Raw genomic sequence first — 66,902 nt, 5'->3', positions numbered from 1 at the left:
TTTATTGCAAATCACATTGACCCTCATTAAATGACCTTTCTAATTTATAAATAACACAATTTTGAAGTATATATGTCGTAACAGATGTAAACGTTCACCATTTTTAACATATAACATTGTCAAAATAATTAATACATGCTTTTGTAAAATATCATAATTATGGACTTACAACTGTAGAGCCTGATGATGAAGTTATTGAAAACGATTGTTTGCTGAAATATTGTTTACTCTTTAGAAGTGATATAGTCTTAAAAATATAAATTTTATAACCACGCTTAAACTCTTGAACTTCCTATAGATATAATGATCGACCATAACAAAAGTAATTGAATGATCAAAGTACTGATAAATTTCCATGGTCTTGCTCTATTGTTATGTTAAAACATAGTTGAGTTCCACAGTTTGAAAAAGATTGATTGAGTTTCATTGTTGAAATATACTAGCTGGACTACTCGATAAAACTTCTAAATTAGTAAAACTTGAGTTTATGGAATTAATTTAACAAACTGAAGTAAGAAACAATTGATCTGTACAAGCCATAAACAGGCACAAAGTTTTTGAAGAAAATTAACAAAAGCCAATAAATAACTTCCTTTCGAAACTTTCTATGTGCCTGTTATTGCATATTGAAGATAACTTATAAAGTAAACTAAAATGGATATCGGTAAGACATTCATCTTTTTATAAACCCATTAATTGACTAGTATCAGCTATATATTGGTAACACTTCAACTTTTCTGTCACTTCCTAATGAAATCATACTACATTTCACTGATAGGCCATAAAAAATTGGCTCTAGTTCAGTATTTAAAACTGCACATTGTACCATTTTTAAGTTGTGAAAAAATAGCTTAGTAAATTTGTGTTTAGTCTTATAGTGCGAACTTCTATGTTATTGATTAATTCAAAGTTAAGAAAAGCATAAAATGATTCCTTTTCTTTTAAATCACAAATAATTATGTCCCCTACGAAACAAATGCGGATAAAATCAACAAGTCTTGTAATGAAGTTCTCACGATTAAACGGACATATCCATAGGACGTCAAATGAACACCATTCTAATCTTCAACACCTTACTTATATTGTCGAGATATCTTCATGTTAAAATAGATAGGTATTATTACTAAACAGTAAGTTATTCAGCTTTTATACACAAATATTATTCAACTAGTAATAGACAGACTGACAAATGAATAACCATCTAATCAAACTTGTTACTTATCCTACTAAGTTTGTAAAATTTATATACCATGACAACGTCAAAAAGCGACTACTACAAACACGTGATTACTAATTTTAATATCTTACACTAGATTGAAATAGCATCTCATATTTATTGTGAACGTGACTAAATTTACATAACTCTTATTTCTGTTTTCAGGTTAGAGTAGGTAAGTGTAAAAAAACTGATCTTAGAGGTTTGATTGCAAGCAATGGATGTGAATGAAGACATTCTATCTATTCTCTTTGCTTTCAAAACATAGAAACATTTAAATAATAGGAAGTTAATAAATGTCTGGGATTCGCACTAATAACAGTAGGTTTTATTTTGATGATATTTCTTACTCTACACTAAACAGTTCAACTACAATGTTCTCAATATTATTTCCAATATCATCACCAGTATCATCTAATTGATCTATTACTAGAACATTTTCAAAATAAAACAACCTTCAGTACGTATAACCACTTTGATTTTAAATGTAAATTAAAGTTTAATAAACATATAGCTATCAATTGATTTTACGATAACATGCATATACAAATAATTTGAATATAAATAACTGAACTGTCTACGTGTTATTTATTATTTTGACTATCCGTCCAGTGCTTCCGGGTTTTCCACGGTGGTCTGGCTTCAATTGACTCATGATTTCAACTATATCCCAACTATTGTTATAATCATAAAAAGTCTCCCCATTTCTCCTGCCCTATTTTAAATTGTAACAATTTATACTAATTTTGTTATAAATCATTTTCTGTTATCGTTCTTCGTATTCGAATTTTTACTCTTGATATATCTTTATTTGTTATGATTTATTATTAAAGCAAAATAGAAACAGCACAAACTTATCGATCACTTACTTCGATGCCAATATTATTTATAGATTCCAGTCTTTTTAACTATTTCAACAGGTAATTAGGTCAAGTAAACCAATATGGGAATTATTTAAGTATCTTTTAAACACAGAACGATGATGGCTAGTGGTGGGATCCAGGACGCTCGTTTCCCTCAATTTGAGACTAGTCAGCTGGTTGTGCTAATATAGATCCATTATCCTTTGATTTTCATTTAGTATGCTGGTAAAGTTAAGCTATTTATACGACACGAATATAAAGTAGATAAGATTCGATAATACCAGTATAGGGACTTGTGGAGATTGTAGTATATTCACAGTTGATTAAGGGTTGCACAAGATCATGGATCCATTGGATTTAAACATTAACACTGTTGGATAACGGCTCAGTGATCTATAGGTTAGGCGTTCACGCGTTAGACCAAAGGTGATGAGTTCGAATCCCGCACGCGAGTTGGTGGATGCGCACCGCTGAGGAGCCCCATACTAGGACGAAACGACCGTCCAGTGTTTCCAGGTTTTCAATGATGGTCTAGCTTAGATTAACTCGTAAATTCAACCATGAAAATTCGATAAGACCAATTAAAATTTAATTCTTAAATAATCCCGTAAAGTGATACTGTTTGCGTGAATGATTACACTAATAAATGTTTAACAATTAAATATCCTTCATTCACGTGACATCAAGAATAAATCATTACAAAACTGGCTATATAATGCCTATTTTGTCCTAGGAAAGCAAATATCGTAAATGATTTGATTTTAAAAATATAGCTAAGGTATGGGTTTTCTTTCGTTTGGTGTCTGTCAACGCAATTCGAAAGTATTTCCTATTTGGATATTAAGAAGATTTTTATCACCATACATTTGTCATTGTAATACATTTTAAATATTATGTTACAAAACGTGATGCCAACTGTGACATTTCCACATCATAAATTGAATACGTTTGTGAAGTTTGCGACGTCATTGTTATTATACATGAATCATGCAACAACTATTTCTAAAAAAATGATTATGAACAAAGAACCTAGTAGAAGAGCACTAATTCAATAGTTTTGATCATGAACTGATAGTAGTAAAATAACTTAAAACATATAGAAATGGAGAATCAATTCATGCTAGCTTGAGAACACCAATTAGTGGGCACTGACAACTCCATAGAAAAATGAACTCATGACCTCCAGGTCCTGTGGAAAAATCACTATACTTTTAAAATACTAAGCCGCTGACTAAACAAATGTTAATTAGAGTGGAAAATTGTGGATGACATTGCATAATAATCGATTAATTTTACATATTTACTAGATTTTAAAATGTTTAGTACTCCCGACGATACTTGAACGTTCTGAGATTTGTCTTCTGTAAGAAATGAGGCTACAAAATGATAAGAGTTTTTGAGGTAGGATAAATCATTTATCTGATCCTTTACTTGATACTCAATCACGTTTGTTATATCTGGACGAGGATAAGTGAATGGTAACCATTAGGAATTATTTATGGACTAATGTTATATGTATATTCATTTCATTATAAACGTTTATTTGACCTATTTACTATTCTTGAGATATTCCCAATTTATTAGCAACAGTCTCTTACGATCACAGCCACTTTTTGACTTTATCTTGTATAATTGTTATTTTCTAGTTATGGTATGATGCAGTTTGGCTTGTCTGTCTATAAACCCAGTATGTCTGAAATATATGTTTCTTATTGCGGAGGCTGATATTGGCGTTCTGTACTAAACCGGCTGGGTTAGGAGAGAAGTTATTATTCTCAGTGGACTATAAGTCGGTGTCACTAATTGGCTGTCGTATCACGTAATATAATCAATCGGGGCATAAGAACAGAACAACTTTGATATCGATTCCTGAAGAAAACCATCCTAAAAGTGTTTACATCTATCTATTAAAAGTGTACATTAAACTAAATCAAATTATTATAAATGAAGTCTATACAATTCTACCCTTTTCGCTTGAAATCTACAAAGTGCAAAATACATAAAGCTATTCATAAACAAATTAGTTCATTTAAAAAAGTAAAAATTGAAAATAGAATTCACCAAAAATTAATTATTATTACACTAAGCTAAACAGGCTCGTTGAACAATATCTACACTTATCTCTCTATTTTATCAATATTTTCTTTTTCTACTTTCCTTATTTAGTTAACTGATTGGATATTAGCATACAAAACAAAATATGACCTTAATCTCTTAGTGTTTAGTTTGTTTATTAAAATTATTTAAGTCCACTTAATAAATTCTAATTTTCCTTTGTATTTTGTTATTTATTAGTTTCTTAAGTTTCTCTTTAGAATAAATAATAGTTACAAAGCGTTTATCATAATTTCCTTCTTGCTTCCATATCTCCCCAAAAAACAACAATCAAGCGTCCCACATTACAGTTACCGAGTATATTTCTCATTGCCTTAGACAATTATCCTTTGATAAAGACTGTTTGGCACTAATATAAAATTTCTTTGAGTGTGGCTGATATAAACAAAACAAAGTCAGTCAGTCAGCTACAACGTAGGACCAGGCACACAGAAGCGTCGGTCCAAGTTGCCATACCTCATTATAACAACAAGATGAACACCGAATTCATAGAAGTATTTAATTTAATGGTAGTAATATATTAAAGAAAGGTTGTATATAAGGATATAGTACAAGAAGAAAGAAAGATATGAAGCAATTTTAATCTCAAGGTTTAAGGGAAGACAAAGAGTGCATACACCTACACCATTGCGATCGATTGAGCCATGTCACACAGTCTCCAACCATTGGTTACGATAGTCACGCGCACCCCAACCAAGTAGTCTGCATCTACCAGCATGACTCAGATTAGATGTTAGTGACTTCAAGCTCTGATGCTACATGTTGGTTTGGCCGCCCCTAACTCTCTTCCAACCATCGCCAATACTACTTAGCATTGCGCGTCGTGGTAATCGGTGTTTAGGCATACGTAAAACGTGGCAAAACAAAACAAAATTAGATACTAAGTACTACTTTAACAATAAGCACAAACTACAGTGCAATATGATACTCTAAATATAAACGGTAAATCTTCAATGTTTATAACATAGATCAATAAAGACTGATTATCTTATAAAGCATAGACTAAAAATTTAAATTTGACATCTCTACATGAATATGAATTTTAGTCAAACTCATTTGACTAATCCAGTTTCTGTCACAATGTATCTGTTGTCTTAAGTTAAATTAGATATATTGAGCGAAGCTGGTTAATAGATGGAATTAATCTCACACAAGCAGAATAATGACAAGAAAAATCTCAAGTAAGCAAAGCTAAATTACTCTTTTTGCAATAAAACCAACAAAATAAACATCCTTTTGGCTTACATTGATAATGATTAGTTGTTTTATCTTCAATGTATTTACACGTACATACAAATTAGAAAGGAACTTCTGATCAAAAGACATCTATAGAACCAGTCAGTGGATAATATTCTAAAAACTATTAATTGTATCTAAATATATCAAAGAAACGACCTGACAGAAAAAAAAGACATGAGACCTGTCATCCTTCCAAACAAGCTGAACAATAGAGAACTTTAAAAAGCAAATTTTACTGCATTTTGCTGAGTATCATACTAAAGCAAAGAGGATGCTCAATTCTCCATGGTATCCACATATACCTAGTTATCGTCTTAAACGTTTTGAGCAGCATACAAAATTATTTTTGCTGTTCATTCTACGTGATACATCAATTTTGAGTAAAACCTAAAAGTTGTGTTCTTTATTCTGATTGGTTCGTCCCTATAATACACTTTGATAGGCCGTACAGATAAAATAAAATAAGCGATGAAACTCCACTTACTAACCATATACGGTTAATGATATTCTTTTGAATGTTGCGTATAGTTTTGAGTGAATAAAAATAAATCCATATATATCGCCTTAACAATGAAAATGTGATAATATGAATACAAAATGTTCACAACCTGACAATCACCTATTTCACTGATTGACTAAATTAAACAAACCCGAAGTGTTTTAACAAAAAAATATCAACAATACTGAATATTTAGAGTAAACGCAACTTTTAGCAACTGACAGATTTTCACTCATAAAAAATCATTTAAACACTTTGAACAGTTAATCCACATTGATTACACTGAAATACATCAGTGAATGTTGATTAAAGATAAGCAATTTAAATACAGCCTTAAATTCGGTTTCTGATCATTCGTAATCCCAGTATTTGGATGCAACAAGCTAAACACTGAACAATTCGATTAATCCAAACAACTTTTCTACATCTTATAAGTACAAATGATAAAATGAAAATATCATTTTAATAAAAATATATATTTAGGTTTTCATGTTTCATTTGTTGACATAATTTATGATGAAAATCGATAGAAAGGTAGAAAATAAAATTATCATTCATTTGTACTATGATAATAATAATAATAATAATAATAATAAATATACACAAGAAAAAGGAGAGAAACATTTCAATAAATAGAAGGAAACTTTTAAAAAAGGATCAATTGTTCAGTTATTAATAAGAAGGGAAAAGATCACCAGTAAAAATGAGAAATGAACCAACTAGTTTACCATACATTCAATTAGCGTAATTCCTTATCGACGCTATCACCATCGTCATCCAGGTTTTATTGCTGACTGATTAGTTAAGATCTTTATAACTTTTAAAAACTCAACTAAAGATCTGTTTACTTTACATACTAGCTGTTTTTGTACATAAGTTATAGTACATATTTTAGTATAAATATATCGAACAACGGTTTAGTACAAACAAAGAGGTAACAAGGAAAAAAAATCGAAAATAGGCAAACACTGTTTTTCTGATCTGTATGATACAAAAAATAAAGGAGGCTTTTTAAAAACGAAAAAGAGAGAAAAATAGTGTTGTATTTCTATGATAAAATCTATATAGTCATATGAAATATATATGTCAATAGGATTATAAGAATAAAAGATTCAATAAATGGCAGGTGAAGACAAAGTCTTTCACAGACTTGCTGTCCTACTCATTCACTCTCATTATGCTTTATACTTCATTAAATTCATAAAGACACGTAGAATTTTATTTTAAAACGCAAAACAGTTGTACAATACCAAGGGAAGGAGTTGAAGAGAATTCCTCAAATAAGATTTTTAAAAATTGGAAGGAAAATGGAGACAGACAAAAAGAGAAATAATATCTTCAGAAGTCGACTTTTTTACAAGTGTATGTACAGATATCCTCATGGCCTACTATATGATACGACAACAGTTGGTACTTTTGGACCGTTAACTTCACCATGTACATTTCTAGGTTCATTGGCTAAACTACGATTATTATTAAAAGTAGTGTTATCAGCCGATTTGTCACGATAAAGAAAGTATAGTAGGAAAAAATAAAAAAAAAGACCAGATCCTTTGACAACCAATCCAAGGCCTGAAATGATAAAAATGAAATGAAATAATTAATTCTAACTTGTATAGGGTTTATGGCCTCAATAATTTAAACAAAATTGAACACATTTATGCATAAATTATAGATAAATCTTTTATTTTAAGGTTGAAATAATGCAATTAGGAAATATTGAGTTGTAAGTTCCAAACTAGCTCAACCTATTTTAGTGTGCTCTTACACCAAAAGTACTTTTAGTTCTCATATAAGGCGTGTCGCTTAAAGTCAATTACATGAAAAAAAATAAATGTAATAACAAAGTGTCATAACTAGTAAAATTGTATGACTATGAAGTTGACAAAGCACTAACAGTTAACCCTCGTAAAGAAATCTAATAAATGAAGGTGAATGTTTCGCTGTACAATAAAATTCACAAAATGTAGTAATGCAAACATAATTTCAACAGTTGACTTCAAAAGTCAATCTAAGACAGATCACCATTGAAATCCTGGAAACACTAACACGTCGAGTGAATAATATCCTATTGGATGATATATATTCTAGATATGGTTGCAACTAGTATGAAACATGATTAAGTAATATCCAGTCAATGATAGCACTTAATAATAATAATAATAATAATAATAATAATAATAATAATAATAGTGGTAGTAACAATTGATCAAAGTAATTTAAGATGAAATGAAAATTGTAAAAAAAGATTAGGTATTTCGATGTGCTAAAGTGATATCGGGTCAAACAATATATGAATAATCATATAAACAAGGTTCATTATAGCAGTAACTGGACATTTATCCATGTTTTAAATAAAATTTGATCGATAGAATTAATGTGGATGTAAACACGATCTAGGGCACATGAAATAAAAAATAGATCTATCTCATGTGTTTGTCTAAACATTACCGGGGATCAAACCATTATATAAGATCTGACGAATTTCTCCTACACCAAAACATTCACATAGTATATGATCCACTGGAATTATAGCAAAATGTACAAAAGTGCAAACAATAAAATGCTTAAACACATTACAAAGAATATTTAATGAAAGTAGAAATTTTAGTAAAATTCTAATTTATCTAACAACTTACCAGTTATATATAAATTTAAATATCGTACATCTACAAAAGCACAATCACCTACACGACCACATTCACTTCGCCAAAATCGACACGCTCCATCAATCACACGTCCGTATACAATTGGTGAAGGTAAATAAGCAAACAATCGTACAATTGTAAATTGAAGACCCAAAGCAAAGGAACGTTGATTATGATCAACTGATCGCATTGTAACCATTAATAAAGGATTTTGAATTACACCAGTTAGAAATAATAAAAATGTTAATAGAATAACAAATGGAATTAGTGTATGACAGTGTAAATCACATTCACCAGGTTTTGTTACATCAGTAATCTTAGACGTAACAATACTGTTATTATTGATGCTGTGTAATGTACAAGCACATTTACGAAACTAGAAATGTGTAAAAGAAAAATAGATCGACAAGTTATTATTATTTTATTAATAGGGATAATGTTAAGAAAATGTTATTTGATACAACCGCTATAATAGCTAGTGACACTTTGATTCAATTATACCATTTATCTTTACTATTAATCAAGAAAAATACTAATCTGTTATTTAAAACGTTGGGTGACCCTGGTACCATTGTTTGAATATTTAACGTATAAATAATAATAGCTTTAATTTAAATCACATATTTAGTTTACTGACTAGTGATTCCATACTTCTTCTGAAATCTATTGACGTTTGAAATGCGTATATTATACAACTTGAGCAAATTATCAGATCAGTTACCTAAATCAATTCAGTGTTTTATCAATCGACTACAATTTCATACTATTATTACTGATCTGTTATAGGCTAACGAATGAAATCAAGGTAGCTTTGCCAATATGATTATAGGATGATTTCACTGCTTTCTCAGTTGATCATATACCAATGACATACAGATACAAAGATTCTATACAAATCATTGGATGATAGCTATGAAAATACAATACTGAGAAGTTGGCAAGATAAAACAAAATAGCTATGTACAGCAATATTTCTCCATTTTAATTCTTTATAACACAATTGACGAATTAACAATCATTTTTAGTTGGAAATGAACCCTCTTGAGATAACCGAGTCACTTTGACCAATATACCTCTCCTAATTACCAGACCCTAAAATAGAATCTGAGGAAAGAAAACCTGAAAAACCTAAGGACAATTCTGATTACGATTGAGATGCATTGTCAAGATCTTTATCCTCTGACAGGTTTTACGATACAGGCGTAAATACCAGCTCCATGCTGTAGTCATATTCCTTGATCTGAATACGACATTGAACTAAGATCATGTGTCAATGTTCATATCATTGAAAAGTATATCGAATAAATACTTGGATACAGCCTGACTCCCAAAATTACTAATCTTCCCTAATAGAATTTCTCATTAGAACTTCAGGATTCCATATTAAACATACTGATTACACAAATACTGTTTGAATGAGAGGTCTGTGAAGATTCATTTAATTTTTGAAGATGGTTATGGATGAGGACTGCTGAAGAGTCCCATACTAATACTCAACTGATGCTTAGTACTCCATGTTTTCTAACGTCTCCTTAACTAAGGTCCATCATTTTTTATTAAACATTTTTCATCAGCGCGCATTCTGTAATTATTTATATCACTTTTTAAGGTTACAATGAGCAGTGAGGTAGTTTAGCATTAATCAATTCACGTATTTTAGACGTTACGCCATAACGAATATGTCGATGATTATTAAAGTTTATGGTTGACTACAGAAAACTGGTTTAATTTTCATATTCTAATGAAAAAATAATAAAATTAAACCGGTGCACACTTTATATATATGTCATGAACATGGCTATTCTAGTAGCATGTAATAGTATAATTATCAATTACAATGCATGTTGTGGTTTCAAAGAATTAATAACCAATTTATTGGCGAAAAAATAACAATTCGTCACTTTTTAATTTCAACACACACAAAAAATTGAATATGACAGTACCTCATATAATGAGTTATTGAGAAGAAATCTATCTTGACAACCGGCATGACAAGGTGAAATGTACGTGATATCGGAAGCTAAATGACACACTGGAGACCATTCATTTTGATTACATGAACAATTAGCATTGCATACTGATAACATGCTACGTGAATAAAGTGAACTGAAAATAACATTTAACAAGAAATAAATTACAAAATTTGAAAGTATGCAAATTTAAGATAATCCATAATGTCAGTGAGTAAAATTAAAAATAAAATTTTCTTATCAACGAAATCATAAACTTATTCTGTATGTTTGTAATTATAGTTGTTTGGTGAATATATGTGTCTGTAGAAAGATAAGGATTACATCATAAAGTGGTTTAAGAGTTAGAATATCGAATGTGGTTGCGTAAAAATGAGGGGGGTGAGAGGAGAATAGGAGGATGAAAATAATTTACGGGTCAGAATTATGAAAAGTATTTGTTCGTCAGACAGAATAGAACTAAATAAAACCTATTCAAAAAAGCTTCATAGTACTTTCGCAACCCGGCCTACCATTCACAGAAGTATCAAAGGATAAACTTCTGCATTCAGTAACATCGATGCGCATCTATGAATTTATCTGCTCGTGTGGAGCAAGGTTTCATTGGCCACACAAAGCTACCACTTTGTAAACGTACCTCAGAACATTACCCGGTGTGGCTTTTAGAAAGCAAATGCAAAACAACCAACACTTCAATACCGAATCACCTAACCAGTTTCGGATACGTAGCTTTAAAGGAGTCATCCTTCGAAATAATCTAGAAGATCAAAGGAACTGGATCAAAGAGAGGCCAAATCAAAAACTTATGCACTGTTGAAATGTTGACGATCCACCGATCCAAGACTGAACGCTACATGCAAAAACGATACGTTTAACTTCTCATCCTTCCATGGCTTTGATTCCCTTCTGTAGTATGTTTTGGTATTGTTTTGTTTTTAATATGATCTTGTAATTTAAACCGTTATCAGTTGTTATTATCCCTTCACAATTTTTCATGGTAATTATTCGGTTGTGATTATGAAGTTGAGGTTTTCCATTTTTGATCATTACTGTCAAGAGGACAATATTCTTCCATAGTTCTGACCAGCAAACTAGTTTCATACTTTTATTCTTCTTTAACCCTCTTGATTATTACGTAACCACACCTGTTATTTGAAATCTCGTATCATTTTATGATGCAATGTTTTCTGTCTTTCTGTAGATATATATATTCACCAAACAATTAGAAATACAAATGCACAGAATAAGTAAATGATTTCGTCGATAAGAAAATTTTCTTCGCTGAATTCTGTGTATGCAAACTTAAAGGATGGCTTAGTAGGGAGTTGAACACAGAGAGTTCAACAGTTTAGCTGAAAAATTATTGAATTTCTTAATAATAATCAGTATCTATAAAACTAAAAAGCGCTTGATATATCATTGAATAGCACAGATTTCAGCAGCTAAAAAAAGTTTACATCAAGAAGGCTCTAAACTACATTGTGTTTTCCATGAAATTAAGCAAATATGTTATGCAGTTAAGATATATAATAGGTAATTCATAACAAATACGAAAGAGGAAAAATTTATTGCATTATCTCCACAACTGAGAAGACAGATAACTCAACAGTTTCAGTGGTCAACTGCAATTCCAGTTTATTGGAGTTCTACCATTTACTAATGACAGTACTACATTATGGGCTACACGCGAGATATCGGTAATATATCTGATCTTAGCAATCATTATGATATAATCATAATTAAACAACCACTTAATTGCACAACAACACTACTAACGGATGGCAAAAATAAATACTTAGTACATAATCTTTTTCCAGGTCAAATAAATTTTAATTTAATTGTTCATTAAGTGTCTAGACACACATATAAATTCGTCATAATTATCCTACTATTCTTGTCAGACTAACAGTTTGTGAATTCATGATAAGAAACTATTACTAGCTTATAATAACTCCGCCTGTAGCTCCTCCGGGGGTTACTGCCGGTCCCAAGCCCGGGTAAAGGAGGAGGGTTGGGCATGGGGTTAGCGACCCCATCCCGTAGAAAACCAACTCGCTAAAAAAACGCTAACCAGAAAAAATAATTCAAACCATTCAAACTCTGCCCTCCGAGTTCAAGGAATAATTATGACGTCTCATGATGAAAGCCGAGTTCCTTCGGAAGTCATGAGGCCGATGCATCTTCTTACAACCAGAGCGACAATTTTTATAGGTACATGGAATGTCCGAACAATGTGGGAGACCGGAAGAGTCTTTCAAATTGCTGCAGAAATGAGAAAATACAATCTGGAGGTGCTTGGAATCAGCGAAACACATTGGACACAGGCTGGACAACAACGACTATCTTCAGGGGAACTTCTGTTATACTCCGGTCATGAAGAAGAAAATGCCCCACATACACAAGGAGTTGCATTGATGCTGTCCAGAAAAGCACAAAATGCACTTATTGGATGGGATGGGAATCTCATGGACCAAGGATCATCAAAGCCTCCTTCAGAACAAAGAGAGAGGGTATTACAATGAACGTCATCCAATGTTATGCGCCGACCAACGACTACGATGAAGAAACTAAACACCAATTCTACGATAGGCTGCAGTCGATCTTCGAGAAGTGCCCAACCAAGGACCTGACCATTCTGATGGGAGATTTCAATGCTAAGGTTGGAATGGACAACACTGGATGCGAAGACGTCATGGGACGACATGGACTGGGAGAAAGGAACGAAAATGGTGAGAGATTTGCAAACATATGTGCCTTCAATAAACTGGTCATAGGTGGCACCACATCCCCACACAAAAACATACACAAAGCCACTTGGATTTCACCGGATCACACTACACAGAATCAAATCGACCATATCTGCATCAACAAAAAGTTCAGGAGGACGATGGAGGATGTGAGAACCAGAAGAGGAGCTGATATAGCATTCGATCATCATTTGCTGGTCGCCAAGATGAAACTAAAACTTAAGAAGCACTGGACAACTGGGCGGACAACATCACAAAAGTTTAATACGGCCTTTCTTCGAGATGCAAACAAACTCAACAAATTCAGCATAGCCCTCAGCAACAGGTTCCAGGCCTTTCATGATCTACTCAATGGAGAGGGGACTACCATGGAGAGCAACTGGAAAGGTATCAAGGAGGCAATCGTTTCAACATGTCAGGAGGTTCTGGGCCAAAAGAAGCACCATCACAAGGAATGGATCACTGTTGGTACACTGGATAAAATTGAAGAAAGGAGGAACAAGAAGGCAGCAATCAATATCAGCCGAACCAGAGCGGAAAAAGCAAAGGCACAAGCCGAATACACAGAGGCAAACAAGCAAGTGAAGAGGAGCATCAGAACCGACAAACGTAAATATGTGGAAGATTTAGCAATGACAGCGGAAAAGGCTGCAAGAGAGGGAAACATGAGACAACTGTATGATACAACCAAGAAACTTGCTGGAAATTACCGTAAGCCAGAAAGACCAGTGAAAAGCAAGGAAGGCAAAGTAATCACCGACATTGAAGAACAACGAAACAGGTGGGTAGAACACTTCAAAGAACTCTTGAATCGACCAGCTCCACTGAACCCACCCAACATCGAAGCAGCACCCACAGACCTCCCAATCGATGTTGGCCCACCAACAATTGAAGAGATCAGCATGGCCATTAGACAAATCAAGAGCGGCAAGGCAGCGGGACCAGACAACATCCCGGCAGAGGCACTGAAAGCAAATGTAGCAGCAACTGCCAAGATACTCCACATCTTCTTCAGTAAGATTTGGGATGAAGAACAAGTACCAATAGACTGGAAAAAAGGACTTCTAATCAAGATACCAAAGAAAGGCGATCTCAGCAAATGCGACAACTACAGGGGCATCACTCTTCTCTCAATACCAGGGAAAGTCTTCAACAGAGTGTTGTTAAACAGGATGAAGGATTCCGTGGACGCCCAACTTCGAGATCAACAAGCTGGATTTCGTAAGGATAGATCGTGCACAGATCAAATAGCAACTCTACGTATCATTGTGGAACAATCAATCGAATGGAACTCATCACTCTACATCAACTTCATCGACTACGAGAAAGCATTTGATAGCGTGGACAGGACGACACTATGGAGGCTTCTTCGACACTACGGCGTGCCTGAGAAGATAGTCAATATCATACGGAACTCCTATGATGGACTAAACTGCCAAATCGTCCACGGAGGACAACTCACGGACTCGTTTGAAGTAAAGACCGGTGTTAGACAAGGTTGCTTACTCTCACCCTTTCTTTTTCTCCTGGTGATCGACTGGATCATGAAGACGTCAACATCTAGAGGAATGCACGGGATACAGTGGACAGGCAGGATGCAGCTTGACGATTTAGACTTCGCGGATGATCTGGCTCTTCTATCACAAACGCAACAACAAATGCAGGAGAAAACGACCAGTGTAGCAGCAGCCTCAGTAGCAGTAGGTCTCAATATAAACAAAGAGAAAAGCAAGACTCTCCGATACAATACAATATGCACCAATCAAATTACACTTGACGGAGAAGCTTTGGAGGATGTGGAAACCTTTACATATCTGGGAAGCATCATCGATGAACACGGTGGATCTGATGCAGATGTGAAGACGCGGTTTGGCAAAGCAAGAGCAGCATATTTACAACTGAAGGACATCTAGAACTCAAAACAATTGTCAACCAACACCAAGGTTAGAATTTTCAATACAAATGTCAAGACAGTTCTACTGTATGGGGCGGAGACGTGGAGAACTACGAAAGCCATTATCCAGAAGATACAAGTGTTTATTAACAGCTGTCTACGCAAGATACTTCGGATCAGATGGCCAGACACTATCAGCAACAACCTACTGTGAGAGAGAACAAACCAGATTCCATCCGGCGGATGAAGAAATCAGGAAGAAGCGCTGGAAGTGGATTGGGCACACCTTGAGGAAATCACCTAATTGCGTCACAAGGCAAGTCCTCATATGGAATCCTGAAGGTCAAAGGAGGAGAGGTAGACCAAACAACACAATACGCCGAGAAATGTAGACAGACATGAGATGAATGAACAGAAGTTGGATAGAATTAGAAAGGAAGGTCGAGGAGAGAGTGGGCTGGAGAATACTGGCCGGTGGCCTATGCTACACTGGGAGTAACAGGCGTAAGTAAGTAAGTAAGTACTAGCTTATAATGGTATTGTTGTGAATGAGAACACAGGTGAGGACAACCAACTATATATTTAGCAAACATTACAACGTTACTTGGTAAAATACAAAAACCACGCTATGATACACTATTTGCAAAATGTTCTTGAATTGCCTCAGGCTTCATCGTTCCTGGATTTCCACACAAATTGCTTTTTATTTCTGTTCTTCTCTTCTTCATCTTCTCAATCTTCTGCTGTCAGTTATTCTATTCCTTACTCACCATATATACTACTTATGTCGATATAAGTAGCTCACACCACAGTATTATTCAGTGCAAACACTTACAGAACAAAAGGTGGTTTAACATTTAACAAGATGTGAACACTTTAATAGCCATAGGTTCGCAACTTCGTCGACTAAATTACCATTTTTATACTTTTTTAAAAAAAAAATTATTCGGTGGTTTTACAATAGTAGATAAATGATTAAATACCTTTCTTATTATTAAACTACTTGTCATCATTTTACATTTGGCATGAGTTATGGCAAAAATAAATTCAATTGTTTGATGACTATAATTTAATGAGATCCCGAAAAAAATGAAATAATAGCAAGTGAGTGGTTTGGAAAATCTATTACAAATTAATGTAGACAAGAAAATTTGGACGGAATTAGTGGGTGAGGTTATATATTAGAAAGATGCAACTTATTGGTGTCAGCTTCCGACAGAACTCTTCTGTGAGATTTCAAACAAAACCACGAATAAATGATCAGATATGATTAATAAATTAAACGAGATAATTTTGGACTGTTTTTGTAAAATAGCCTAGACAATCAATCATTTGTCACAAATAAAATATTTTACTAATGAGAACAGGCGTGACAACAGATTGGTTCTAAATATGGGGCGATACCCAGCGTGAGAAAAGAACATGAGTTTGAAAGCTTAAAGTCAATTATCGAGGTAAATAGAATTATAAGTATTGTAAACCACATAAAATCACTTCAAATACACATTGTATAATCAGAATCACCAGTAGTAAAACAATGAAAGAATTATGTAATATTTAGACACACAGATGCTTGAAACAAAAACTGCTGTGTTCGAGACACAGAATATTACACGGATATATACAAACACGGAGATAACAAGTTAAAAAGCAAAACGAATTTCAGGAATTTGACACTTAATGTTTTAAATGACCACTGTCAAATCAGTACTAGTCAGCACATTTAAGGTACTGAGAGGAAACAGACTCCTTTTGGGTGCGATGTGTTCTGTCATATGAATGTTTTAGTAGTGAAGCTTTCAGTCAAAAGGAGCTATGTACTAATAGTGCTGCCTAAAAAAAATGAAAACTTTATGACTAGACCATCCAGGAATCCTATCCCGTAGATAAAAAAAACCTTGCTAAAAAACGATAACCAGGTTAAACAATTTCAACCATTTACACTTTGTCCTGAGAGTTAAAGGACGTCATTCGGAAGAGTTATAACACCTCATAGAGAAAGTTGAGATTCTCCAAAGTCATGAGGCCCCTTTTAACAACCAGAGCAACAATATATGGAATGTCCGGACAATGTTAGAGACAAGAAGGATATATCAAATAACCGCGTAAATGAGGAGATACAACTTGGCGCTGCTTGGAATAAGTAAAACCCATTGGATCCAAGCTGGATAGAAAAGGTTACATTCGAGAAAGATGCTGCTTAACTCTGTTCATGACCAAGAAAATCCTCCACACATGCACGGAGTTCCTCTAATGTATCCAAAGAACTACGAAAAGCACTTATAAGATGGGAATCACATGGATCACAGCAACCCTCAAAACAAAAGGGGCGATCACGATCATTGTTGTCGAGTGCTATGCACTACTAACGATACCAAGGAACAAGACAACGGTCAGTTATATGAGAAGCTGCAATCAATCATAGGAAAGTGCTCAGGAAACGACCTGACCATTCCTCATTCCCATATAAACCCATACACAAACCTACATGGGTCTCACAGCATCAAACAGCGGAGAATCAGATAGGTCATATTTGTATCACTAAAAATTCAGAAGGTCGACGGAGGACATGAGAACAAGAATAGGAGTTGACATAGCTTCAGATTACCACCTGGTGGTTTCCAAAATGAAACTGAAGCTAAAGAAACACTGGACAACTGTAGAAACGGCATTACAAAGGTTCAATACGGCCTTCTTTTGACATACTGACAAACTCAACGAAATCAAGATAGCTTTCAATGACAGAATCCAAGACTTACAAGATCTACTCAAAGAATAAGAAACTACCACAGATGACAGCTGTAAAGAGATCAAAGAAGTACTAACTTCAACGTGTCAGGAGGTTCTGAACCACAACAGGCGGCCTCCTTGAACATCTGGGCTACCTGTTCCTGCTATCTAGATATGTCAACAAATTATCTAATTTTGTTTGTTTTAGTACATCATTACGAAAATTCATCCCACAACCTATCCAGGTTCGTTTCTGAAAAGTGTACAACCTTTCGTTGTACAAGCTACAAAAGGCTCAATCAGAGATATCGTGGTTTCTGGCAATATGCAGCGAAAAGAACGTACATTATTTAGATGTCGATTTATTGGACTGCTAACTTCTAACTAATAATAATAATAATAATGATAATAATAATAATAATAATAATAAGGAATGGATCTCTATCGAAAACCAGGGCAAAATTCAACAAAGGAAGAACAAGAAGATGGTAACTAACAACAGTCGAACAAGAGCAGAGAAAGTCAAGGCACAAGCTGAATACACTGAAGAAGAGTATTAGAGCTGACAAGCGAACACGTGGAAAACCTAGCAAGGACAGCGGAAAAAGCTGCAGCACAAGAAAATATCAAACACCGAAATGACAACGAAGAAACTAGTAGGGAAATCTAGTAAACCAGAGAAACCGGTCAAGGACAAAGGAGGCAAGCCAATCACTGGGATTCGAGAACAGAGGAACAGGTGTGTAAAGGGATTTGAAGAACTCCTGATAAAACTAGCCCCACTAGACTTCGAAGCAGCACAAACAGACATTCCAATACATCTTATCTCAACAACGACAGAAGAAATCAGGATGGCCAGTCATCTGACAAACCAAAAGTGGGAAAGCAGCACTAGACAACAAACCAGCCAAAGCAATGAAGTCATACATAGAAGTAACTGCAAACATACTCCAAGTTCTATTCAGAAAGCTTTGGGAGGGGGGGGGAGAAGTGCCGGCAGACGGGAAAGAAGGATATCTCATCAAGATACCAAAGAAAGATCTCAGCAAGTGCGAAAAATACAGAGGAATCATACTACTATTAGTACCAAGAAGAGTTTACAACCAAATGTTGTTGAACCGAATTAAAGATTCAGTGAATGCCCAAATTCAAGATCAACAGGCTGGACTCCGTAAGGATCAGTCGTAAACAGACCAAACCGCGACACTATTCATCATTGTTGAGCAATCAAATTAATAAAACTCTTCACTATACATCATCTTTCTTGACTACGAAGAAGTGTTTGGCAGTGTGGACAGGAAGACCTTGTGAACTTCGCAGATGACCTAGCCCTTCTATCCCATAAACACCAACAAATGCATTGTAAGCAAAGAGCGATAGTGGCGAGCAGTGGATTCCAAGACGCGCGTTTCGTCCTATTTGGTACTCGCCAGCTGGATATACCTGCATCTCAGAGTTGATGTTCATTCTGGGACTCGAACCCAGTACCTTTCACTTCAAACGCCATCGCGTTATCCACGAAATGCACGTCCTGGATTCCACTGCTAGCCACTATTCACCTTTGCTTACAATGTTTATGAATTAAGGCTATATCGAGAAAATACGCACAGTATGTACATATGCCAATAAGAGACTGACCAGTTGCATCCTAAACATCAATGGGAAGATTCAAACAAAAATACTAAGTGAATACCAACAAATGCAGATGAAGATAACTAGTGTAGCAGGAGCCTTTGCATCAGTAGGCCTCAACATACACATGTGAAAAAGCAACATCCTCAAATACAACACAAAGAACACAAACCAACCTAATCACACTTGATGGAGAAAATGTGGAATCTTTCACGCACCTGGGAAGTATCATCAATGAACAAGGATGATCTGATGCAGACGTAAAGACACAGATTGCAAATGAAGGGCAACATTCCTGTAGTTGAACAACATACGCAACTCAAAGCAATTGTTTCCAAGTTAACATCAAGGCGAGAATCTTCAATACGAATGTCAAGACAGTCAGTTCTACTGTACGGAGCTCAAACTTCCAGAACTACTACAAACATCATCAAAATAAAGTATTTATAAACAATTGTCTACACATGATACTCAATGTCCGTTGGCCGGATACCATCAGCATCAACACGTTGTAGTAGAGAACAAACTAGTTTTCAGTTGAGGAAATTAGGAAAAGACGTTGGAGATAGATAGGACATATTTTGAGGAAACCACCAAAATGCATCACGAGGCAAGCCCTAACATGGAATCCTGAAGGGAAGCGGAAAAGAGGAAGGCCAAAGAACACACTGCCTCGGGAAATAGAATTAGATATGAAGAGGATAAATAACAACTGGAAAGAACTGGAAAGGATTGCCCAGGACAGGGTTGGATGGAGAAAGCTGGTGGGCGGCCTATGCTCCTCCACGAGGAGTAACAGGAGTAAGTTAGTTGATCCAAGACTATGATTTAAGCCTGAATCCCAGTTCAATTACAACAATGGATAATCGAAATCAAAAATATTTGGTCTTAATAAGTGTCAGACACAACTAACAAGCAATATACATGACTAAAGTCACGGGAAAAAAAGCATTACATTTCACTGAGATCAATGTAATTAAAAATAGGAAATGGAATTAAACAGAAGTAAACTCTATACAACCGTTTCGAAGCAGGAAATGGACTTTTCCTTTTGAATTATTTAGGGTAATAATAGGTAATTAGGATTAACATTAGGAGTTAGGGTTAGAAACTAAGTTTAGAGTGTGAGAATGCTTTGTGATAATAATGTTTACGATAGTATGTGAACTAAAATCATAAAAGCTTGAAATTTACACTGAAAAATTTATGAATGATGCTAAAATGTTACGGCGTTTCGATCTCATTTCTCTTCTCTTATTTTACTCTAAAATAACTAATCATTTTTTAGTTGTTATTCTAAGCATCGTCCAAATTTGTTCTTTACTATCAGTCCCATAACATTTGAGCGTCTTAGTAGCTAAATACTGGTAGGTTTTAATCAACTCTTAGACAGCTTTCAACAAGTTACAAGCTATATGTCATTGCCTTTTGATTTTAACGCGAAAAGTTCAAAGGGCATTACCTCAAATCGAATTTATTTTGGTCGTATAATTTACTTTTGTCGTCAACATGATAAGAAAGGAAATTTAGCTAGATGAAAATCAAAAAAATGAGAAACAATAAACAGAAATGCTAAACACACTAAGGAGTTTGACTAAATAGAGGTTTACTGAGATTGAAGAACAGAATGACGCTAAACTCAAGATACAGAGGGGATTAAGTAAAAATACAACTACGCATGGTTGGAAACCGATCTTGAGCCATGTCATCAAATTTCTCTAACCATAGATTACAATTATCGGACAGATTTTCTACCTTAAATTAAACCCCTGCCACCAGGATGATTTATTTAAATAGTCAATTACTCTATGAACTGAAATTATATCCTCTTTTGATAGCCTATAAATTTCTTTTGGTTTAATTGATATCACACCTACCTTTGAGTATCATGGTAGACGGTATACGTAAAAGGTATCCACTGCAGTTTATATATATATATATAATACGGATATTAGGTAAGTAATGAGAACCCCGTCTAAACGTTTTTTTATCTCGAAAAACCAAAGTCAAAAATAGTTTTTCACAAAATTTTCATTCTTTTATTTGAATGGTTTAATTGTGAAGCTCTTTGTTGTCTTCTCAAACAATACGATTAACACAAACTACTTTAGACAGAAGTGAGCTATGTGCATAGCTTCAAAAGTGATTAAAATTCGATAAGCATGGTGGCTAGCTAGCTACTGAGTCCTGACAGCCACAGGGTTGTGCGATGTGAAATTTAAATCCACTTTTTAGCTAAGTAGATAACGCGATGTTGTTTGAAGCTAACGGCGATTGAGGGCAATATAGAGGCGATCCACACAGGATGCACGTATGCCAATAAAAGATTAATCAATTGCAGTCCTGAACATCGATAGGAAGATTCAAACAAACAACACAAAATGAATTTGATTAGAAGTTTGTATATTTAGTCACTGAATTTGATTGACTGATGGATTGAGTGAGTAATTATAGTCAAAGAGCACAATATCAGTAAAATAATCTTCCTGGGCTATAATAATTTGTCACCATCATAAGAAAAAATATTTATAACACTAAACAATTAATACAATAACTCACTCTTCTGGATAAGACACAGTTAAACCAGCGATTGAGGGATTTCCACAGCCCAAAAAGAAAAATGAACACATACAAGCTAAAATAATCAAATTAATCACGAGAACAAATCGGATAGCACCTATTAAATAAAATGTAAATAAACAAATAGATAAAAACATTCCAATGTTATTAAAAGAATAACAGTGTAAGTGTGACAGAGACTAATTGTTTACACTAAAAGAACATACATATACAGACAATCTTTAAAGATGAATATATAAACGACAAATTATGCAAATACTATGTCAATATATGAAACTGATCTTTGTATAAGAAAAAATCGAAGTTATACACCATAATCTATTCTTATGTATTGAACCACTCAATAAAAACTCTTATTTATTATCAGTATAGGGATTTATGAAGATTGTAATATTTTCACAGTTGAATTCACAAGTCGATCCAAGCTGAACTATCACTGAAAACCTAGAAGCACTGAACGGTCGTTTCGTCCTAGTACAGGACTATTCAGCAGCGCGCTTTCACGATCATACAAAACTTCTTATACCATTCTAATCAAGGGTGAAACTATAACTCAAAACTAAATTACAGTCAGAAGAGTTCAAAACTCAGTTATTGAATTGTAAAACATGATTCTTCAACTGATATTAACACTTGTTTACAGGCAATCACTTCATCAGTCAGTCAGTAAGCTGTAACGTAGAACCAAGCACATATATGCATCAGTCCAGGTTGCCATACCTCATTAGCACAACAAGATCAACACCAAATGGTATATAAATACTAATTAAATAAATGACCAATATCAACCGCTTACTCACCTTTACGACGAAATTGAAATCTATTAAGAATAATCCCACCGACTAAAATGCCGAGAGCACCACAGGGTACAATTAGACCACCTAAAACAGAGATAAAAGGAGAAAGAAAGAGATTGAAACTAGTCAAATACGCACACATCTCGGATAGAAAATGAAAATCGATAATGTTTATATACGAGCAAACAACAGGAAGTAGACATTTTCAACTACAAACAGAGAGTTGTTTGATAAAGAAGAGAGGTAATGGCAAGAAGAAATTAGTGTTAGATGATGATTTCTCGATTTGATGGGAATAGTTCAAAACAATACCGGAAGCAGAATAATTTAGTAAAGTTTTGTCTGACTGCGTCAGTAAACAGTTACTTGCTGTTGCTGTGTGTATACTATTAGTGTTTTTCTTCAAAAATACTTTCGAATAAATTGAAGAACAGATTAGTAGCATACCAAAAACAATCAAAAATAAGCAATATTCTTATTCTACTAATTAATTAAGATGATGTAATACGATTTGATATTACAATGTACAAGACTCAATAAACTCAAGACTTAAATATGAATAGTAACAAAAACATTAACAGTCACATACAAAAACATGTGGAAATAACGAAGAGGACAATGAACTAGAAAATGGAAGTTTTAAAAAAAGGACAACCACAAAACAAGCATTAAAAAATAAACTGCTCAAAATTTGGGAAGAAAGATAACTGATGTAGTTATCCTACAAGTAATCATTGGTTGACAAAAGTATACATGATATTCAGTCAGTGACATTTCTTCCAAACAATATCAGAAGGAATTAATATTTTAGAGAGAGGAAAAAAGATAAAGCAGTTGTGGTATGCACATAGATGTAAACCTACGGGTTGACACCGAACAATACTCGTAACCGCTAGTTGGAGACACTGGGTAAAATTAAGTAAACTCTGTCGTAATGCATCCGTCACATTATCTTCTTATAGCCTCCGAATGCTCTGATACGACCGAGAGTGTAGAGTCTAATCGGTCTAACGAAATAACCACATGTGGTCACTATTTGTTGCCAATGTCGTGGAAGTCCTGTTCACTGTTTTCTTGAAGACAGGGTGTTGTTTAGTGAAGCAAAAATCTAGTCCTTAAGATCGAGTCGGTGGACACGGAGCATACACCTGAAAGAGTTAGAAAAGGCTGATTTTAAATCAACAGTACACATGGGCTCCAGAATCCTGAGGGATTCATTGGCGTATAAGCACGTCATTAGTCACCGTTTACCATGAGCGCTTCTCCTGACCATGCTCTGCTGCTTTGTGGATTAAGCTTGTAAGTCGAAGGCCAATGGAGTGGGCCCCAATGAAAAAGACTTACTTCGGAATGGGTAACCAAGCAATATCCCAGACCAAACACAAATTTAAAGATGAATATTAATGAAAATGACTTTTCTTACTCTCGTTATCATATCTTACGATTCCTTTTTAATTCCGTTTTGTATATCCCTTTATTTCTCGATTCACACAACAATGGGGATTATCGCAGGTCAGATAACGGTGATCTTTTCTTGTAGCCTTGTATAGACAACAACTTGTTTTTGGTCAGCACCACCTTTCAGGACAAACATCCCCGAAATGCTGCTCGGGGTCCCACCTCTTCAATTTAACACTAGAATCAAATTGATCACATCGTGATCAGCTACAGATGGAGTGACTGTGTACAAGATCGTCAATCACTTTGGAGAAACTATCTGAACTGTGACCAAGCTTATCTTGTATTTCAGTGACTAGCAAACGTCTCGTTTTAAAAGGCATTGATATAAGCAAATTGGTTATAGCTTCTGTCCCAACCAAACATCAAACCGAGTCAGGTCCCAAGCTTGTAGTCAGTCAACCGTAAAGTGTAGACAAGAATGGAATGCGTTTTTCTGATGCCACTGAAACGGTGGTTCATGTCTCTTAGGGCTTTCTGAAACGTTTAGTCTAAAGCATAAGGTTCTTGAAAAGTCCTCCTAGGTGCACGTCAATTTACTCCGGCGAACCATGAGTTTAGTAATAAACATAGATACGTACATGAGGAAATTATACAAAGTTTGCGTAAGGATGGAGAAATCTGGTGGTCAGGGTGCGCCGTTGAGTTTGAAACAGCTGCTTCATCTGGAAACTGGCGCAGGCTATTCCAACTCATTCGGGCCGCCGCCATCAAGAAGCGTGGTGTATGTTAAACAATTTGTGAGGTTGATGGAACATCAGTCAGTGACATCTGAAGGTATCTCGAACGATAGGCAGTTTTTCGGGGAAACGTCTAGATAGCCTGATGTTCCAGGAACATCAATGAGACTGTCTTGATATCCCTAGCCTACGTCAACTGACCCACCCGAAAAAACGGATTTTCGTACGTAACTTTAACTTCTGTAGCGCCATAAATTACCAGGCTCAGACAAGTTATCTCCAGCTGCTTTTAAATATTGTGGCGATATTCTGGACAGAAGACCAATCAGAACCTTTGGATAAGTTTAAAAATAGAATATTTCTTAACATTTTGAAATGAAGCGATTGTTGTCCCTATCTTTAATAGGGTTTTACATCATCCATGCAATAACTATTGAAGGAGTAAGTTTATTCCCGATTTCATCCAAACTATTGGCCACTATCATACTTCACAAATTGTTCAAAATACAAGAAAGAATGACTGGTGAGAAGTAGGTTGGTTTACACTCTGGTCATGGATCTGTTGATCTTATCTTCACACTACGTCAAGTGTTAAGGCACTTTCAAACTTTACTGTAAGCCAAAAGTCGTTGTGTTTCTTGATATCACAACCCTTTTTTACACGCCGGACAAGACTGTAATCTGGGATTGTCTGTTGAAGAAAGGTGTATTTGTGAATTTCATTTAAATCTAACAGGCTCGGTACAAAAACATCTCAGGTAAAGTAAGGGCAAACAACCACTTCTACCCTTTGTTCCATTCAAGCAGTAAAGTTAGGTAGGATTGCTCAAACTTGCTATTCCTCCACGATTTCCCATGGATGATAAATCAGAGTCCGTAACTATGCCATATACTTTCTAAGGGAAAAGCACTTTTGTAAGACCGACAGGAGCTTATGTCTGTTCTCTTTATGGTAGGCCGTTTGAAGCAGCTGGGAAGTTCGTTTACATGAGTAGTTGTGTGAGTGCTGCTGTTCGCGTCAGTGATGAGACCAATCTGTGTAGTGGACACCAGAACAGATTATTCCAGCTTAGGTCATCCTTGGCACCATCTTGATGTTGGCCTGGCTGCAAAGTTTCACGTTTGCAACGCACCAGTGAAGAACAGTCCTGGTCTACCTTTGCAAACATGGAGTCTCTGAGCCGAGAATGTTCGTGATATCTGTGTTGTCTGCAAGGGATTGTTCACATTCAATGGCAACACCATGTTAGTTGTGTTGAGGTCCGTGGATATGTATTAGGACACAGTCGCAGTAAATTGATTACTGGCTCCATCTTAGAACATTGGCATCAGTGACAAGGATATGTGTTACGAATGTTATCCCAAAGGCTTCCACATCGTATATTGTTTGATGATGCTGGGACGAAGTGAGGAAGAGGAGAGGTCGTCAGTTTATGACTTGGCATTGTGGTACGAAAGAAGGCTGTATAAGACTGTCATTTTTCTGTCCATTACGATTACCTGGATAGGGTTCGAGAGATAGTGCAACTCAGTGGCTTGAGACACAATCAGACCTGGTCTTATGTTCCTCATAAATGTGAGGGAAACTTCTTTGACTGAAAGAATTTTTCGTGTTGGATTTTTTTTAAGCTCCATTGTCTCCGGTCAGTTATTTTATTTATTTATTTAGTTTCTTCTTTCACTTCAAATGTACCCTCTTGTCTGCTCTGATCCTGTTTCCTTCTTTTGAATAGGATCTGTCATGTTTAGATTTTCATAGGAGTTATAATCAATTCCTCGTCTATTCTCCGCATCTTCTTAATTTCTTGTTTCATTGTGCTGATGTAGGATTTGGCAATTTATACAGGTACACATTTGTGTACCAGATGTTAACAGTAATGATGATTGACCATCAGATAAGGAAATTTAATTCCCAATAACATACATCTAAAACTAGCTAGTAGGAAATGTCAAACGACTGTTAAAATAGTTGGTAGTACTCTAGCCGGTACATTAGATAAACAGAACATTTGCATAATTTAAATAAAAGGAACAGTAGCTCAGCAGTAGTTAAGACGTTCAACTTTTACTCATTAGATCATGGGGTCCAAGCCCCACCACACATACTTCGGTTCGAGCAATCGGTTAGTATCAGTATCTATTACACCTAAAGCATGGATCAAAACCAAGTACACTAATCAGTACCTGACAAATGATTCAGTTTCAGTAGGAAAAACCTATAGTTGAAATGAAAATAGCACGAACTAATAAATTCAGTAGTCAATTAAGTATGATTTCATGTATTTATTGTTGAGATACAATTATGATTCAATCGTTAAATACAATACATTGGACGAACTTTGTTAAAACAAATGATCTTAAACCTGTGAGATTAGATGAATCAGAACTGAATCCTTAAAACAATGAACTATTGGTCCATTATAATCCCAACAATAAAGAATAATTATCAGTTCTAAAATAATCGCTTAATAAAAATCGATCACAGATCAACGAGTCAAGAATTCCATTAAAAACCGTTAGAGTAAGGAGTTAAAACAGTAACAATTTCCTTCCAAACTCCACTGTATGGACAGTTGGATATTATTACCTGTAGTTCATTCAAAAGCAGATGTCAGTTATAGTCTAATGCATGAAATATCTAAAAGTGATTACTGGGCTAAAACAAAGAATAGGAGTAGGCCAAACGATGACAAACATTGATTAAAAAACAAAATAACTGAAGAGCAATGACTATAGAAGCAACAGTAAATCCATCCATAAATATTCTTTTAAATATAAAAAGGAGGTACAGACAGGAAAAAACAAAAGAGAGCAATTACATAGTACCTATATAACAATCTGATATTTAAATGCAGAATACTCTAACTTATTCTTTTACAATTCAATATTAAAAATCATTGGATCACGAGTTCCGACTAACAATGCTTGTTTTGATCTTGACAACTAGTATTCCATGTATGTTTGGTATTTGGTCGTCTCACATGACCACAGATTTGCATTTATACCATATCAAGACGTAATATAACATTATATACAAGTCTTATCATGTTACAATTCCAATTAATATAAGTAGTTAGGAACGTTAATAGCGGAAAAGAATACACTACTCAATCAAACGTATGACGACCAGATTGATAATCTACACAACACATGTGTATTTGTCTGAAAACGTTAGGCAAGAAAATCACATCGATTATCATCTTTGTATACAAAACTTAGTTTGAGTACAAAGGTTTTATTAAAAAGTGTAATTATCTATTCGGCAATCGATTACTCTATTTGTTTCATATCGATTCTGATTGAGGAAAGTGATAACTGAGTGACCAGCGTGGTTAGTTGCGTAATTATTTGCTTACATAATAATCAGTAAAAACTCAGCTAATTGAAATGATATCAATACACCAGACCAAAAATTGTATATCAAACCTTATTTGGAAGAGCACTGAATCAGTAGTTTAAAAGAACAGGAAGTTCAGATTATGTCCCAAAAGGATTTTATTGTAACTTCAACTATCGTTTGTGAATGAAAACTTCAGTGCGATAATCAAAGATCTCTCAGATAGTGGGATTGGAAATCGATGTTTGTAGTAACTAATTATATTCAAGAATAATATGTAACTACAACCACGAATTATCTCTACACCATAAAAAAAGAAACACGTATAAACACTTCTTCACCTGTCTGTTGCACTTTTAGTGAAGTGCTTTTTGTATTCATCTCTCTCGGATGAACTTTTGTCTGATGTTACATTATTATATCTGTCTATCGTCCACATGACAACAGAAAGACCTTAGGAGTAGATGTTTAGTGGTAGAATGATTTTTACAAAATTATGATTGATTGTCATAAAGCAGAGAGGACTTATAACGGGATAGCTAGAAAAGCTACGAAAAAATACCAAGAGGTGGATAAGATAACGTAAGTTCGGAATAGTAAAATATTTATTTGTTCACGGAACTGGATGCAAGACATCGTCTAAAGGGTTTCCCCAAGTTAAACTACACCACTCCTGATACAGGTTATTCATTTCTGTTTAGCATATGACAACTAGGAACAATAGTTAATGACCTGATGGAAATAATTATTTCACCATGTTCATTTTCTTCTCTCTGATTTCCTTTAGATGATTTCTTCTAACACTGTATGAACGAGGCTAGTTGTGACGATACAAAAAAATCGTATCATGTCCTAATATAACTTAAAATGACTGACTGATGCAGCCCATATCTCAAATTTGTAAGTAAACCAAAACCTACAACTTGTTTTTGAGCATCATAGTTTGCTTTATTCCTAACTTGATGTATTAATATTCAGTCAGTTGATTGTACTTTATTTTCAACAAAAAACCTGAGCAACATTATCTGAACAAACTACAACATACCAATTTCAATAACTGATGTATATATTTACAAAAAAAGGTACATATATAGTAAGGGTTTAGTAATATACCCATTACTAACTAATATATAATACAATAACTTCAATAATGTAGGCTATTATCATCCATTATCATTTACATCATTCATATATGCAGTCTAGTTATGATTTTGTTTTCCCTCTGTTTATATATATAATGGAAATAAATTAACTAATTGCTACTTACCAGCTATTAAACTGCTTGACGATTTATTAATTCGAAATCCCATTTCTAAATATTTTGGTAAAAATGATGCAAATCCAACAACAATAAACATTTCTGAACATATACAAAAACAAGCCATAATGTAAATTTTATTTCGAATAAGTGAACGAACAACAGTTGTAAAACCTAGAAAATTGTAAAGAAAAACAAAGAATAGGAAGCAGAATTTCTTTAGAAAATAATATGTAGACAGTTCATATCATCATATGACTAAAATTAGACAACTAGTAAGACTATGAATTACTGAGTAGTGGTTTCATCTCCTCATGGAACTCTTCAGCACCATACGCCAATAATCAGCAACGGAATAACTTATAAAGTGACTCAACAATTGAGTGTACAATCACAGTTATATTTTCTTTTTTTTCTGTTTATAATACCGAAGTGTAGAATGGTAATGTGATCTGAAATTTCATACAGTACAGTTTAACGGCATACAATGATGATTTGAAAATCATTAAAGGAGCAAATGGAATTAGAACCTCAAATATCAGTCTATTTTTCGTCTGTTAAGAAGGTTAACAGATATATCTGTTAGTATTTCATCATAAAAGTTTCTCCCGTAAAGTTCTCCATTTAAATAGGTATCAACGGAGACGAGAATATTTATTAAACTAGTGCTTTAATAATATCATTAAACGTGATACTCATATGAAAACAGCCCTCATAAATGCATATGTAATGAAATAAAACTCACATTTGTTAGATCAATTATTTACTCATTTATCTCAACTGCACATATTAAGGTAGATTGTTTCGGTAATTACTGATTGCACAATAAGTACAAAATAATTTAAACTTGAATTAAGTCAGGATAATGAATTGTACAGCCAATGTATTTTACTAACTGAGAAATAATAATAACCTGTGTAATAAGTATGAATACTCGATTTTGGGCGAAACTTTATTGTGTAAGACCTAGTGATACAACTCGACTGTCTAACTCATCATAGATGAAGAGGAACACAAACCTGTGACTTACTAGTTGAAAGCTAAGTATTCTAACCGCTAAAGCACCACATATATATTTCTCCAAATGATAAACAGTGCAAAATAATTCTAAATTTCTTCACTCAATAATTTGTGTACTTCAGATAAGATGTGCACAAACACACAGACAATATTACTTTCACTCTTTACAGTTGTTTTCCCCATTGTGAAAAAAAGATGACTTAAAGTCACTGATTTAGATTATAAGTTGTAGGTTTTTAAGTCAGTCTAACACTTTCATGCAATTTCAAACAGAAACGGATGGAGGATTTCAGCAAATCTATATATTTTATCAACTAATAAATGAAATAAGTATCTACCAATATATTAACGCTGTGGAGTTAAAATTATAAACCTATAACGTTTTACAAACACTAAACAATTAAAAAAGGGAAACTGATTACTGAGAAATATTAAACGTAAGATTATAGAGCTTTACCATTCCATGTACTCTTTGAATCAAGTGGTTGACTTTGGAAATGATTATTTGAACTTCGACTTTTTCGTTGACTTCGTCTTGAAGAAGAAAAATCTGACCATGGACTCTAAGAAAAATCCGTAAAACAAATTGAGTGAAATTGACTAATGGTGATAAAAAAACCCAAGTATATGCAAGATTTTAATAAATGAATTTAACATATTTTTCGTTTTACCAAGCCATTAAGATTTATGCAAATTAAAAAAGAAATCTTAGAATGTTACATGACTTTCTTAAGTTCACGCTTCATATATGATTATAAAGTGAAAACCTAGGAGAGTAGTTCACTAGATTTATTTTGAGAAGTAGTCAAAATCATAGTAGGTTACTGTGAACGAATAAATTTACAACCATATATAGATTTGTTTAATATCTTATAAACGACGTAATGGATAGTATTGAGATGAAGCATCCACTCAGCAAATAATGAAGAAGATACATCATAAAAACAAAACTGTATATAACAAGCTATATAAGATAATAGGTATTGGAAGAAATCTTCCATATATACTCAGATGTGGTTTTAGATAACATAGAGTCAGAAGTAGTGAGGTTCAAAATCACGTTTAACGTAGAGAATTTAAGTCAATTCTTTTGAAGTATTTTGGAAAACCAATATTAGTATCGTTATTTTCAATATAATGATGAAGGAAACAGATTTTCGATATGAAAGGGATATTTGCGAAGATAAAGGCAACATTCAAAAAACCATTCTTTCCCCAGAAACCTTGAAGCAATACTAAATCGTCATTTCTTAGACCAAGCAATTGAGATGTTTGATAACTGTCCGAGTGTGATGATGGAGAATCAGTTTTTCAAATCAAATATTGATTTCAAGTTAGGAGGAGGACAGTAATTTCTGCAAGTACTGAGTCACAAGGTAAAGTTAGACAATGATTTTAAAAAAAGATTTGAAGTAGTAGAGATGTGTGAAGACAACATAAAGATTATAGTTTACCATTATTATTATTAGTAGTATTGTATATCTGTTGAAATTTTTAAATTCGTTACTTTTTATTCTCTAACTCTCATTGTAACACTGTCTTATTTTTACTGCAAGCTGTTACCATTTTTTATTACTATTGCCAGCTGTGCCAAATTTCATAAATTATTTTAGACAGAAGCGGAAAAGAAAATGATAATACAAAACTGATTGCAGACAATGGCAATGAAATAGGTCTGTAAACAGCGAGTGGAAAAATCTCGTCGTTAATTATCTAAACAAGTAAAACTATTTTGAGAAAAAAAACATAGCCAGACTAAAAGATGAAGTGTGTGTGTGTGCTCTAACACAAATATGACCCTTATTTGTTGAATATAATTAGTAATTGGAAATAATTGAAAAATGGTATGAACAAAGAAATAAGAAGCCTTGACAAACTACGGAAGCTACTTTTGGGGACGTTATTTAGTTTAATTCAGAACTTTTAAAACAGTAACATTTATTTCTGTCCCTAGTTTATTCTACAAACCATAAGCTTCCGTTTGATGTACGATACACTGCCATAGCTTTTTCTGCTCAAGAGCCATTGTAATTTAAACGTAAAATTTTGTAGTCTATTTTTTACCCTAATCGCCAGTTCTGGACGTAATTGTATTTCCCTAATTGTTTGTGCGTTGCTATCTCTTTAGTCATCTATTTATTCATGTATTTTTTTACACTGATCGGAATCAGGAACCAGATCAGAATTGGGAATGGATCGAGTGCTTGTCAACCAATCAGGTGATAGAATAGTTTTCATCTCTCTAGTCCAAGCAGTTAGCCTAACTTTGAAATCACGCAAGGTCAAGCCAGTCAGCCTATCGATCAAGGTCTGAATCTGGATTTCAACAAGTTATTCTCTGCAAGGCATTGGATAGACAGATCAAGGACGTAACAAAAACAAGCTATTTTAAAGAGCCTATTAATAAAAAGTATTAGGATAATATCACTACTGCTTCCATTTGTGCTATACAGTATTGACTAGACATCTTTTAACTATCAATATATTTTACCAGAAGAGTTCAAAATAAAACTCTACTGGTATATTCAGTTAACATAAGAAGCAGAAATATAAGTTATTCATTGAATGTATCTAGCCACCATCCATCTTTGCTTATAATGTTTGAGACTGAAGGCAATATCGAAACAATCGGCACAGAATGCACGTATGCCAATAAGAGACTGATCAATTGAAGTTTTAAACATCAGTGGGAATATACAAACAAACAATACAAAATAAATTTTATAACAATTATAAACTCTTTAGTCTGATCTATACTTGTGAATATCATGTGTTAACTAATTTATTATCTTTATCAGAAGGGGGTCTTGTGGAGATTCTAGTAATTTTATATAGTTGAAATCATGAGTCATTTGAAGCTAGACCACCATGAAAAACCTGGAAGCACTGGAGGGTCGTTTCGTCCTATTGTGGGTGCGCACTGCTGAGGAGTCCCACAATGGGACGAAACGGCCGCCCAATGCTTCCAGGTTTTCCATGGTGGTCTAGCTTCAATTGACTCATGATTTCAACTATATATAATTTATTATCTACTGAATTGTTAGCAGTGTAATTATACATCAAGAGGAAAAAATGTCATGAATTAAATAATATGGAAGAATTTCGTAAAGATCTAAATGAGGATATCAAATCATAGATATGACAAGATAAGATCATAACAACGAACTATAATTCTGAACTGTCATGAAAGAAGATTTAACCACTAACATATACTACTTCATAACTAGTTGTACAATTCGGTATTATTATAGTAAATCACATTGTTATTTTCTGAACCGAAACAGTTAACAACTACCAATAATACAGTAGTCTGTCGTCTCATAATAGATTTCATGAGACAAAGAGACATCCATTATTAAACATGTAAAGCAATTACTTAACTAGTTAAATATATTTGATTATCCTAGACGTCAATTTATCATTCTTTATTTATGAACTAGCTGGTGCGATCTCATAATTCTGATTTTTACTGTTTCTAGCTAACTGGTTACTATTGAGTTTGTAGGTGTCACTAACACGTTTGACTTGATGATTTCAAATAAATTGAGCGTTAGGTAGATTGTTATTAATAAAAATGTCCCACCTCTAATAAACCACTTCTTTTCTGAAGAAGTGGCTTTCACTGAGTCACGAAATGTCAGGAATTTTAAAAACTTAATTTTTCTACTCATTGGGATATTACAAATATATCATTTTTATTAATAACTGGTTGCCACTTTAGAAGTTATTTACACTTTGAAGTGTTATTGTTTTACTCATAAGAGCCCTAAACTTATGACCATTAGACAAGTTTATTTTTATTTAAGCAAACAGATAATAAACATCGCTAGCCCCTATACAAAAACTCTGACTTAAAGTCGAGTGTATACGGTTTTTCTCCAAACTAGTTAACGAATTACAGAAATTAGCATCAAACATATGTGCCTTGAGAAGATATTCAATAATTTTGATACAATATATTCAACATTGATAACGTATAATCAACGATAATCCCTTGAAAAAAAATAATACAATTCTATTACTTTTCACATATAAATTATACACCTATTAATACCTCAAATTTGACTAAACTTCAAAATAACCTATGAAGTGATTCATTTCTATATATTCCCTAGGTCCCTACACATACAAGAAATCAGAAATACAACATTATCTATATGCGCGAAGCAATAAATGACCTAGTGAATTAATTATTCTCTTATAAATCAGAATGAAGTGGTTTTATTTTTGTTTTAATTACTAACAAGCTCATTATGAGTAGGTAAATTATTTATTATTTCCGGGATGAATATACAGAGAATCGCTTTGGATGTGAACACTTACATGATTGGAAATAAATTGGGAGGAAACGTAGGGAGTATATATTATATTCATCATTAATGTAATTGAATGAACAATACACTATTAAACTGTTGAAATATAACAGTACTAAATTTATTTGTGTATAACAAGCTTGTTACTCACAGCCACCCGACTGTTGCTGCTACCTTGATGCGATGGTCTGGCTCGCCCATCGTGATGAACCAATCGAGCTATACTGGCTGGAACAATCGCTCTTCAAGGTCCTATCATGCCAGACAGGTCGGTTGAATAACGGTAAGACTAAAAGCAGCAAATTCAAGGTCCGAAGGCGAAGTCGTACTGCTGACTGTACAGAGGTGTGACGGCAGTGAGGTGTTTCCTTCAGAAAACCAGCATAACAGCGATGCTGCCTTCTCATAAGGAAAGGTGGGCTTAGGAAAGATCGACTCTAAAAAATGTACACCTTGCCTTATCCCACAGATAACCGTCTCCGGCAATAAGGTCCCAACAAGTACGGGGCTAGCACAAAAATTACTCACAAAAAGGTCGTGTGTGACCACCCTCAGCCAGTTGTCCCTTGCGCAACATGGTAACGCTCTCAGTTCACTAAGACCACCTCTAATCCAATTTTCTTTTCAGGTACCTCTAGAAGAACCCTTCCAAGGTGTGGGCAACCGGGAAGTGATGATCGCCCTCATACCTCTAACAGCACTCAAGGTCACTGTATTCATAATTAATGTCTCTCTTCAATTCCTATTATTCCTCACACCTCGACTTTCAACTCAAAACTCCCTCTTTTGACTTCCTCTTCAAGTTTCACCATGGCCAACGAATCTAGTGTGCGAAACACTTCCCCAGGTCTACTGGAAACACGCTCCAAAGTACACATTGGAGCTTCAACGTACGCATCCTACTTCAAATCGGCCAGCAGGAATCCTTGGCTAAAACCCTGGAATCTCGTACCATTGATGTATGCTGTGACTCCGAAACACATATAGAGGATCCTAGTATGGTCATCCACTTGACTTTACCTCGCCGAAACGGAGAGCTGACGAGATACACCCTCCGCGTATCTGGCGGCCCAATGGCTAGTTCTCGTGGACTGGTGGGTGTAGACATAGCAATAAGTATGAGTACAGAACAAGCACTATTAGAGTGGGTCCCCGTTAACAGTCGCCTATTCGCTGTTCGGCTAAACGGCTCCGTAAGAACTCAGAAGGATAGGGACACATTTCGTTGCCTTTTCGTCATTTCTGCCTACGCTCCCACTAACTGCAGCCGGAATGAAGTGAAAGATGAATTTTACAGAACGTTCTCTAACTTCCTCATAAAGCTAAACTCTCAGACATACTACTCATAGCGGGTGACTTTAATGCCTAAGTAGGTAGCTTAAACCAAACAGAAAGACATTCAGATGGGTATTTTAGTATCCCGGCTCAGCGAACAGATAATGGTGATCGTCTGTTGCATCTATGCTCAGACAATCGTTTGTTTTTAGCAAGCACTAATTTTAAGCATAAGGAAAGACATCGTCTAACATGGCGACCACCTGCACCAAACCAACGATGGACTCAAATAGACCATATTGTCATCAGTCATCGTTGGAGAGACTCGATGGAAGGCTGTCGCTCGTTTTGGAGCACATGTTTAGACTCTGATCATGCTTTAATACGACCACGCATCCATTTGCGCCTCATTGAACGCAGAAAAACCATACAACGAAGACCCATTAGAATTGAACCGAGTGATGAGAAAGTCAAAAGTAAGTTCCAGGAACAACTGAAATCACATCTAGGCAGTTTTGTAAACGAGGCTGACCCAGATGTTGCTTGGAAAGATATACGAACAGCTTTGGAAACAGCAGTAACATATGTTAGTAATTTAAACCAAAGGCTTACAAAAAACCAATGGATTTCTTCTAAGTCTATTGCACAGATAGATTCTCGTAAACTCATCCCTTCAGGCTCTGAACACGATGAAGAGCGAAAACAAATCGGTTCTAGGTTAACCAAACGTCTAATGAACGATCGTGAGCAGTGGTGGGCAACGAAAGCAAAGGAAATGGAAAAGGCAGCTGTAGGCAACACCAGACAACTCTTCGGACTAATAAAAGAAACCGGAATTAAGAAGTCAAACGTAAGCGAGACAATCTCGGAAAAAGGCGAAATTGTCATCTTCTCTTAGCCCACAGGTTTAGGACGATGGGCAGAACACATTAGAGAACAGTTTAGCTGGCATTCAGCTACTCTACAGTTGCCCACCATTTCCAAACAGTCTGAATGGAACATTGAAGTAGGTCCCCCGAATTTAGTTGAAGTTCAAAAAGCTATAACAATTCTGAAACGAGGAAAAGCAGCTGGTCCAGATAGATTGACTCCAGATGCCTTTAAATATGGTGGTTCAATCTTCGCAATTAGGTTGACTGATATTTTAGCTAAAATCTGAGAGTTGGACGTAATCCCATCCCACTGGTCACAATCACTGATTGTCCCAATATATAAGAAAGGGTTAAAATCATCCTGTGATAACCATAGAGGGATTAGTTTGACTAATATAGCATCTAAAATACTAGCCTAAATATTTATCGGGCGCCTAAGACTCGTGAACTGCAAACACGAGCAAATTTGGCTGGCTTCAAACCTGGTTGTGGCTGTATCGACCACATATTCACTATTCGTTAGGTTTTAGAGCACAGACATGCTTATCGGCGTCCGATAATAATAGTTTTTCTTGGCTTAAAAACAGCATTTGACTCTGTTGACCGAGAGGTTCTGTGGAAGTGTCTGTCATTGAAAGGTGTACCTCGGAAGTACATAAACCTTGTGAAGGCTCTTTACTCGAACACTACTAGTCGAGTGAGAGCTTATGGCGAACTGTCATATGATTTTACAACCTCAAGTGGTGTCCGACAAGGTTGTCTACTATCCCCACTTTTGTTTAACTTCATCAAAGACCTACTGCTGGAAATAACGCTCTCGTCTTCTTAATTTTCAGGAATTGATCTCCTACCAGGAGGTCCATTTATTGACTTAGAATATGCACATGATATAGTCCTGTTTGCTAAACACGCTGATAAAGTGTAGTGTTTTGGTACCACTGGGCAACAATGCCAGGATGTTTGGGATGCGTTTCTCCCCATCTAAATGTAAATTGTTACTCCAGGACTGACCTGCGACAACACCTGAACTAAGGATAGGGAGTGAAGTAGTCAAACGCGACGACAACTTCACTTATCTTGGAAGTCTGATCAGCCCTAATGGGTTGGTGTCTGACGAAATCTCAGCACGGATTCGAAAAGCTCGTTTGGCTTTTGCCAACTTACGTCATCTATGGCGAACGCAAGATATTCGTCTATCAATTAAGGGATGAGTATACTGCGCAGCGGTTCGCTCTGTTCTACTTTATGCCTGCGAAACGTGGCCATTAATAGTAGAAGACACTCGTAAGTTACTAGTATTTGATCACAGATATCATAGAAATATTTCTCGCATCTGCTGGGATCACCAGGTAAATAATAGTGAGGTTAGACACAGGGTATTAGGGAATGATGGTAAACCAGTTGATGAGGTCATGAATCTTCATCGACTGAGATGGTTGGGCCACGTGTTACGTATGCCTGAACACCGATTATCACGACGCACAATGCTGAGTAGTATTGGGGATGGTTGGAAGAGAGGTGAGGGCGGCCTAACCAAAACACTGCATCAGTGCTTGAAGTCACTAACTTCCAGTCTGAGTCATGCTGGTAGATGCAGACTACTTGGTTGGGGTGCGCGTGACTATCGTAACCAATGGTTGGAGACTCTGTGTGACATGGCTCAGAATCGATCGCAATGGTGTAGGTGTATGCACTCTTTGTCTTCCCTTAAACCTTGAGATTAAAATTGCTTCATATCTTTCTTTCTTCTTGTACTATATCCTTATATACAACCTATCTTTGATATACTACCACCACTAAATTAACTACTTCTATGAATTCGGTGTTCATCTTGTTGTGCTAATGAGGTATGGCAACTTGGGCCGACGCATCTGTGTGCCTGGTCCTACGTTGTAGCTGACTGACTGACTCACATATGTAAGGGGGATAGGATATTGCAGACTACCTGAACAAGTAGGTAGAATTTCAAGTGATTTCGCTGAAACAGGAAGCTACTTTTTAGAAATATTAATGTAGCTATTAAAAGCCGCATACGTTATATTTTGTGCATAAGTGAAAATCGAATACCAATACCGGATGGAATGTTCAAAGTAGAATCAATAAAGTAGTTTTTTTAGAACCTGTTATCCGCTATACAACAAGTGAACATAGCCTCAAATAAACCATTTTTTTCCATATTAATAAATCATTGTAATTAAAATATTACGTACTTTTACACTCAGAACGTGTAAAGAACGATGTAATGTAAGATTATCATCGATGGACAAATTCCAACGTAATTACCATTTAATAAGGTTATTAACGGAATACTGTTTGTACATTTCTCATACCGTTTTTTTTTTAAAAAAAATGTTATTTACAGATGTGCTATCTTTCACAACTTTTACATTAGGATAAACAGTCAGTGATTAAATGAAGCAGTGTAGAATTCTATACAACAATGCGTCAGCTCGAGAACGTTACAAAAGAAAAAAAACGAGGAAGTTTGTAATTAAAACTATTCAGCTCAGATAACATAGCAGTATCAAAAACAAACGCTTAAGCTGTAAATTTCCCTCATAATTTCAGGAGAAGAAAATAACTCTGAATTAATGATATTACTAACACTATATCAAGCTCACATGGGTTATTCTAACTTCTGAACAGACCGGTTTATTCATTGTTTCCAAGTCACATTTTGACCTTGTTAATTATTGGCTTATTAACCCTGACTGCTTTTATGTGAGCTTATGTGTTTCCATTGCCCAACCTACTTATCACATAACTGCAGCTTATTTCTGTCTGACTATAAGCATTCAGTCACTCTTGATTAAATCGAGTTGGCTCCCTTGCCTTCTCTGCTCTGCTTCGCTCTCTTTCTGAACTTCGTTTCTCTGAATGTCTGTCTGGATAAACGAGTGACCGAAATAAATCCACCCAAAACAACCCGCGTTTGGCTTCGTATTACCGCCGTCACATAAACAGGGTTAGCCTAGGTAATATACGGAGTTAAATGAGAGATCTACGCTCATAGCATATTCCTACGTTCATCCGAATTGGAGTCAGATACTGGGCATTAAAGAACTTGTATAACGGATAGACTATAAAAATCTAGCGAAATGAATTGGGTTAAATTTGTCGTACTCTAAAAGCACATTTTGAAGGCCATAGTCACGATGCCATTTTCTAATATTTGTAACGATCAATTTATCGTCGTGTCACTGAAATGAAAACACTAAAGTTTTGTTGTGTAATGATGAACAATAACAAAAAAATTATTCTAAATAAACACTGATGGACTGAATAGGTATGCGGGAATGATGTAGGTACAGTTGGCAAACAACTAGAGGCTACTTGGTTTATTGCCCGATAGGTTATCAACTGAACTATGAAGTTTAATAATGATCATTTCAACTAATAATCAGTTAATCAATTGATATGATTAACTTCAATTCGATTATAATTATGAAGAAATTTAACAGAATCGTTAGTATGATAAAGTGAGTAATACTCCATTCTTTTTTGAGATAACATGATTTTCGGAGGAAATTTGTTAATTTATTCAACAGATTTGGATGAAACGTAGAAAAAGTAATGAAATATGTAATTCTGTTGTTGCTTACTAACTCTATCTACTCAATCATTACTACAGTCAATTCAAAAAACTTACTTGATATTCAGAGTCATTATCAGGAACTATTTCAGTTTCCAACGTAGAATTTGTATGTTTATCATGTGGTCTCATTGGAGCTAAACAATAAATAAAATAAGAAGACAGCTACATTTAGAAACTGGCTTCTAGATTGTATACGAAGATTACTGAGTTGCTAACTACTTACCAACTATATTAAAATTCTTTGCGTTACCTATGAGAAAAGATATCAGGAATAACAATAGCAAATAGTATTTTTATTCTTACTAACAAACGCTTTTAAATAACGAATGTGAAAGTAACTTCAAAATGATAAAATTATGACTCCAGCTCACAGTGTAATAGCCAATACTGTTCTGCAACAAAGTTCTCACTCACATTTCAACAATTATGCACATCAATTACTAGTCCACGAGAAATAGTTACACACAACTACCTAGGAGAATCTATTCAACTTGACTGATAATTTTCGTTTAATCTCTTATCATCTGCTTAATCGTTTTTGTTTTTAATTTTCCCAATCAAAAGAGCAGAGTATTCGGAATTAGTCCACTTCTCTCTTTCTATGAAATTCTTAGCTAATGAGCTTTTTCCTGTCTGTTGTATGTACAACTATTGAAAGTTGAACAACACAAATCCATTGCGCAAACTAAGCGTTGTACGTTTTCAAAGTACAGAAATCACGAGAAATATTTGGAAAACTGGAACTCTAAATTTCGGTTTGATAATCATGTTCGTAGTAATATAATTTGAAACATTTTAAACAGTACAAATTCAACTGATCATTATCTCAGAGCTTAAAAAGTCAATTAGCTAGACATAACATAACTGTCATTCCTTTATTTATCTTGGCACCTCGAAATTTAACTTTTTAAAATTTAGTCGAAATTCAAAATTAACTGCAGTTTTTTACTACTCAAATTGCGCAATTGATATAAACAGTGTTCATTATTCACTAACGTAAGCTAACACACACCGACCAAGTTTAAAGAACTATTTGGTACACAGTTATAAGTTGAGAATCGTCTAGTAATATAACACTGAGATTACTTTTTACCACAAATTTCAGAGATGAAGAACACTATGATTCTAACTAATCTTACACTTGAGTTAATCACGCATTCAATAGTACAAATAAAATACTGCGATTGAGGCACTTGTATATGGGAAATTTAACTTTATAAAACGAAGAGAAAATCTATGAGCCATCAATCATATTAACGATAATAAACGTAACTAGATAATTAAGAAGCAGAATCAGAATGAAATCAGTTCACTGAATGGAATTCGGTAGAGTTATAATTATTGGATTTATGCATGATTAACGGGATTATCTCGAAACATTTGTTGTTGCCAGGGTTACAAAACGTTTACTACAATCTTCTTTTCACGATCATTCATTAACGCTGTAATCTTCTCTTCCAATTGTAATTGTTCACTAAGGTTTCCTACTGCTGTTTTTCCCATTTTGTTTGTTTCTCCACATTGTGTTAAGTTTCACGTAGTTTATCTGTTTACTCGTTTGCATGATACCCTGGCACAACTGTCGGTAATATATATATATATATATATATATATATATATATATATATTAAGAGGACGGCTTTTATTCGATTCCGTTAAAAAACACACAATTTCGTTTAATTGTAAGGAGTATATACAATGACAATTTAAAATTTCAAGCCTTCAATACCACTAAACTAATAAATAGATATAAAAACGAATACATTGGTGAGCTGAGTTAGTAAATCACTATTCCAATTTTAATACTGAGGAAACTACTACTAGCTTTTCGATGTTAACCCAATATAAAATTAAACAAAGTATATTTGAACTGAATATTTGTCACATTAACACAAATCTTCGTAAAAATGCATTGAAATTTCATGAACAGTGTTCACACTGAACAATCTAGTTATAGAGTTTCATTTGGACCAATACTGATTTGTTTTTTGTTTTTTTGTACAAGTTATAATGAGTACTGCTGAAGAGTCCCATACTAGGACGGAATGGCCGTCTGATGCTTTCAGTTTTTCAAACGTGGTCTAATATTGATCCATTAATGATATCAATCTGAACGTAACAATCTTCACAACCCTATGTTGATAATTGCAAATTGCATATCTTCAAGATAAACATTTTTTTTGAAAAACAAAATGTAAATCAAAAAGTTATCTATCAAATGAATTCGACTAGATAATATAATTAGGAAATTGTAATTGTGATCACGTTTAATTGAAAAAAATAATTTAAAAAAATTCGGAATTAATTAACATATGAAATAAAATATACCAATCAATTTACTTGATTCACTTAATACGCAACCATTATTTATTGGTACACTCTTAATGGAAAATTTCTTCGATTTCAACTGATCACAACAAATGAATTCTTGTAATTTTCTCGGAAACATCAAGAGTATAGTGGCACCAATAAAAACAAGACTTCCTAGAAAAATATAAAATCTGATAAATTATTGTATAAAAATTCTTAACTTTTCAAAATATACATACAATTTTTAGTTCATTTACAAATATGTACTTCGCTTATCAGTCAAACTATGATATATTTTTATTTTTATTTAAACACATAAATATTGGCACAAGGAAGCACCAGATACATATGCGCCTCACAAATCTCATTCGATTTGTGTGAGGGCTGTGATACTGTCCAGGTGCTCAAACTGAAGCAGGTGGTTTTCTTAGGAGACCACACCCCGAGCCTTCGACCTAAAGGTCTGATCCACAAGACGGTTGAGCATAGTAAGGAGATGCAGTCCCATGGTAGTCGGCGACTAAAGATTGATTCATATGCCATTCGTTCCCTCAGGATACTGGAGCCCATATGCACCATTGGTTTGGAATCAGGGTTTTCCAACTCCCTTAGGTGGACTTTTCGTGTCCACCAACACGGTTAAGGCGTCGGACATTCGCTTTTCGTCCTCTCAATTTTGTAAACAACACCCCCGCCACGAGAAGGCAGTGAGCAGGACTTCCCTGGCAGAGGCTATATACGCGTGGCCATGTAAGAGCATTTCGAGATAGGATATTATTTTCGAGAAACCAATGAATTAATGTTAACATTATACGTAAATAACGGATGCACTAATTAAATTATTCGACCTCTTTAGTCAGCTAGTTGATATGAACAACGACCATTAGAGACATTAGATTATTTAAACAAGTTCGAGGAGAAGAACCGAACTAAGTGAAGACCTACTACACTTTTAAAGTAATTAAAAACAAAATGATAGATATAAACAACTTAGAAACTGGGACAAATGTGCTGATGTAGTGAATGACACGTTAGCTAACATGATTCGAATTACCCAAATGATTGCTATTTTAATGTTGAATTCATCTAGATAAGCTTCTGTCATAGTTATGTGAAGATAATTAGGAAAGGATATGAGTTTTTAGGCCCGTATATCATTAACCAATGTCAAGTCGTTTAACCAAGAGACTATATTGTAAACCGGATCGATAGAATTCGACCAGTACTAAGGACTAAAAGAGAAATCAGTTATTGCTCAGTGACCAACTACATGAACATTGGATGACTATGGTCTGAAAATCACAAGTACGCTTGAATGATGACCTACAGAGAAGACTTGCTACTTTAAGAATCAATAGAATCAGTACACTTAACCAGCCCATTTCAATATTTTGATACATTCCCTTACCATTAAAGCACAACTAGTTTCTTATCTAAATTTTACAGTAGTATAAAATCAGCAATGTTAACAAAATAATCAATTACATTTTAAAACTATAGAATCTAAATGTTATTCAAGCAAATATGTCGTTGTTTTTCTCACCCTACAAAAAGTACTAACTAATTATGGTTAGAAAGAAACAAGCTACCATGGAAGATATTAGTATGTTTACTATTTAAACCATAGGAACTTAACAATAGTACATCAAAGTACTTCAAGAAAAAATTGTCTGGGATAAGATTATTATTATGTAAATTATTACTAACCTAATAAAATGAATCCAGCCCACCAGGCACCAATCCATTCAGGATCATCAGGACCTCTTTTGAAAGGTTTATTCATACTTAAGACATCAGCTGGGTACTGTAGTAAAAACGCTCCCAAGGCAAATCCTATAACAGGACCCATTGCTGAAGCTGCATATAATGAAGCTATAATATTTCGAGTTAAAAATAAAAAGGAATTATTCTTGATTAAAACGAAATATCAAATCATGCACAAAATGTAATCTGTAGAAAAATTAAAGTAATAAAAACGAATATACACAAAACAGGAAATAAAGAGGAGTTATCTAGTGTTATTTTCCAACACAATTCAGTGATCAAAACCAAAAACCATACAGACATTTGAAAATATGAGATTTTCGAATACGACAGTTAATATTTAGATCAAGTAAACCTAGAAAATAATGAAGGTATTAGTGAGTCAACGACAGATGTGAGGTGATATCGCTAATCTTTGTAGTGTCAAATAGATTTAGAAATTAATTGATCTACAGAAAATGGGATTATCTAGTACACTTTCTTTGTTTAATAAGATAGCTGATAGAAATAAGCTGAAATTACGAGCCATCGAAGCTGAATATATCAAAAAATACCACTCCCTGGATCATGATTAAACATTTTGTTGTGAGATTATGCTTCATTTTCATAACTCAGTAGTATAATAGTCTTAAATAACATATTTACACTATCAACTAAACTGCAGAGACAAGTCTAATTAGGAATCAACACATAAGGAAACGTAATAATAAAATCTATTAGAAAACAAACAAGGAACGAAGGTATAGAACAATAATATGGCTAGAATATGAGGGTAACGTGAAAGCATTAGAAGCTACCCGATCGTTTCTAAATCCTTTAATATAATGATAATAATTGGTGACTTATGACATGTAGCGCAAAATAAGAAAAAGTTTAACAATGACGTCAACAGCCTAAATGCGTCATTTTTTGTTTAACACTATCTAATATGGTACATTAAATGAGGGTTATATTTAATTGTATGATACTATCCATTTACCACATTTCTGTACAATTTTATTTGGATGTAAAATGGAGAAAATAAAAGTAACAATGACAACTATTTCATACGATGTTTTTAGTGAACTTGTACTACATGCTATGACTGCTGATAAAACTGAAGCTGACCAATCTTCAGCATAGTTAGAACAGGATTACAGACATTTTAGAGGGATGACAAACTTCAGACGATATTTTGTGTGAACTGAACTCCAGTATAACTAAGTTAAGCAACTTTTAGTATTCACAGCCATACTATATTCCTAATTCAATTTAAAATGCTCTAACACATTGTCATAACTACATCGAATATTGGTTTACAGATAACAGTAGTGAATGCGAACAAAAGTGTGACTATTTTCGTTTATTTCACAACACTCAAATTACAGATTAACTGTATTTCGATCAAAACAATGATAAAACATGACTAATCAGTAAAATAAATGGATACAAAATCACCTATCATTGGGGGCGCTTTGGAAGAAGGTACATGATCATCGATGAAAGGGGGAGTTAACGTCAAAATTGGACTCGAGCCAGCACCAATCAACAGCTGGGCAAAAATAAAAACGGGGAGAAAGGCATAACCAATGGTAGAAGATTCTGAACAGCCAAGTAACGACTTGTCATTACATCCTTCAGCACAGGTACTTGTATTCGTGGATAAAACACAAAGTTGTTCATTTAAGGAAACTGAACTTGTTCTACTACTATCGAAGAAAACGAAATGAGGCAGAGACCACAAAAATGATCCGGCAGACATTATGAAAAGGCCAATTGATATCCACACAGGTACTCGACCATGACTTCCAACGTAACTGACGTATATAACAGAAAAAATATAGCCAACTTCAAAACAAGAATTGATTACTCCTATAACACTGCTGCCTATCGCAAACCGTTTTTCTAGGGTTGTCACTTGAGAACTTGTGTAACCAGAAAATGAAGCTTGTAGACAAGATATAAAGCAAGCAGCAGCAAGGAAAGCCATTAAGTTTCCAGAACCACGCAAAAAATGAGGACGCCATTTGTAGATACCACAGTATAATGAACGATCGGCAATATCTGGAGATAATGTAGTTTTGGAAATTCTATGTTGTTTTAAATCTTCAGGAAACTGACACACTTCCCCACAAGTTTCGACATTACTGGTGGCATTATTTTCCAGCATTTCAGGAACAGCTGGTCAGTGGTTTCTTGTAAATTATACGGAGACAGCAATAGGCCTGAATTCACTGAACTAAAAACAAGCAGTAAGAAGCACCAAATAAAATCAATATTGCAGTGATAATTTATGTTAGTACATTATTACAGGTTGTAAAAAATTATCAACAAATGTGTCACAGATGTTTCACATGTAAAACAGAGACGCTTGTTTTATATCTGCCACTCCTAAGAGCGATGTCCAGTTACACGATTAATTGTTCGACGTGAGATTAAAAATACCCTGAAGAAAGTTCAGGTACAAAAATAATATGACTTACGATTATGAAAACGAAATGATGTTTATGGGCATACGTTTTAAGGACTTTATTCTATTTAGCTTTTGTGGCATTTAATGTACCAGATAGATTTCAGCAAAATAATTCAGTAACATTTCACCTAGATTTGTGTAAACTCTCAGTATTAAACACGACCATTGACATAAATCATTGCCAAGATAGGCAATGTACTTCCTAGAAACAAAATGATATGACGTGACAGAACCAGTAGGCTGTGAGTAAAAAAGCTGGGACGTATGTTACACATGCACAAACACTGCTAAAAATCATCAAACTAGAGTTTAGCTGAATCGTGAAGTCACGGACTGTTTCACTGAACCGTGTAGGTAAATCCAGACTTCCTGGTTGGAACCCGTATGGTAACCGATGTGCAGTAGTAAACAGTTGGAAAGTTGAAGAGAAATGACAGAATAAGTGGGAGTAAAATAAGTGTTTTTACAATGCACCTTTCCCTAGACCTCAAGTTCTAATATTGTTTTATATTTACTATTCCTCGATTTCAGTCGTTCTTACTGAACCATCCTGATTACGTTGTTATCCATAATCCCTAACATTACTATAATTTCGACTTCTATGCTTCTAGTCGTAAATTTCCTCTCGCTGTACTGATGTGTGGGTATTTGGGTTAAATAGATAATCATAATGTGCAGAAAACTTCAGATGATATCGCTTGTCGTTGGTTGCAGTAGTTCATATATATTTAATATTTACCTTTCCTTAGACCTTTAACATTACTTGGTAACTTTTATTCAACTTTATAATTTCCCCTTGAACTATACTTTCTGTGTTCACCAGTTTACTACCATAAATGCTAATGTTGTCTAGATCCCTTTTGTACATAATTTAGCAATTTCCCCACGTTATGTATGATGATAATTTTGATCCACGGTTGGAGAAGTAGCTACACAGGTTAAGGAGGAATGCAGAATGACAAATTAGAGATCTGTAATTTTACTTTCGTTAGAAGTAGCTGTGTGAATATATATAGTACGGAAATCAACAGGGACAGACCGATCGTTTGTTCTATACGACGTGGGATAACCCTAGAACTACTAATTGGTGGTACGCATTGGACAAGGCTTAAACAGACAAACGAGCACTAAGGATGTTATCAATAAAAAAATAGACTAATGTAATAGTATTTCAAGGCGAAGACTTAGGTATGCTTTAATGAGAACCATAGGATGTGATAAGTGTTAAATGGTTAGGTGATCCTTATTAAGAATCAACAAATCTACACCGAGATAAGAAATCCAACTCTTTTGTACAATACCGGTGCACAACTTTGATTATGTTTGAACCAGTCAGTTTCGCAGTGTTAAAAGGTTGTTTCCTGAATCGGAACTGAGTGAATAAAATTATAATTTTAAACTTCTGCCGAATATAGCCTTGATATCTGAAGAATCATTCATGTGTCATTTGTATGGATGCCACTCTAACTTACAAGAAGTAATTGTGAGATATGACCTTCATAAGCCTGACAGAACGGGCACAAAACATCTCATACGGAGAAGACTAATATATGCTCTAAACCCCTAACTAAATCAAAGTTTGGGAGCCAACATTGATCGACATTTGTGGATCACTGACTTCAAGTCAACTTTTTGAGTAGGTACTGAGTAACAATGTGGAAAGTGAACCTCATTACTTTTTTTAAAGATGATAATCAATTCTATGTAAGGATAGCTACTTGAGAATACCGTCTTTAACACTAATGTGCCGCGCAGGACAGACGGGAGTATATTATATGGACGAAATAATATATTCCCAGATCAAAATCCATGTTTGCTTTGTACTTGATGTGATGAATACACCAATGATTCAAATATTAGTGCTAGCAGTCCATCTTCCAACAATTTGTCGACCATAATTATGTTGACCTTTATCCATGCGTCATTTCATATATAAGCGCCGTTAGTTTGTTGGCGAAAAAAAGATTCCGAAGCAGTCCATATACTTTACTCCCACCGAAAATACTTAAAAAGAACTATATCCTCAACATCAATCTAGAGATCGCACGAATGTATTTCATATTAAAGTGTACGGAAACGCAGCATAAATAAAAACACTATACCTAATATTGATAATATGTAGCCAGATCGGATAGGGATAAAGTAATCTGTTCATTCAATAGAACAACATAAATGAAAATCTCACCGCAACGGCCTTGAAAGTCTTCCAACCCTGGTTATAGAGAGTATATAATAATGATTCGCTAAAACAAACGCGGACATAAATCGCACACAATTTGCTTGTAAAAATAGTCTGAGATCGTAATTTGTCGCACAGTGGTAACCAATCAAGAAGTTACTATTTCTACTGCCCTCGGATTCAGCCCATGGTTTCATCACGCTCTACCAATCGGGTGTGGCGACTTGAAAAGATGTACATGTGTTTAGGGTTAGAGGAATGTTACTAAGCCTTAGCGAAGTCATCCAATATTCCGATCACTGGATATCAACCCATGTCTAGGTCAAGAACAACAAAAGCGCAATAATCAGTTGTCCACCATGGACTAGCCTGTAGCTGTAAATAATTCCCCAAAATCAATAGCTCATTAAGTGTTCGACATTGGATGGTGACCACGTTGTTTAAGTGGACTTGTTTAACTGAAGGCTTTCGGTCATGCATCCGTACCAGATCACGTTTCAACTCGGCGTGGGACACTGCTCCTACGTTCATTAGCCAGCTTATAGTAAAGGTTCCTCGATATATTGGTAACGTATCAAATATATCTTTCCTACCTCTCCTCGTCTGACTTCTGGTTTCTATTCGACTGGGAACGAACGATTATAGAAGATACTACTGGTTGCTAGTTGCGAAACTAGAATATCCGTGGTATCCTCAAGCCCATGAGACGATGTGACATTCTGCTTCTTACCTACTCTCTCCATATTTTCCATGACAACGTTGTTAATGTTTTGAGGTCATTCAAGTAGCCATGGCACCATGATAAGACGAAGGATTTATTCAGTCCAGATATTAATCGTGAGGTGTGACTTAGTCGTATGCTTGTTGGTCACGGCATTCCTGTCTCACTCTAGCAAGCCCACAATAGTAGACATAGATCACCTACGTTGGTGAACCACATATACAGCAGGTTCTACATTACGTTAAACTGAATGACCTTTGTCGAATTTCTTATTTTAGTCGGGCAGAAAGAGTGGTTTATTTTTTAAGTCACGAGGGGATCCTTATAAAGAAGTTGAAAAGGATCCAGATTTAGTCTTTCAAAAACCTTGAGGATAGACTTATAGATAGAGACAGTGGTTGTGGGGTAGTTTGGAAGGAACCTTCTGCAGGACCATTGAGAATGAGCAAGTCTCCAACCTCCCTTTAAAGTAATCAGAGGTAGGTGCCACTACAATCCTTCGATGCGTCCAATTCTGATTTTTCTAATATAATCAAAAGAATTAATATGTGTTTCTGTATGTGTCTTCTTCCAACCTTAGTTTTAATGTCATGTGGGAACAAAGAACTCACCAAAGAAGAAGAATTGGAGATATAATTGTTCATTTCATGAACTCACATCTTTCTCTACTGCTAAGGTTATTAATATATCAACGGTTTTTTCTTAGCCAATGTATCATATGCTGTCCTCTTCTCAAAACGTGTTTCAGGACAGAGATAGCTTCTTTAAAGATTGGAGGAATCAAAAACGTTTAGCAGATAGAGAGTTCAGTAGTGTCGATAACGCTTCAAATTTTGATCAGAAAAAATAATATCAAGATTATATGCCATTATAGGACTGAACAGTATTGATTACAAATTGCTTTAAACTTGTTCTTGTAAAGCAGAAAAAGGAGTTAGTGTTCAATAAAATTCGTTTGGTGTATTTTAAAAGTCATTCCATTTAAATAAAACATAAGAGCGCATAGAGTTTGGTTTTCCTCCCGCGAACTTTTTACTTAAGGAATCAAGAAATATGAGTGTCACAGAAACTAAATTGGTAAACCCGAAATTCGAATATCTTTTTAAGTTGCAACTCCTTACGTCACAACGTCAACAAAAGCTTGGAACTCATTTGGTATAGTATTAGGAAATCGACAAATTCTCTTTGGCTTACATGTTAAGATTGGGCCAAGCTATTAATTTAACCTTTATTCGACTTCTGCCAGTTGGGATACTGATGATAACTGATTACACAAATCCGAATTATAACGATCATTATTGTCTTATTGCTTTCTGTTATGGATTTGAAAGTCCTTCCATCTCTGGAAAAGATGCCCAAAAACAATTAGTTCTTCCATCTGGGCCTTTGTTTACAACTCAAAGTTTAAAACGTCAAGATTAGAACGAATAGCTAGACGATAGTTGGGTACCGAGTATAGAGTATTCATGAAACCTGAAGAAGTCCATACAAGTTAGCTAGACGAAACGTTAAAATTATTGAAACTTCAATCTCTGAGATTATTTCAAACATAATTTTCACATATAATGACGTCTTAAAAGTTGTAGATTTAAACTAATCAATGTGATATATTACATGTTTATGTAGTAGACTAGTATAAAACTCATCGATCACAACTTTTACTCTTCAGGTGGCTTCACAAATAGTAATATAAAAGTGGGTTAATCCTCATCTTTGTGGTTTTGATAAGCTTACAATACTCTTACCAAATGCTCTTTCGTCACCAGTGATACGAAACTTTAAATTTTTTGGTTTGAATATATAAACCCTGTCAAGCCAACATTTAGTGAGATAGATTAGGGAATAACATAAGGTTCATCATTTTCTACTTCACTGTTAGATTGATATATGTTATGGAACCAACATCGTCCCAGTGAATATGGCACATGGTATTGATAACGTCAGACGTTCTTGGTATCGTTTATTTATACTCTAGTTTGTTTTTCAGCCCATTTCGGAACACAACGGGAAGTGCCAATAACTCCCACTAGCAAAACATCCAACGTTCATGCATGAATACCACTAGTAATACCATATGTGAAATTGTGTTGTGGATATACTTCACTGTAATAAAATATTTAGTGCCAAAATTTTTATGTCGTTTCCCTGGATAGAGGGTTTTGTATAGAAAAAACAGATTGTTGCTTCCAAACTAACGCAGCGTAGAATTAAAAATAAATGTCAGTTTTTGTTTGGGTACGTATGCTCTTGCAAATCCAAAATCCGGAACAAAGTGGTTGGATAATGGATGACTTTAGACAACTATTACCACTAAGTTATTCAACTAGCAATTGCTCAATGTATATTCCACTTAATTTCAGTAATCAAACTCCCCCATGAATACAGGAATATTATTCTATCCTACAGGCTGTTTAAAAGGTAATATTTAGGTTGGCCATAATAGTGAGTGTTTCCAGTTCAGAAAGTGTGTTTCAATTAACAGTCAAAAATGCACACTCTCAGCCATTTCATTAACATAGTCGAATAGAAAAAGGAATCAATATGGCAGCCGCTATAACCAAAATGTCGAGCTGGACAACTTGGACACAGTTCATGAAAGGCAGGAGTTCAACAAAAACCTGAGAAGGACAAAAAGTATGGTAAAAAATAAACAGTCCCGCCTTGACTGGATTCCAAAAATCAACGAAATATACGGGTGGAGGGATAAAGAATAAGTTGCAAAAGTATATACGTGGAGGAGTTTCCATAAAAAACTGCACAAAATATCAAAAAAACATCTTACACAGATAGCTTGAGTTGTTGCGGGTCCTGTGTAACTAGGTCATAATGATAAAAGAGGAGATGTATGTTTTCTCTCTATCGCCAATCTGACCGTCGACCAGTTCACCAACATGTTGACCGTAAGATCAACAACGTATGTGTCAAATGTTACAACCAATGAACAGCATTCAAAATCTTAATCCATAATAATCCCTGAATCCTTCAGACCCAGAGGCTAATCAGAGGGCGAAGAACGAAAGCACATCACATCTTTGTTACTCTCAATCTGGTCATGTCTCAAGACTCACACAATAATGTAGCTGAATCGTTGAACTGAACAGCAACATGCTTGTAGATCACTAACTTAGATTATCTGTGCTGAATGATGGAGGGCCTACTCGAGTTAGACGGCAATGGTGTGACGAACCGGCTAACATTGAAGTCACGCATCATGGTCACCATTTAAAGCAGATTACCCCCTAGATGTATCAAAGTACTACCGCTTCTTTGAAGATCATATAACACAAAGGACGTTATTACAGGAATGTATTAGTAAGAGTGAGTACAGAGAAGGTAGCGAGACCACCATAGTATGGGCCAGTCCGTGGCATACGATTAACTGCTATGTGCTGGTTGTCCTTGACTGTGACAGGGATCTGTGATCTGTTCGATATTCAACGTCTCAACTGACGGATGATTTGGCTAGGGCTCGATGATAATTCACTATCCCTACATGGTTAACGAATTAAGATGTTTATCTCATTCAGTCTGGAATAGTACAATAATGGAGTGACAGAAATGGTTGATTGATGGTAACTGTTGAATGACGAGACATGGTAACGGTTTGTGGGCCGAACGAAAGTTTAGGAGTGGAAACACAACAACACAGGAGTCTACCAGTTATGCAATAAAAATCCAAACAACAGTTTTTCTTATAATAATATATTTCTGCAAGGTCAGGTACTTGCCACTTTTACTGGCATGATCTACAAGTTACAAAATTTACTGTTTCACAGTATGCATTCCAAGCAGGGTTGTTTAGTAAATATAATATATAAAATTGAATATCAATTCATTCGTTCAGATATACAGTGTAGTCTTCATAATATTCCCCGAAGGGGCTTCGCGTCCACGTTACACATCAGACCCAATCTTGGTAAATTTTTGTTAGGGTTTCGGTCGTGCTAAGTCTTTATGCAAAGAAACTTTTTAAGTTCATGGTCGTTATAAAGTAGACTTGTGGAGCGCTTGGTATGATAATCCAACGAGTTTCACGTTCACATTATTCGTCTGATTATATCAAGGAGGTACATTATAGTAGCTCTAGATAAATCAAGCGACTAGAAGAATCTTTTAGTGCAGACGTAATATACCGATTACTTCTATTCAACAGTAGTTTATAAGTTAGTTTAATTAATTACACCAACCTGTCAACCATAGATGTAGCATACATTAAAATCAGCAAGCATTTGACAAAGATCCTCACAACCGGATGTTATAAAAGTTGAGTAACATTAGGATCGGAGGAGATCTATTAATGTGGATAAGGGACCTCATAGTTGGTAGTCAACAGAAATAGCGGGCGAACCAAATGTTGTCTAGCTGGGGAACTGTAGTTATCAGGGTGCCTTAGGGTACAGTTATGAGGGCAGTGCTGTTTTTCTTGTATGCAAATGATCTTCTTGGTCCTCTATCATCCTCGGTTTTGTTATACACTGACGGTGTCAAGATATAGAGGGCAAAATAATGTAAAGGTGTTAATACAGAACTTCAAAATGACCTAAAGAAATTGTCTAGATGGTCTAAAATTTAGCAGTTACCGATAATGCTTCCAAGTTCAATATGATGCATATTAAGTATAAAAGTGTAGACAAATGCACAGTGAGTAACAGTGAGCTACCTGTTGTTCTCCTTATTTTCCAATGCATTTCCCCTTTTTTCCCCTTTAATGGTTGTTTGGGACTCAATGACTTAGTAGTCATCATTAGCGAAGACTTAAAAATTATTGCATACTGCCGTGCAATGGAACCAAAAGGTTTTAGAACCATACGGTCAATACGTAGGGTCTTTAGTCGTGCCGACGCTAAAACGTTTTTGACAGTGTTCGTGCGTCTTGAACTCGAGTAATCCATTCAAGAGGCTATCCTCTGCTTAAAAGAGATAGTGAGCTCTTGGAAAAGGGACAGAGAACAGTGAAGATACCACAGGTATTGTAGTTTGGCAACGCTTTAACTAGCAACACCTTCTATAATTGAATAGTGCCATCCCAGTGAAATCGAAAGTCAGAAGCGAGGAAGTTGAAAGATTGATTTGATGGATTATCGATATATCGAGAAACTTACAAGATAGCTAAATGTGCGCAGTCGCTTAATGATGGTTGTCTCTGGGTAATCCAGAATGTCCGCCACTTTGCTTCTAAGAGGTGGGATGCATTGAGCATTAATAGTGTGTCCTAAGAAGTTTAAGGAGTCATTTCCGATTTGACGTTTCTGAATATTTGCAGTGATGCCATGCTTTTGCAGTCGTTCGAACACAATGTCCAGATATTGGAGATGGGACTTTCCACCAATGAAGATGCCACAGGTATTGTAGTTTGACAACACTAACTAGCAACAGCTTCTATAATTGAATAGTGCCACCCCAGTGAAATCGAAAGTCAGAAGCGAGGAGGTTGAATGATTTATTTGATGGATTATCAATATCTCGAGAAATGACTGATCTAATCCGGCTAGTGATCGCAGGAGACGTTGAGCACGCCGTTCGAAACCGTGACCTGGTGTGGACACATGACCGAGTGACTTCAGCTAAGTGAGTCCACTAAAACTAATGTGGTCAGCATCCAATGTCGAACACTTACAGAGCTATTCATTTTGGGGATTTATTTACAGCTACAGCAGTAACTAAACTTATCCCCGGAATAGCGAAGCTCCTGTATGATGCTAGACTGGTCAAGCTGAACCTATTCCTGTTGCCATATAGAAGATTTAGAGTAAAGATGCCACGTGTATTCAAAGCTCGACAACGCTTGAACCAGTAACACCTTGGACTAGTTGAGAGACCATCATTGCCAGGACTAACACAGGCCATCAAGCTTCCCGTTCTTTCGAAAATGAAACTGTTTACCAACTATCTGGGTCGTTTTAAGAGTTTGGATCTTTATTACATGGAAATAACATGGGAATAAAATCTAACTTTGTTTAGCTGAATATTTTAAAGAAATGGCAAATGATAATAAGATAAACCACAGTGTCGACCTCAATTGTTATTTGATGCAAGTTCTTGGCGGAACTTCAATGTGTGTGTTATGGATGGTAGGTCTTGTGAGTTAATGGTCCACCATCCTAGATCCTGACCCTTTGAAAAATGTCAACTGGAACGCACGTAAACACTCAGTTGCTAACCGTCGTCATGTTGAACTCGTCGCGTTTTCAGATACATTGTTAAAAATGTATCATGGCGTGCTTCATTGTGTTATGGAACTATACCGGGGTAGTTACTGACTCACTAGACGAGCTTTTCCCAATATGTTATAGATGACAGAGACTGCCAATTTTCTTGGCAGCATTTCAGGAACGCCGCTGATAAATTGGCGGAAATGCACAAATATATGAAGCTAACGATACTGAAAGTGTATGAACTTGGGATTGTTGAGGGAGCTGCCTCTTTCTCCTCCGATTTCTTCGAAAAAATCAAGGATATGCCATTGCAAAATGGAAATAAGGTTTGTTTTAGTCCTTCAAGGCCTAGGTTTTTTAATATGACCCTTTTGTCAGACTTCGGAACTTATTGTGAGTGATGATTGTACCCTTTGAAGAAGGAATAAAGGGATAAGGAAATATTTTTCCTTCATTGAGAAAACTTTGCCGAACAATCGTCAGTTTACTGTTCTAGTATTAGTTACATGTCAAACATAGTACCTTTCATAAAGCATTATCGACTCCTTTTATAGTTACAGTTCCTACCGTTTGCGTCTGTTAAAGTATATCTGGTAAACATAAAAAATGATGTGTCTCCATGAGTTTATTTCTAACTATGTTGGGTTTAAAATATGGGATGCTCATCTAATTTTTCGAAAGGCCAAGATCCAGAAACATGTAGCAGCCACAGATATGTCCGTATCATTAGGCGTTCGCTAGCCCCTTTCAAAAAATATGAATAAAGCCTTCAGTTTGTATTTTATATTTTCATTGTTATCCATAGATATTCTCAAAACAGTCAGGTAACGCTAATGCTGATCCGAATGGGGATCACTCGGATCTGCTATGCTTCACATCAGCACAGACGGGAGAAATCGAAATCAAAGTATTGAGGATAGGGTTATTAGTAGCATAGATACCAAAAAGTGTAACAAAAATATATTTCGGAAGCAATAGTCGGAACCATTGAAAAGAAATATCCTGTGTTCAAGGTTTAAAGAGCATACATTACTTGAGACTCCATCGTCATCAAGAAAATATGCTGCCCATTAGTTTGTTCTCTGCCGCCGTATGGTTCAGTTGGCTGTTGAAAATGGAGGGTATGCGTAGACTACGGATATCGAATCATAGGTGGCTTCGCAACACCACTCGATAATATTGATATCGGTAACAACTTCACTTCTGACAAGATTAAGTATTAACATAATTTCGAACCAATACAATCCTATAATTTACTTAAATACGTCCAAGGTACTGGATTTTGGCTTCTGACCATGACCAATATAGTGTCTAAAATATTAGCTTCAATAATACTTCCACGCCTAACCAAAGCTCGTGAAGAGCAGACTAGAGAAAACCAAGCTGGTTTTCGACCTGGACGTGGTTGTATAGACCAGATATTCACTCAACGTCAGGTTTTAGAACATAGACACATTCAAATGCCCCACAGTCGTAGTATGTCTCGACCTTAAGGCGGCATTTGACTCCGTTGATCGTGAGATTCTATGAGTGTTTGCCATTGAAAGGAGTACCAAAGAAGTACATTAACCTCATAAAGGCTCTCCACTCGAACATAACTGGTCGAGTTAGAGCCAATGGCGAACTGTCATCGGAATTGATTACCTCAAGTGGTGTTCGTCAGGGCTGTCCACTCTTTCCATTCTTGTTTAAATTTATCGTTGACATGCTTTTGGAGATAACCCTTTCATCATCTAAATTTCTAGGAGTTGAACTTTTACTGGAGACTCACTTGTTGACTTAGAATATGCAGATGACATAATTCTATTTGGTGAAGACGCTGACAAGATGCAGAGTCTTCTGGCCACTATAAGCAACTATACAGGCATGCTCGGAATGGGATTCTCCACCTCGAAATGCAAAATGTTATTTCAGGATTGGGTTGCATCGGCACCTGAACTAATGATAGGGAGTGAAGTAGTTGAGCGTGTTGACCACTTCACTTATCTTGGGAGTCTCATCAGCCCTTGTGGTCTGGTGTGTGACGAAATCTCAGCACGAATACAGAAGGCTCGACTAGCTTTCACCAACTTGTGTCATTTATGGCGTAGGCGAGATATCCGTCTAGCAACCAAAGGACGGGTTTACTGCGCAGCAGTTCGTTCCGTCCTACTTTTTGACTGTGAAACATGGTCGGTAAGAGTAAAGGATGTTCGTAGGCTGCTAGTATTCGATCATAGGTGTCTTCGAAGCATTGCTCGTATATCCTGGAACCACCGAGTAACTAATGCAGTTGTTAGGAAACGGGTACTAGGTAAGGATGGCAAATCGATTGATGAAGTGGTGAAACTTCATCAGTTGAGATGGCTGGGACGTGTTACGTATGCCCAACCACCGACTGCCCCGACGTGCAATGTCTTATGATGTAGGAGTAGGTTGGGAGAAAGCTATTGGCGGTCAGACCAACACGTGCACAAATCCATGAAGTCACTGACTAGTGTACTGAACCATGTTGGTAGGTGTAGACTACCTGGTTGGGATCCGCGAGATGATAGCGACCGATGGTTAGAGACCTTGAATGACAAGGCTCAAAATCGTTTGTAATGGCGAAGACGCATCCACTGTTTGTGTTCTTCCAAATTCCCTATTTTTTTCTCTTTCCAGATTTATTTCACTGGATTATGCTCCTTGAATAACATCTTCAAACCCTAATCTTTCAGATTACTGCTTATACTCTTACTACTTCTACCACTATGGGATTTTAATTGACAACTGCATCTCTGTTAGTGTGGTATGGCAACTCGAACTGATGTACATATGTACGAAGTTCTACGTTGTGACTGACTGACAAGTCTGTGTACTTGAGGTCACCCAGAATTTCTTCCTTGAGAACGCAACTCCATACAATCCGGGACCTAAGTATAATGGGTGATATTAGCCCTCATACCCGTAACTACACATGAGTGATCAACCTCAGTCAATATAATTCGACCTATACATAAAAAGTGGTAGTCCCCAACAGGTTACTGACAGTATCTGCCTCTGTATTACGTTAGACTACCACAGTATATGTTTTCTAGTGTTGTTTAAGCCAAGCGTATTATATTACTATTTTCATAGTTCTTAGTTATTGTAAGTCAAAGCTTTCGTATCATTTTCTATTCGCAGAATATCCCATTTGACTGTATTCGGCAATACCTCTCCAGGCCAGAAGATCCACCTCCAAAGTCTTTACGACGTATCAAACGTGTAGCTGTTCGTCGACGCTCACGTCATTTACGTAATGTAGGAGAAATAATTGAACAGCATCTGTGTCCGACCAATATTAATTCTAAGCAGACTGAATCTGGTTCATCTTCTTATGCACATCAACCTTCAACATTAGAGTGGGATGCAGGAAAACATTCTAATTGGACTGTTATTCAAAAAACTTCGTGTATGTCTCTTGATACAGAAATCGACTGCCCTAGTGAGGACAGTGGAACGTCGCTAAGTAGTTGCACTTGCGATGATTATTTAACGGATACTTCAAATTCAACCAATGAAGAGGATAATTAGGAAAACCTTATAACTACGGTATTTCAACGCTTTTTAATCTAGTGTTTTATTCGGTCTCTAATAAGTTTTCCTTTTTCCCCTGTATTTAATAGTTCGTATGGCTGAAATGTAGTCTTGTGAATTGTTTGCACAGATGAAATATGTCTAGTTGTTATTATCAATTTCTTTGCTTCTATCTAAATCTCCTTCATTAGCTTTTTAGCATAGTTTTTTGGATTTTTATTTTGCCCTTGGTTGTGTGTTTGTTGTCCTTGGTGGTGAGTTCACTCAAGTTTATTTATATGAATTCATTTTTCAAATTTGCATGAGGCATTTTGGTTTACTTAGTTAAGACTGACCTCAGTCACATGTCATTCTCTCTTAAAGGTTATTTTTTTAAGCAATCTACTACCATTAGTACATGTGGATGCAAAACCCACCAAATCTGATCCAATATTTTGTCATACTATTTATAACCACTTGTGTCAATTGATCTTTTTCTTCCAGTTTTTATCTTCCAACTAGTAATCAATAATTCTCTGATGTATATCTTATATATATGTATATTGTGATATTCTCCTCTTCAAGATTCACTTTCTTTGTTCGCACATGTATGTAGAATGTCTTAATAATGAAATCTTGTCAGTCATTGATATTTAAAAATAAATGTATTCAAACATACTACCATTATAAATGTTTATTTTGTATAGAAAGCTGCTTTTGTATGCGTCTGATTTGGTACTTAGTAGAGAAAATCGCTCAACAGGGAGTGATAGAAATAATGATGTAATCGCGAACTAAATGTCTGTTCGAAGACTACGTGATTCGCATAGTGACATTCAGTAAGAAATTGTAATGAGAAAATTGCTAACTAAATTCTTCAGGTTCTTGGGAGATTTATAATTTGAGCGAGGGATAATGAAGTAAGTACGAAGGGGGAAGACTATAAGTATACAAGTCAAATTAAGTCATTCTATAATTCAAGTGATTTATTTTATTGGCCAAGGTAAGAGAGTTGGTTGAACATCACTTTTTCACATATAGATCCGGTTCCTCGAACAGAACAACTATTGCTTCTGACGTTTGAGAAACTTTGAGTCTGACATTTTGGGAGATAACTAACCCGACAAAATATTGAAAATAATTGATTTACGCTGGTACTTTAACCGGTCTGAACCAAGCGGCCGAGAATTGGTCTGTTTGTTGTCTTGACTACATTGTAAAGTGATCACAAGGTCGACAAGAACATTGATCAATATAATTTGTTCTCCAGTCGTTAAAATGACCAATACAAAAGGAGGTGGTTAGTATAGGTATTTCGTCTTTTAGTGACTATGTCACTATCGGATAACAGAAAACACTGGTTACAGTCTTCCTGCATTGGATGCTCTATGTACTGTTTTATGTATTCTCTTTATCAATGTTTCATTGGCTGCGTCACCTGAGCTGTTGGAGGTTGAATGTGGATTTCTCACTGTTCGTAATTCACCTACTACTACAGCTTTCGTGGCAATGTATTGGATTTTAGGAACTTCCCGGGTATTCGTTTTCCCTGACAGTATGATGCTAAGAGTCTAGTTCGTATTCAACCACATCAGTAGGGAATAAAAGTTTTATTTTATAGAGAAGCGTTCCTGCTAAATTTCCTTTATTTTTCATAGATAAAGAAATACGGAGTATGTATACCGCTTTATTTAAGTACTTTTCCTGTTTAAATTCTTTATTGATTTATCAGCTGTTCCTGTTATTAGAACATCTAAAAGGTCACCTTCGCACTACCCTCCATGTGTAAGCTTACTGGAAGAAATGTACTTCTCAAACTGCTTGAGAACCTTTAGCTGTTTGATACTACATCCAAAGAAGATCAGTGTATCATCCGTATATCAACAGTGAAATGTGAACTTTTTATTAAACTGTTTAGGTAAACGGTTTTCGAGTTTAGATAGATAAACTAATTATTATTAACTCGTCCAAGTGTTGTTTCTTACGATGTACATTTTTTCATCCTCGTGTTAAAATGAAATTCGCCTACAAAACATTCGTACAGATGTAAATAATATTATGACAGTGTTCAAGACTTTATTAAACTTCTAATTTGTTATAAGTTAAGATGTAACACAATATCATGAGAAATTGTGTGTATAAATAATTTATTATTGAATATCAAAATTTATGCATTATAATTATAATATCGAATATTACCTATACTTATAACTCTAATAATAAATCACGAGTGTTTTAGGATAAATGTAGAATTGGATTTCTTAGTTTGAAGGAAGTAAATACACTTAGTTTTCACAGGTGAAATGTTTAAGGGATTCATATTCTTCCTTTGATCGGAAAATACCCTGTTTATAGATTTAAAGTAGAGCAGTAAAGGGATTAAAGTATATATATATATATATATATATATATATATATATATATATATAGTTGTTTATCGAAGTTAAACAAGCAGTAATTTAGAGAAAAGAACTATAACCTGAGTAGGTTTATGTTATGCTTGTGGCCGAGTAGATGACTAGTTGATGTGTGACGCGATAAGACCGCCAAACAGGGAGCAGCGAATTATCGACTGGAACAGTGACACGAAACCCGGACGAGCAGACTAGAGTGCTAACCGGTCCTGCGATCTGCCTAGCCCAGCCAGTTAAGTCCAAAACACCAATAACAGCCTCAGTGGTATGAATCATTATTCACAAGCATACTGGGTTTATATACTAACCAAACAGACCCAATTATACCAAAATATAGAAAAATAACATTTGTACAATAATTGGCCAATGTGGCTGTAGATAGGGGGAAAGTAATCAATAATAATAGTTCAAAGGTCAAAATAAGGGTTATGATAAGAGGAACACGAATACGACTAGGTCAGTTATTTAACAACTATACAATAGGAAATAGTCATATTACATTGATCCATAAATAGACCTAAAAGTTACCATTCGTAATTCACCGGGGGATATAACACCTCCCCTTTTTGAGAAATCCGGAGTTGATATCCGGATTTTAAATTTTCCGAGCTCCTCCTCCCCCACGAAATAGTGTTGGATCCTCATATACCCAAGTTTCTATTAATGCGATTCTATTTATAACATGTTTCTGGCATTCAATAGGGAACCCGTTAAGATTGACTGGATGGTGAGGATCGACATTTGATGTGAGGTCAGAATATGATTCTGCAGAAATGTAGTCATCAGACTTATTGCAAACATCACTGACAGGTTGTGGATCAGTATGATAAACAGCGTCCACCAAAACTGCGCTAGGTTCCAGATTTGAGGCATGTAACAAAATTTCTGGACAAGCTTGGGAATCTTTATCACTAGATTCGGTAAAAATTTCTATTGCAGAATGCGATTTGCTCGGTGTGCTGCTCAATATGATGTCTGGCACTTTGTGGGCGGTTGGTGCGACAATTTCATGGGCATTCAACATGGCATCATGTTGATGAGAGCTGGAAGCGTCACTGTTCGGACCTGCTAATTCAGGGATAGTGGGGTTTGAATCCACTACCGGGCACGTTTCTGAAATGGGTAGTGATGGACAACCGGGCGTCTCTTGCGAGACTGCTGTTTCGTTTGAGTTGCGGCTGGTCGAGGATTCATGGAGGCTGCGATCATTTTCCAGCTCTGCGTGAAATTCAGTGATTAATCCATCCACTTCCGACGCATATGCAAAGCATTGGTGATCCAGAAACTGTGTGCGTAGTTTGACCATGAGCTCCAAATGTCGGTCAAATAGCAACTGTAATCGGTCAGAAGGGAGCGTCATTTTTCACTTTATTTTGTCCCCGTCGCCAATTGTTATGCTTGTGGCCGAGTAGATGACTAGTTGATGTGTGACGCGATAAGACCGCCAAACAGGGAGCAGCGAATTATCGACTGGAACAGTGACACGAAACCCGGACGAGCAGACTAGAGTGCTAACCGGTCCTGCGATCTGCCTAGCCCAGCCAGTTAAGTCCAAAACACCAATAACAGCCTCAGTGGTATGAATCATTATTCACAAGCATACTGGGTTTATATACTAACCAAACAGACCCAATTATACCAAAATATAGAAAAATAACATTTGTACAATAATTGGCCAATGTGGCTGTAGATAGGGGGAAAGTAATCAATAATAATAGTTCAAAGGTCAAAATAAGGGTTATGATAAGAGGAACACGAATACGACTAGGTCAGTTATTTAACAACTATACAATAGGAAATAGTCATATTACATTGATCCATAAATAGACCTAAAAGTTACCATTCGTAATTCACCGGGGGATATAACAGTTTAATGATCTTGTTCTATGGCAGTTGGGTGGCTTTCTACTGTTACGATCTTCGTTGTGGCAGCAACCAAAATCATTGATAAGTAATATAATGATTGTTATAATAAAACCCATTCACCAAGCACAGTCAATGTATCATAATTTGCATTGATCTAAGAACTAATCCATGGCACCATAGATACACTGGATTTCACGTAATAGTTAAAACTTCAAATAAAGAACTCAAATTTTTCGAATTTAGAATCCTTCTCATCTTAATATTAGAGAATCTCATTTGCTTGAGTATAATCAAGCTTCTAACCATATCATATACAAGGACATTTGAAGTTTTACAGGTTATCAACTACTGTCTTTATAATCCTTTTTCAGGGTATATTTTGAAAAAAGCAACGTAAATACGACGATTTATGTGTTGTATAGAAGCTACGTCAGAAGGAATATACATTTATAGTGTTCTTGCTCTTAATCTATGTCGTTACCTTTTGATGACCAGAATTTCTCACTACATAGTTGTATTTCTAAAATGTTTTTATAAGGTAGATGACAGTCAACTTTACTTTGATATTTCTATCAAAAACGAAAAGTTGTTCCTTTGAATCTGACCGACTCTTCGATGTATTATACATGTATCGGTTTTACAAACGGGTTAGTAAATATTACCATCTCATGGGGATCCAACAGCCTGCGGATTTCAAAATTTAGGTTTTGTTATGTAAGCGTGTACTATAGATGAGAACTCAATTGCGTCAAAGTTATTTTAAACATAGTGGGATTGTGAAGAGTCATGATCATAACTAAAGCTTCAGCAGATATAAACCTATTACGTTTTTATTAGTAAAATATTGACCAACTTTATACTATACTGTGTTACAGTTTGGATTAAACTGATGTTGAGTAGTTATTATTGAATTAGTAGGAAATATCCTATCTTTCACTCCAAGTCGTAACGAGTTTGCTTAAAATTTTGATTGAAATTAGAAAAATCCCAAAGAATCTGATCTCACATGTTGGCTTCTAACCGATTTAACGTATAAAATTTGACCCAATTAATTACACTGGGATTAATGTAATTAATGATAGCATTATCAACTTTCAATTATTTTTTTATAATTGCGATTAATACACCGAATCAATTTCATGTTCCTATTCATTGATTGGTCATAAAAAGGATGAGGACTTTGTTGTTCGTGATGGATAATGTGATAGCTATTAACGAGACAGAATATGTTTACGTTAGTTCAAAGATCAATGGGGTTAGGGATTGTCAATCATGATGTACAACACCCTTTTACTACAGAAATTGGTTCGTTTTGCAGTTATAAATTTTATCCCAACACACTCTAAAACTGCCATAGGTAGTAGGCGAAATATAAATAGAAAAATATAGATTCACTCACTTTGGGTAAATGATTCCATAAATTATTAGCATGTTGTCTCAGTAAATGTTGTCTTTCCTCCTCCACAATTCGTTTTTCTTCTAAAATACGTTGTTTTTCTGCATCTAGTTCTTTTTTCGCCTGTTCATACTCTTGCATTATACGTTGGCGTTTTTCAATTAACAATTTATGTGCTTCATTAGCATATTCCATTTGTTTAAGATGACGTTTTTCTAATTCTTCTTGTTCTAAACGTTTGTCTTCTTCAAATTTAGCTAACATATAATTTCGAATTTGTAAAGCTTCTTGTTTTTCAATCTATTTCGTGTGAAAGGAGTTAATTAAGAAACCGTTTAGTTTTGTAGCGGTTGGTAAGCAACACACAGTTAGGCTGATTAAGTATATTTAGCCATTAAAAAATTCGGCTTCTGTAAGTAGAATGGCCAAATGACTGACTGTATGAAATAACACAAACCACTGGAATGTGTAGTTAGCTTTACCCAGACTATCGAGACCAACTAGATAGGCACAGCGGGACCTGATAATCATTAGACAAAACATATGTACAATCCTGGTTTTCATCTGAGCTATACATGTCATCTTAGTTAGGACTCGTCGGTGGGATGTGTCTGTATCTTGTGTTTTTTTTTAAACACTACCCAGATTACCATCATGTAAATCCAGGCAATACTGAGAGATTTATCCAATGACCACATAAATTCAGTGACTGTTAAAATTTGATCTAGAATAACAACAACAGGTAAATAAAAACTTTGACAATCATGATTTAGTGTGTAACCTTTCTATTTTCTCAATTATTGCATATTTGATGATAGCTAATCATGATAAATAACTTTGAAATAATATATTCAAAATCAGTCAACCAACTTAAAATTATCCCTTGCTCTGAGCTGTCACATGCTCTTTTGAAAAATATCGAAAAGCTCATTTTGATGCCATAAAAAACGATTACACAATAACTAGAGGTCACCACAGCTTTGTTAATGCTTTTCGTGTTAAAAACGTTGGCTTCTAGTAAGAGAAGGCCAAAAGAATTCCATCAACAACATTTAGCTGAAATATAACCTTTTTGTTTGTTTAACTAGCACTTAAGTTTAGAAATTTTCTTGCTGCTTAAACACTGATTATTAGTATCACAAAATCTAAGTTTCCCTTTGGTAGTCATATGCAATATGGTGAGGAGTAAAAGCAGTATACGAATAAAAATCCTCTCCAAGTTAACCTTCAAACTTTATCTAGCTTGTAAGAAACGGTTGATTTTAGTATAAGTAGCTAGGTATGTTTTTCATGTTAATAAATAAACTAATTTCTTTCCAGTCGAGCTGTAACGACCAAGGAGAAACAGTAGAAGAATTAAAAACCCACAAAGGATCGGTGGACTATTA

The 66,902-nt window shown here is 35.3% G+C and overlaps 3 protein-coding genes across 3 annotated transcripts in view; 1 reads left to right on the top strand and 2 right to left on the bottom strand.

The window, feature by feature from the left end:
* Positions 1–6,873: 6,873 nt before the first annotated feature.
* Smp_159140 (putative organic anion transporter) lies at positions 6,874–47,029 on the bottom strand. The gene is made up of 11 exons (XM_018794966.1): positions 46,250–47,029; positions 44,756–44,920; positions 43,079–43,222; positions 40,793–40,872; positions 31,141–31,246; positions 29,673–29,837; positions 22,934–23,014; positions 22,113–22,230; positions 10,524–10,686; positions 8,572–8,956; positions 6,874–7,504 (listed from the first exon to the last, which is right to left on the bottom strand). The coding sequence occupies exons 1-11, from the start codon at positions 46,959–46,961 to the stop codon at positions 7,311–7,313; spliced, it is 2,313 nt and encodes a 770-aa protein (XP_018649325.1). The 5' UTR covers positions 46,962–47,029; the 3' UTR covers positions 6,874–7,310.
* A 9,179-nt stretch (positions 47,030–56,208) lies between these two features.
* Smp_068340.1 (hypothetical protein) lies at positions 56,209–61,802 on the top strand. The gene is made up of 5 exons (XM_018794964.1): positions 56,209–56,235; positions 56,270–56,413; positions 56,458–56,645; positions 59,467–59,874; positions 61,571–61,802. The coding sequence occupies exons 1-4, from the start codon at positions 56,229–56,231 to the stop codon at positions 59,854–59,856; spliced, it is 729 nt and encodes a 242-aa protein (XP_018649324.1). The 5' UTR covers positions 56,209–56,228; the 3' UTR covers positions 59,857–59,874; positions 61,571–61,802.
* Positions 61,803–61,970: 168 nt separating this feature from the next.
* Positions 61,971–66,902, bottom strand: part of Smp_068350 (hypothetical protein) — a 16,593-nt gene continuing 11,661 nt past the window's right edge. Inside the window, exons 6-7 of the mRNA XM_018794963.1 lie at positions 65,518–65,814; positions 61,971–62,183 (exon numbers count right to left, since the gene is read on the bottom strand). Of these exons, the coding sequence (XP_018649323.1) occupies positions 62,124–62,183; positions 65,518–65,814 (357 nt within the window). The 3' untranslated portion in view covers positions 61,971–62,123. The remainder of the gene's footprint in view (positions 62,184–65,517; positions 65,815–66,902) is intronic.

Source organism: Schistosoma mansoni, chromosome 1 (genome assembly GCF_000237925.1).
Source record: "Schistosoma mansoni strain Puerto Rico chromosome 1, complete genome".
Taxonomy (NCBI): Eukaryota; Metazoa; Platyhelminthes; class Trematoda; order Strigeidida; family Schistosomatidae; genus Schistosoma; species Schistosoma mansoni.
The sequence above is the reverse complement of the archived record's forward strand: the minus strand, read 5'-3'. Positions and strand labels throughout refer to the sequence as shown.

What these genes read in the sequence shown, in the direction of transcription:
- Smp_068340.1 (XM_018794964.1), top strand. An exon ending in TGTTATGGAACTATACCGGG is followed by an intron (nt 56,414 to 56,457) that starts GTAGTTACTGAC and finishes AATATGTTATAG; the next exon opens with ATGACAGAGACTGCCAATTT. An exon ending in CATTGCAAAATGGAAATAAG is followed by an intron (nt 56,646 to 59,466) that starts GTTTGTTTTAGT and finishes TTCTATTCGCAG; the next exon opens with AATATCCCATTTGACTGTAT.
- Smp_159140 (XM_018794966.1), bottom strand. Translation starts at nt 46,961, where the DNA reads ATGCTGGAAAATAATGCCACCAGTAATGTCGAAACTTGTGGGGAAGTG. An exon ending in CAAAGCGCCCCCAATGATAG is followed by an intron (nt 44,921 to 46,249) that starts GTGATTTTGTAT and finishes GAAATATTATAG; the next exon opens with CTTCATTATATGCAGCTTCA. An exon ending in TTGCGTATTAAGTGAATCAA is followed by an intron (nt 40,873 to 43,078) that starts GTAAATTGATTG and finishes TTTATTGTTTAG; the next exon opens with CTCCAATGAGACCACATGAT.